Genomic DNA, 72,089 nt, shown 5'->3' on the forward strand with positions numbered 1-72,089 from the left:
TTCACTCTGAACAACTTGAGCTTTGTTAGAGGTTGTCTTAGATTCTTCTGTTATCTTCTTTCTTTTCAGAGTTTCAACAGATTGATCTTCTGCAGCTGTATCATCAAAAACCTGAACCATTTTACATACAGGATCCATCAGGATTTGAGGAATCTTCATTTTCTGCTTCTGTATTGGTTCATCAATCCTTGCTTTCCCTTTTGCTTTGGGATCAATTTCAATTTGTGATCTTGTCTTGGGCTTTGAAGCCTCGGAAGTTGACCTTTCCTTGATCACAATGCCTTTTTCCTTAAGCCTTGTAGGTTTCTTTGCATTAGAAGCTTTAGACTTAGGATTTGTCTTCTCAGCTACAAATCTATCTTCTTCCTTCTTTAGATTCTCTAAATCCATTCCAGGATTATGCTTGAGAAATAATCTTCTAGCAATCTCTTCATCAAGAGTCTGAATCTTGGGATCTTTATAATATAAAGTTGTCTCCCTTCCCTTGAGCTTCAGAGTTTGTAAAAACTTCTGAGAGTCTTGACTTTCTGCTTGAATCAAAATATCAGAACTTGATATCAAACTTTGACTATCAGAACTTGCTTTCAGAACTTGAGCATTTAGAGCTTCAGAACTTGTCTTCTTCTGTATAGAAGATTTTCTAGAATCAGAAATTAGTTTCTGTGAAGAAACTTTCCTGCCTTGCCCTTGACCTTGACCTTTGCCCTTGCTAGGGTTTCCCTGGTTATCTCCTTTATCATCATTTTTCTTCAGTACTTGAGTAGTTTTGCATTTGTATTTAACTACCTTTTCCCCCCTTTTTGGCATTATCAGGTAAGAGGAGAGAGAGAAGAAGTTCTACTGAAGACTGGATCTCATTCAATTGAGTTTGTTAAGCAGCTTGATTTTGTAGGACCTCAGCCAGTTGGGCCTGCTGCTCTTCTTGAACTTTCTCAATAGCTTCAACTTCTCTCTTGTATAGGTTTGATAAACCTGGTCTTGTCTAGTAAGAAAGTCCGTCAGAAAATAGAGAGTAAAAGAGAGAGAGAGAGAGAGAGAGAGAGAGTAAAAGAAATAAGAGATTAAGTAAGAGAGAAATTAAAAGATTTGGGTAATCTTTTGTCTCTGATATTTATACTCTTTCCACTCAACGGCTCTTTTTGGAAGTAAAACAGACATTTTACACCTGTCATCCAGTGAATAGTGAAAGCAGTAGTTAGTGGGCACGGGAAATAAGCAGTAATTATTGGACACATGCATATGCAAAAACCAACACGCAACCCATTAACCAAATGATTATCACTGTTTTTATCTCACTTAGCTATTTTCTGAAAAAATATAACCGTTACAGTAAATACTAAAAATAAGCCAAGTAATTAAATAATGCCACGTAAGCATCAGAGTTTCCATCAGGATTTGCATCACAACTTGACTATTATCAGAATTTAACGGTCATCAGAACATGGCTTCTATACTCAAAAAAAATAAATGACTGTTTCTTTGATTCTTCACACAAATACTGACTGGTTTTTTCAGAGTTTAATCATCAGAACTTTCATCAGATCTTGTCCTCAGAATTTATGCAAATAATACTTAACTGTTTATCTGAAACAACTTAATCACCACTGTAATTTTCATCATTCATATGGAGGGAGAGTGTGTGTATGTGCAAATGATCATATAAAGATTAAAGTCTGATAAACTTCAGTATATCTTAGAAATAAGGCATAACTAAGAAAAATGCTTAAAATCTGTCTTTAATTTTGAAGTCTACTATAGAATAAATTTATTCAAGAGTCCACCTCAACTGTTTGTGCTCATTTTATGCATCTTTTGACATTCTTTTTACAGTGGCTTCTCAGTGTAAATGAGTCACAGCTGCTATTAGAATTTATGTTGTTATCAGAATATTTTTCCAATAATCAGAGAATGTGAAAAGTCACCAAGAAAAATTAATTTGCTTTTCTAATGCATATAACTTAATACCAGCAATGCACTTGGATCTTCCCTTTCATATAAATTACTCTAGATCTCAAAGGAGTACCTGATTACAATATTTCTTTTCTTTTATTTTCTTCAGACTAGTGAGGCTTATCAAGCATGTAGTTTATCCTTAAGATTTACTGACATCAGAATTTGACAGATGAGAAGAAATAATCTAGTTTGAGACTTAGTAATAAGATACACAAAGTAAATTTGACTAAGATCAAAATCAAAGATTGCTTGTATTATGGATTTCCACATAAATAACTAATCAATCATGGGATACACAGTTTGTTAAAGACTACTAAGTCAACATCTAACAAATAATCCTCATTAGAGTGAATAGTCACAGATCATTCAAAACACAATCGGAGTATATAGAATCACATTAGATAATAATCAGTATTTAATATGATAAAATTTAAGCACAGATTACATTAAGATAAGACAATCTGTAACACTGATCATAAATTCTGATGCATTAGAACAAAAACTAAACAAATTTTGAGAAAGAACCTGAAACCATTCCAAGTTCATTTTCCAGTCTTGTAAAAGTATCTTCACATAGTGGTTTTGTGAAGATATCTGCTAGTTATTGATCTGTTGGAATAAAATACAATTCCACTGTACCTTCCATCACATGTTCCCTTATGAAAAATGGTACCTAATACTGATGTGCTTTGTCATTGAGTGTTGAACTGGATTTCCTGTCATAGCCATAGCACTTTGATTATCACAGTAAATAGGTATTTTAGAAAATTCTAAACCATAGTACAGTAACTGATTCTTCATCCAAAGAATCTGTGCACAACAGCTTCCTGCAGCAATATATTCTGCTTCTGCAGTTGATTTGGCAATTGATTTCTATTTCTTGCTGAACCAAAAACTAATCTGCCTTCAAGAAATTGGCAGCTTCCACTAGTGTTTTTCCTGTCTATTTTGCATCCTGCAAAATCTGTATCTAAGTTACCTCTTAGCTTAAAATCTGATTCTCTAGGATACCACAATCCTAGATCAGTTGTACCCATGAGGTACTTAAAAATTCTATTTACAGCTATTAAATGAGGTTCTCTTGGATCAGCCTGAAATCTTGCACAAAGACAGGTAGCATACATGATATCAGGTCTACTTGCAGTTAAATAGAGTAATGAGCCAATCATACCTCTGTAGTTAGTAATATCTACTGATGCTCCAGTATCTTTATCTAACTTGGTGGCAGTGGCCATGGGAGTGGATGCAGTTGAACTGTCTTCCATTCCAAATTTCTTGAGTAAATTTCTGGTGTACTTGGATTGATTTATGAAAGTACCTTCTTCAGTTTGCTTGACTTGAAGTCCCAAAAAATATCTAAGTTCTCCCATAATACTCATTTGATATCTTGACAGCATTAGCTTTGTAAACTTTTCATAGAGTTTGGCATTTGTTGAACCAAAAATGATATCATCAACATAAATTTGGACTAAAAGTAAGTAAGTCCTTGCCATGGTTGATATAGAACAGAGTTTTATCAATTGTGCCTCTAGTAAATCCACTTTCCAGAAGAAATTATGCCAGAGTTTCAGACCATGCTCTTGGAGCTTGCTTAAGGCCATAGAGTGCTTTATCAAGTCTGTAGACATGATTAGGAAATTTTGGATTTATAAATCCAGGAGGTTGTTCAACAAATACCTCTTCTTCCAATTTTCCATTGAGAAAAGCACTTTTCACATCCATTTGAATGACTTTAAATTTCTTGTGAGCAGCATAAGCCAAAAAGATTCTTATGGCTTCCAATCTAGCAACTGGAGCAAATGTTTCATCATAGTCAATACCCTCATATTGAGAGTAACCTTTTGCAACCAGCCTTACTTTATTTCTTATAATTATGCCATCACTGTCAGTTTTATTTCTGAACACCCATTTTTTACCAACAATTGATCTGTTCTTTGGTCTTGGTACTAGGGTCCAGACTTTATTTCTTTCAAATTCATTTAACTCTTCCTGCATTGCTTGCACCCAATCAGCAACTTGAAGAGCTTCTTCCACTTTCTTTGGTTATGTCTGAGATAAAAATGAATGATAGAGACATTCATTTGTTGTTGTTGTTCTAGTTCTGACACCTACTTCAGGATCTCCAATAATTAAGTCAGGTGTATGTGATTTAGTCCACTTCCTTGCAGATAGAAGTTGATCTCTAGAACTGGATCCTCCCCCATGATCCATGTTGTCTCCATCAGCATTTTCTAATGCTCCCCCTGAAGTTATGCTCTCTGAGATTCCGGAATTAGAGTTGGATCCTTCAGGAATTGAAGAATCAGAGTTTTCAGAATTATCAGAGTTTGGCTCATCAGAACTTGATGAATCAGAACTTGAAAAGCCAGTGAGAGGTTCTGATGCTTCTTGAGAGTCTTGAGATGTTGTGTGATCATCAACTTGCTCCCCCTGAACAGGTGCATTATCCCTCGGAGCAGTTACCACAATTTCAATGACATTAGAATTTAACCCGTCAGAACTTACAGGATCAGGATTTAAGTTATCAAAACTTACAGAATCAGAATTTACATCTTCATTTTCAAATCTTAGCTGATCATGATCAATGAAATCTTCAAGTCCAATAATCTTTTTATCATCAAAAAATACATTAATAGATTCCAGGACAACCCTTGTTCTTAAATTTTAGACTCTGAAGGCTTTTGTAGAAAGTGGATATCCAACAAAAATTCCTTCATCAGTTTTTAGATCAAATTTCGACAGCTGTTCAGGATAAGTCTTAAGAACAAAACACTTGCATCCAAATACATGAAAGTATTTCAGATTTGGCTTCTTTTTCTTCACCATCTCATATGGTGTTTTTCCATGCTTGTTTATTAGTGTAACATTTTGTGTAAAACAAGCAGTCTGTACAGCTTCAGCCCAAAAATAGGTTGGTAGCTTTGCTTCATCAAGCATAGTTCTTGCAGCTTCAATGAGAGTCTTGTTCTTTCTTTCTACAACTCCATTCTGCTGTGGAGTTCCAGGTACAGAAAATTCCTGCTTTATTCCTTGCTCTTTGCAGAACTCTTCCATGATTGAATTCTTGAACTCAGTGTCATTATCACTTCTTATTATTTTAATAGAATATTTGACTAATTTATCCAGCTGTCTGACATGATCAGTTAGAGTATATGTAGTTTCATTCTTCTTGTGCAAGAAATACACCCAAGTGTATCGTGTGAACTCATCCACTATAATCATAGCATATTTCTTCTTTGCAATAGACATGACATTGACTGGACCAAATAGATCAACATGCAGTAAGTGATAAGGCTCAAGAATTGAGGACTCGGTTTTGCTCTTGAATGAAGATTTTCTTTGTTTTTCTTTTTGACATGAATCAGAAAGGCCATCAGGAGCAAATACTGATTTTGGAAGTCCTCTCACAAGATCTTTCTTTACTAACTCATTTATGTTGTTGAAATTTAAATGAGATAGTCTCTTGTGCCAATTCCAGTTTTCTTCAATTGATGTTCTGCTTAACAGACAGCTTGCAGAACCATCAGAACTTGTTGAAAGTCTGGCTTCATGTATGTTACCATGTCTGTAACCTTTCAGAACCACTTTGCCTGTTGAATTACTTACAACTTCACAGTGTTCTTCAAATAAATCCACATGATAACCTCTGTCACAGATTTAACTCACACTTAGCAGATTGTGTTTAAGTCCTGAGACAAGAGCTACTGTTTGTATTATGACATTCCCAAGATTTATATTGCCATATCCCAAAGTGTAATAACCCCAATTTTTGGAAATTTTTTGAAACCCTTATGAATAGTGTTTTTGCTGAATGAGAAAACTTTTCATGCCACACTAGGTAGGGGTTCTTTTATGGATATTCTGAGATTTTATTGGCACTCTATATGGTATATAAGTGTATGTAAAGATCGTCAGAATCCAATTCTGAACACTTTGATTTTTCCCGGAAATCCACTAGATACGGAAAGAATTGAGTATAAGGTAACATGATAAAAAGGATTTAAATTAAAGGATTATAAGAGAGGATCATAAAAGGATTATAATGTGTTGAGAAAGGTTAAGGAAACCCAAGTAATAAGATCCCGGGTATGATCCCTCAAACGATAAACAAAAATGAAAGTTAAGCGAACCGTATAACAGATCAGCGGTCATTAGGCAAACAATTAGGAAGTTAATCAAAGAGATTAGAGGGGATGATGTCATCCAACCAATGAGAAGAGGACAAAGAGGGGAGGATGACATCACATGATGACATAAGCATGACATAGGGAGGAAGGAGATGTGGTTGGTTTATAACCACACAAAGTCAAGGTTAGAAAGGTAATTACCCAAAAACAAAACAAAAAGCAACCAACCAAGCCAAAACATTTCATTTTCATCAAAAAACACAAAACCCCCATTTTCTTCATGAAGCTCTCGGCCCCTTTTCTTAAAAAATGAAGATCCAAGCTCCACCACTTACTATTTAGCAAGGTATTTATCTAAGCTTCCCCATGGGTAGTTACATACTTCCTATAAGTTTAAGCTTCTAATTCCAAGCCAATCTTTTTCTATAAATCATGGAAGAAGATGGTGAATAGTACTTTCTTGAAATTAATTTTTGTGTTCTTGATTTCTTTGAAAGAACAAGCTTGTAGGAGGTTAGATTAAGGCTTCCATGGGCATTTCAAGGATCTTTCATGGATTAAAAGCTCCAAGGAAGGTATAAACTCCAAACCCTAGCTTTGGTTTTGATTAATTAGGAATGAATATGATTGATATAGTATATGTGAAGCATGAGGCTTGTTTTTTTAAATTTTGGTTGAGTTTGTAGAGATTAGTTGGTTTTGTGGTGTTTTTGGAGTTGTAAATCTTGTTAATTAGTTAATGAACTTAAGTATAGCTTTTAGTTCATGTTTGAGGGTAGTATAAAGTTGATAATATTGAGTTGTTGGGGCTGTTGGAGTGTGTTTTGGATGGATGTTGGTTGTATGATTGATTTGGGGTTGATTGGTGGTTATTTTGGAATGGTTTAAATTTGGGAAATCGCGTAAACATAGCCGCCATAATGCCCGATTTACCGTAGACTGTTTTTGTTCTTAACATCAGAACCATTGAACTCACTGCTAGGTTTTGACCATTGCCATGTTTAGATAGTTCATGTTACGAGCTTCGTTTTGATATGTGGTTCGTTTGATTTCGATGAACGGTTTAGGAGAAACGGCCGTTTTAAGTAACGACGTTTCGCGAACGAACCCTTACCCCTCGCCTTACTTTGAAACATAGGTTAAAGACCTTAAAGACTAATTGAAGTATGAAACATTTATGTAAGGTGTAATAGGCAGTTGGTAAGACACTCGCGAAGGAATCGTCTTAAAACTCGTAATGGTTAAATTATTAAAAATGGTGGAACCGAGGGTACTCGAGTGATTTAAGAGAATCAGTAAGCGCAAAACGAGCGTTAGAGTCTGAGTTGGTTAGAGTATAGATTTACAAGTGACTTTGGTTTAATTCCAACTTACTTGTTGCTTATAGGTTACCAGACTCGTCCCGAGCCATTCGTAACCCCCAGTCGCTCAGGCAAGTTTTCTACCCATTATACTGTTGTTGTGATGTATATGTGTATATGCACGATCTTGCGATAAATGCATATTTGTTATTAGCAAATTCTTGCGATATATTATAGCATGTGATATGGTATATATGCATGCCTGTTTCATATTCTTGGATTATATATCTGTTGGTTAAAATGCTTACAGTTGCATAATACCTATGCTAGAGATAAGCGGTATTTGAATTTACCCTTAGTATAGGGGATCGAAAGGTGAACATATTTCTAAACCGGGAGTCGATGTTCCCGAGTATAATATATATATATTTATATATATATATGGTTATAGTTTTCAAAACTATTAATCGAATAAGGTTTATTCGATAATTTTAACTTTATTTTATAATTGAATATTATTTCGAATATTCATCCGAGGACTTATGACTCCTTTATATTATTATTGAATATTATTTCGAATATTCATCCGAGGACTTATGACTCCTTTATATTATTATTGAATATTATTTCGAATATTCATCCGAGGACTTATGACTCCTTTATTTTATTATTTAATATTATTTCGAATATTCATCCGAGGACTTATGACTCCTTTATTTTATTATTGAATATTATTTCGAATATTCATCCGAGGACTTATGACTCCTTTATTTTATTATTGAATATTATTTCGAATATTCATTCGAGGGCTTATGACTCAGTTTATGTTATTTAATGATTATTAATTGGATAGTCATTTGAGGATGTATTGACTCCTTTATTGTATTTAATGAATATTATTTATAATATTCATTCGAGGTATTATGACTCCGCTTATTTTTTAATAATATTCTTTATATTATTAAAGAATAATGTTTCGATAATCAAACTTATTTTCGATTATTCAAATAAAGATAGTACTTTCGTATAAGTATATCTTTGGTTATTTAATACTCATTTCAAGTATAAGTCTTACAACTTCTACTTTAATTATTTGTATAAAGATTATTCTTTATGGGAATATTATTCAAATAATAATATTCAGACATTTTCTAAAAATATTGGGACTGATTTACTTCATTAAATCAGCATTACTCCAAACACTCTTTAAAGTGTTTTCGAGTCTTCAAAATGATTTTTAAAAGTTAGAGCGGATCCCAAAACTCATTTTTATATTTAAGATCTTCCTTTTTAAGGGGATTTAAATACTCGCTCAAAACCTGAGGGATCCGGCTCTATGGTGTATTTTATATTCGTAACAAGGTTGCGGTTTTGGTAAATGAATTGATTACTTACCCAACGTTCAGGAAGTAAGTCCATCTATTTGAGTCGGCATAAGCAACATGGGCTCAGTGGGCGTCCATGATAATGTAAGTGGCTCAGTGGGAGTCCATCAAATGCATAAGTGGCTGAGTGGCAGTCCAGCATAAGGTCCTATTGCGACCAGGGTGATGACCAGTGGGGAATTCGTCCATCTACTAGTAGAAAAGGTTACTTATTGGTATCTTTGCCTGATCAGCAAGATATCAGGTTTATGCCAAAATTCTTTCCTTTCCAAATTTATTGGATATTGCAATTCTGTTCATACTTTACATGACAGAGGTTTTCAGGAAACGTATGTATATATATAGGTGTATATATATATCGGGGCTTAATGAAGTATATCATAATTTCATTTCCTTCAAAATATTTCAAAGATTGAATCTATTCAAGTCTTATCTTGTAGTCTCATCAGTGGGATGAACTTTTGAAACTAATTATAACTTGAACGGTGGTAGTTCAAGTAGTATTTGGAAAAGATATAAGTATATTGGAGTATCTTGTAACTTCATCTTTTAAACTTATATCTAGTAAATGAATATCTTATGCATGACAAAGATTTTCGGAAAAACGTTGAGACAAGGTTAGATATATGAGATCACCTTGCAACGATATTTTTATACAGTTATACACTGGAACTCTGTGTGTATTATGCATGGAAGAGGACTTCCCATATTTTGAAAAGTATATATGTATATATATACTGAATATTTTGCGACTTTATCGCATTAATATATCAACTTGGTTCATTTCTTTTGACCAAGACTTTCATGAGTACTATGAGAAGGCTCATATATTGTTAATCATTATACATATTATTTTGGTGGGCTTGCTGCTCACCCTTGCTTCTTCTTTCATCACACAACATCAGATAGATAAGATGAACATGACCAAGCTCCCAATTCGCAAGCGGATAGGAAACGTTCCGCAGTTTTCTGGAAGCGTTGGTGCCGCCGTAGCTGAGGTAGAAGCTACCAATAGGCTAGGTTTTCAACTATTGATGAACCAGATTTATGTATATTTATGAATTGTAATAATGGAAAGGAATATGTAAATTTATTCAGAACCTTTTTAAGGTGTATTGGCATATAATTGTGGAATAAAATGACTTGTGTTATTTTTGAGTATTCATCTCTGAGACTATAACTTGTGGTGTGTGTGTGTATATTGTGGGGTCACAGTACAGAGTAGTTGATTGGTTATTAAGATTGGGTGTTCTTAAGGGAAATGGAACTCGTGACAACCCGGATCCCCGACCCCGGATTTGGGGGTGTTACAGAAGTGGTATCAGAGCGAAGCGTTATAAACCTCAGAGATGATGTGACGTAAAGATAATAAGTTCACTAAGATAATAAGAACTCTTGCCAAGTTCATAGTCGGGCTACCTAATGTAGTACTGACAGTTAAAACCCTTATGGGAACCCTTATAAATATCGTGATAGAAGCGTAGTTCGTTATCGTATATGGTAGCGGGACACCGAACCCTGAGGTTGAGGAGCAACAACGCGATGATGTTTTATTACTTATTGGAGATCAGATTATGGATCCGATAGAGCGTCCTAACGCAGGACCGGATGATGTTGATATTGAGGATATAACGGTTGAGGATGTTGTCCTAGAAGGGACAGTTGCTGAGGAGGATCCCATGGAGGATCCTGACAAGAATGAATAAAGGACCATTGAGGAATTGATAACCATGGTTAGGGAAACTACCAGAGGTAGGATTGGCCGGTCACTACCGGAGGTTCGTTCAAGTTTGTAAAGATAGTAGCCCCTTTAACGCGGCTTACTCGTAAGACTGAGAAGTTCGAATGGACAGAGAAATGCGAGAACAACTTTTAAGAACCGAAGCAAAGGTTGGTGACGTTCCCTATGTTGGCGTTGCCGGATGGAAAATGAGATTTTGTGAAGTGTAGTGACGCTTCGCATAAGGAATTAGGGTGCTTCTTATACAGCACAGCAAGGTAATCGCGTACGCGTTAAGACAATTAAGGGAATATAAAATTCGATATCCCCACCCATGAGCTTGGGCTCGTGGCAATAGTTTTGCCCTAAAGATTGGAGGCACTACTTGTATGGAGAGAAGTTCAAGATTTACCTAAGCCATAAGTGCTCTAGTACATTTTCACGCAGAAAGAGCTCAACATGCGCCAAATGAGGTGGTTAGAGCTAATCAAGAATTATGATTGGGAGATTCTTTATCATTCAGGGAAAGCCAATGTGGTGGCTGATGCCCTTAGTAAAAAGGAGAGACTCAAGATAATAATGTCTTTGGGAGAGTTTATAAGAGATTTTGAGAAAATGGAAATAGAAGTGAAGGTAACCGGAGCCGGTACCGAAAAGCTGTTTGAGATTGCAATACAGTTCAAATTATTGGAAAAGAACATATTGTGCCAGAAAAAGTGATGAATGAAGGCAGAGAGTCAATGACTGGAGAAGAGATCCATACCGAGAAAGATGATAAGAGGATAGTGAGGTGTTCCTACAGAAATTGGGTTCCAAAAGTTCAAGAGCTTAAGGATGAGATCTTAGATGAAAGCTAGTTTGAGGAATAAGATATAGAGCAAACCCTGAACGTGATAGTCAGGGAGGTCACCATCAAGATAGAAGGAACCCATAACATAATGAAGTGGAAAATGAGGATTTTAACGTATAAGATAACCCCAAGTATGGGAGAATGATGAAACATTTCATATTAAGGAAACAGAAAGTTGAGTAAGGAAAGGAGACCCGAGATGGTACCCCTATACGGCAATTCATGGACCTGTCTAAAGAGAACTTAGACTATTATCCCCAACCACCACCCTGAGGAGACAGTGCGGTGGGAAATTCTTTCAGGACCTTTAAGTCGCTAAGCTCTCAGAGTTCCAAGGAACAAGCTGACCCAGTCGAGGCAAGAGCCTGGCTAAAGGAAATACAGGAATCATTTGAGATTCTAAATGATTGACGAATCACAAAAGAGTGTTTTTGTCACTTACCCTCCTAAGAGAGAGACCACCCGCTGGTGAAAGGCCAAGGAAGGCACGGAGCAAGAGATTATAATAAACTGATTTAAGTTCGGTCAATTGTTTTCAGGAAAGTACTTCCCAAGGTTATGGAAATAGTGTAAAAGCTTTAGGGCCAGAACAAAGGCAGACGAGTATGATGAATTATGAATCTAAGTTGTAAAAGTTATCAAGATTCGTTCTGAGGACACAAATCCAGAATGACGGGATGTATGAAATCACTATTTATGTTGTGTTGGTTCATGAAATAATGATAAGAGAAAGGAAAATAAAAAGAAACTGAAGTGGAAACGAATATAAAGGCAATAGAGTTTGAGGAATGATAAGGGAGTTGGGTATGAGGAAACCCTAAAGACTCGTAGTAATAGAAATAGAAAAGTATGTAATCGTCAGGATGAGGGTGATTCACCATGAGTTAAATTGATGGTTGAAGGTATAAGAGATACATATATTTTATCCCCTGTAAGTTGGGAGGATTCAAGGAAACCTTGAGATAGTTCGAAGGATAAATAATGAGACGCGGATAGACTGAGGAGACAAGGAAGTAAGAAATTAGGAAAATTGGATGAAGGAAGTGACCTTCAAGAATGTGAAGTGTAAGACCGGTGGCTTGATACCCAGAAAGGGAGACGCCAGGTATGAAAGATATCCCAACATTGAGATGACTGTTGAGATAAACAACAAAAGTAAATAAGGAATTATTAAGAAGAAGTTCACGTTGAACACGACCAATATCTTCCAGAACATCCTTGTTATCGTTACCAGATTAGGCAAGAAAAGCGGATAACCGTTGTTATCTTTTGGAGGCCATTTTGATTAACCTCATTTTGTATACAGATGTTACTGTGAAATTAGGCATATACTATCGATGTGGGAATGATTGAATAAGACACCCTTATCAGGGATATATGACTTGATTTATCCATGGAAGGATGCAGGTACCTTTTAAAGGTGGAATTACGGATAGAACATCGGTAACTTAAAATGAATCCTAGGGGAATGCATAAAGGTTGACATTTCACCCTTAATAGGGACAGTATGAGTTTTGACAGTATGATTTGGAAAGGGTTAAGGTAACAACAACCTTTAAGAATCAGTGGAGAAATTTTTCAGAAGTATATAGACAATGGTTTTAGTATTAGTAAATGTTATTTTGATATGCCCTGTATCTAGGGAATACAGGAGGAACGATTCAAGGATAACCTTAGAGGTTTTACAAGGAGAAAGGTAAAATTCAAAATTTTCAAGAATAGAACTGTTGATAAAGGAAATATGACGTAATTATATTGATGCCAAGTGAGGCACGTGTTAAACCACGAGAAGGCATGGATCGAACCAGTAATGGTCGAAATTGTTCAGGGCAATTAGGACTTAAGATAAAAGATGTTCTAATTATGATTGAGAGTCAGTCATGACAGTGATTAACCTCTAAAGACTGAGGCAATAACTTATGGAAAAATGGTAATTTTTTTTTACTCATCAGATTTTAAGGAAAACATCTTCACATAAGCTGTGATTGAAATAAGGTAGAAAATTTATTTGGAGGTGGTTAAAATGACATTGACTGTAAGGAAATTTTACTATCAGGAAAGGCCAAAGAAGTGGCCGACACTTTAAAGGTAAGAGGATAATTATAGGCGCTTGTGCCAAAGGAATACAGTGATGATGGTTAAAGCTAAGCAGGTTGTATTATGGTTTGGAAGATTGACATTCCTTCTGATGACTGTGCAGTACCCAACCGTAATAGTAGTTGGTAAAGGTTTAATTCGTGTAATCGCCATGAGCGGGCTATCTATCTCAGAAGATACTATCTTGAGAATACTCCAGGACTATGTTTCGAAAAAGACTAAACAAACCTTTGAGTTAAGTCTTCTATTTAAGGCATATGATTAAGATTGGTATTCACCTGCTATCGTTGCTTTGACTGAAACTCTCTGCAATTTTATCTGCTTCATGTCATGTAAGTACGTCAAGTTCAGGAGTGTTCTTCATGAATCATGAATGGTGATTATGTTAACTCCTTAGAAGGACTCTATACGACATGTATGGACTCCGTATGGTTAGATAATAAGATTTCATGGAAAGTGAATGACGACAGTAGGTCAGTGGTGGACCATAGTAATGCAGCAATGATTTTGCAAGTAGTGAGCTGATTACAACCGTGAGAGTTGTATTGGAATGGATGTTGAGGTTGAGTACCACTAATCGGGTCGTGGTAGCGTATAAGTTATCTTTGATAGAAAAACTAGGTCGAATATTTACCTATTGAGTATCCATTCCTTCTTATCAATAGGGAGTCGTGTTACTATATGAGGAAGGTTGCGGTGCAAGCATAGAATTCTAGTAACGATGATGTCTAGAATGAGATCCTAGATTCGATTTTCGATATCGAGGGAGTTTCAAAGGTGATTGTGTATAAGCTCGAGGAAGATCATGGGTCCATAGAATGCTGGACGGAAAAGCAAAAAATATTTAGGCATGTGAAATACGATGCTATAATACTTGATGTTGATATAAATACATATATGTTTTGTTCTCCTATGAAAAACCTCTATAGTTCAGAGGTAGGTTCCAAGCCAGATATTTTGTGGCAGTATATTTTTTTTTCATATATACAATTCTCTTCATTTCGTTCTTTTCTCTTCTTTTCATTTCATGTAAGCTGAGAAGAACAACCCTTCCAGAAGGGGAGGTATTGCCGAATGACTATCTATCTGTGTGATAGAAGCCTAGTAGGATACCATCTATTGTTTAATTGCTTGTCAAGTACTAAAGGCTGGCCACCTTCTGTACTAACTATGCAATATAACAAGTGTTCATGATCATAGTGATCTCTCAACAAATTCCTTTACTTCTATATGATTGATCAAACTTTGGGAAATAGAAACAGCTGAAAAAGGAGTAATAAAGTTGTGGTAGTATTCGGAATGGAAACACATTCGGGATACTAAGGTTGACGTGGTTATTAAAAGGTTATAGAACGCTAACGAGCAAAAGTATGACCAGTATAATATTAGGAACGGAAGGTAGTAGCGATTACGAACTGGAAAAGAATGGGTATTGAGAAGCAAAAGCTATAATGATAGAAGCTATGATGAGAGCCGGTGCAATAGACTTGAAAGAGTTTGGAATGATCACTTAGCATGAATTGAGTTTTCTTATGACGATGGATGATATGACAGTTTTGGAATGTCGCCTTACGAGGCCCTATACAGAAAGAGATGCCGATCTCCCTTGTATCAGAATGAAGTTGCAGAGTGCTAGATGTTCGGACCAGCAGTGGTCCAAGGGACCAAGGATATAATAGATCTAATCAGAGGATGGCTGGTAGTAGCCCAAGATGGACATGAGAAGTATGCTGATTTGACTCGAAAGGACAAAGAGTATGAAATAGGGGACCTAGTAATGTTATAGGTATCCCTTGGAAAGAATTGATGAGGTTCGGAAAGAAAGGAAAGCTAAGTCTACAATTTGTTGGACCCTTGGATATATTAAGACGTTTGGGAAGTTAGCATATGAGCTAGCCCTACCCCCGAACAGGTAGCAAGTCATAACGTGTTTCACGTATCAATGTTAAGGAAGTGTAATTCGGATGCCAGATAAATAGGGGCATATGAGCGCATAGGCATGCGACCAGACATAACCTATAGGGAGCAACCAGAAAGGGTTATAGATCAAAAAGGAACAAGTGCTTAGGAGAAGGGTTATCAAACTATTCAGAGTTTGATGGAAGGACCACAATGTGGGAAAATTTACTCGAGAGTTAGAAAGTGCAATGCTAAGAGAGTATCCCTATTCATTTTCTATCTGATTCCGGGACGGAATCCTTTTAAGGAGGGGAGACTGTAATAACCCCAATTTTTGGAAAATTTTTGAAACCCTTATGAATAGTGTTTTTGCTGAATGAGAAAACTTTTCATGCCACACTAGGTAGGGGTTCTTTTATGGATATTCTGAGATTTTATTGGCACTCTATATGGTATATAAGTGTATGTAAAGATCGTCAGAATCCAATTCCGAACACTTTGATTTTTCCCGGAAATCCACTAGATACGGAAAGAATTGAGTATAAGGTAACATGATAAAAAGGATTTAAATTAAAGGATTATAAGAGAGGATCATAAAAGGATTATAATGTATTGAGAAAGGTTAAGGAAACCCAAGTAATAAGATCCCGAGTATGATCCCTCAAACGATAAATGAAAACGAAAGTTAAGCGAACCGTATAACAGATCAGCGGTCATTAGGCAAATAATTAGGAAGTTAATCAAAGAGATTAGAGGGGATGATGTCATCCAACCAATGAGAAGAGGACAAAGATGGGAGGATGGCATCACATGATGACATAAGCATGACATAGGGAGGAAGGAGATGTGGTTGGTTTATAACCACACAAAGTCAAGGTTAGAAAGGTAATTACCCAAAAACAAAACAAAAAGCAACCAACCAAGCCAAAACATTTCATTTTCATAAAAAAACACAAAACCCCCATTTTCTTCATGAAGCTCTCGGCCCCTTTTCTTAAAAAATGAAGATCCAAGCTCCACCACTTACTATTTAGCAAGGTATTTATCTAAGCTTCCCCATGGATAGTTACATACTTCCTATAAGTTTAAGCTTCTAATTCCAAGCCAATCTTTTTCTATAAATCATGGAAGAAGATGGTGAATAGTACTTTCTTGAAATTAATTTATATGTTCTTGATTTCTTTGAAAGAACAAGCTTGTAGGAGGTTAGATTAAGGCTTCCATGGGCATTTCAAGGATCTTTCATGGATTAAAAGCTCCAAGGAAGGTATAAACTCCAAACCCTAGCTTTGGTTTTGAGTAATTAGGAATGAATATGATTGATATAGTATATGTGAAGCATGAGGCTTGTTTGTTTAAAATTTGGTTGAGTTTGTAGAGATTAGTTGGTTTTGTGGTGTTTTTGGAGTTGTAAATCTTGTTAATTAGTTAATGAACTTAAGTATAGCTTTTAGTTATGTTTGAGGGTAGTATAAAGTTGATAATATTGAGTTGTTGGGGCTGTTGGAGTGTGTTTTGGATGGATGTTGGTTGTATGATTGATTTGGGGTTGATTGGTGGTTGTTTTGGAATGGTTTAAATTTGGTAAATCGCGTAAACATAGACGCCATAATGCCCGATTTACTGTAGACTGTTTTTGTTCTTAACATCAGAACCCTTGAACTCACTGCTAGGTTTTGACCATTTCCATGTTTAGATAGTTCATGTTACGAGCTTCGTTTTGATATGTGGTTCGTTTGATTCCGATTAACGGTTTAGGAGAAACGGCCGTTTTAAGTAAAGACATTTCGCGAACGAACCCTTACCCCTCGCCTTACTTTGAAACATAGGTTAAAGACCTTAAAGGACTAATTGAAGTATGAAACATTTATGTAAGGTGTAATAGGCAGTTGGTAAGACACTCGCAAAGGAATCGCCTTAAAACTCGTAATGGTTAAATTATTAAAAATGGTGGAGCCGAGGGTACTCGAGTGACTTAAGAGAATCAGTAAGCGCAAAAGAGCGTTAGAGTCTGAGTTGGTTAGAGTATAGATTTACAAGTGACTTTGGTTTAATTCCAACTTACTTGTTGCTTATAGGTTACCAGACTCGTCCCGAGCCATTCGTAACCCCCAGTCGCTCAGGCAAGTTTTCTACCTGTTATACTGTTGTTGTGATGTATATGTGTATATGCATGATCTTGCGATAAATGCATATTTGTTATTAGCAAATTCTTGCGATATATTGTAGCATATGATATGGTATATATGCATGCCTGTTTCATATTCTTGGATTATATATCTGTTGGTTAAAATGCTTACAGTTGCATAATACCTATGCTAGAGATAAGCGGTATTTGAATTTACCCTTATTATAGGGGATCAAAAGGTGAACATATTTCTAAACCGGGAGTCGATGTTCCCGAGTATAATATATATATTTTTATATATATGGTTATAGTTTTCAAAACTATTAATCGAATAAGGTTTATTCGATAAATTTAACTTTATTTTATTATTGAATATTATTTCGAATATTCATCCAAGGACTTATGACTCCTTTATATTATTATTGAATATTATTTCGAATATTCATCCGAGGACTTATGACTCCTTTATATTATTATTGAATATTATTTCGAATATTCATCCGAGGACTTATGACTCCTTTATTTTATTATTGAATATTATTTCGAATATTCATCCGAGGACTTATGACTCCTTTATTTTATTATTGAATATTATTTTGAATATTCATTCGAGGACTTATGACTCCTTTATTTTATTATTGAATATTATTTTGAATATTCATTCGAGGGCTTATGACTCAGTTTATATTATTTAATGATTATTAATTGGATAGTCATTTGAGGATGTATTGACTCCATTATTGTATTTAATGAATATTATTTATAATATTCATTCGAGGTATTATGACTCCGCTTATTATTTAATAATATTCTTTATTTTATTAAAGAATAATGTTTCGATAATCAAACTTATTTTCGATTATTCAAATAAAGATAGTACTTTCGTATAAGTATATCTTTGGTTATTTAATACTCATTTCAAGTATAAGTCTTACAACATCTACTTCAATTATTTGTATAAAGATTATTCTTTATGGGAATATTATTTAAATAATAATATTCAGACATTTTCTAAAAATATTAGGACTGATTTACTTCATTAAATCAGCATTACTCCAAACACTCTTTAAAGTGTTTTCGAGTCTTCAAAGTTAGAGCGGATCCCAAAACTCATTTTTATATTTAAGATCTTCCTTTTCAAGGGGATTTAAATACTCGCTCAAAACCTGAGGGATCCGGCTCTGTGGTGTATTTTATATTCGCAACAAGGTTGCGGTTTTGGTAAATGAATTGATTACTTACCCAACGTTCGGGAAGTAAGTCCATCTATTTGAGTCGGCATAAGCAACATGGGCTCAGTAGGCGTCCATGATAGTGTAAGTGGCTCAGTGGGAGTCCATCAAATGCATAAGTGGCTGAGTGGCAGTCCAGCTAAAGGTCCTATTGCGACCAGGGTGATGACCAGTGGGGAATTCGTCCATCTACTAGTAGAAAAGGTTACTTATTGGTATCTTTGCCTGATCAGCAAGATATCAGGTTTATGCCAAAATTCTTTCCTTTCCAAATTTATTGGATATTGCAATTCTGTTCATACTTTACATGACAGAGGTTTTCAGGAAACGTATGTATATATATAGGTGTATATATATATCGGGGCTTAATGAAGTATATCATAACTTCATTTCCTTCAAAATATTTCAAAGATTGAATCTATTCAAGTCTTATCTTGTAGTCTCATCAGTGTGATGAACTTTTGAAACTAATTATAACTTGAACGGTGGTAGTTCAAGTAGTATTTGGAAAAGATATAAGTATATTGGAGTATCTTGTAACTTCATCTTTTAAACTTATATCTAGTAAATGAATATCTTATGCATGACAAAGATTTTCAGAAAAATGTTGAGACAAGGTTAGATATATGAGATCACCTTGCAACGATATTTTTATACAGTTATACACTGGAACTCTGTGTGTATTATGCATGGAAGAGGACTTCCCATATTTTGAAAAGTATATATGTATATATATATACTGAATATTTTGCGACTTCATCGCATTAAGATATCAACTTGGTTCATTTCTTTTGACCAAGACTTTCATGAGTACTATGAGAAGGCTCATATATTGTTAATCATTATACATATTATTTTGGTGGGCTTGCTGCTCACCCTTGCTTCTTCTTTCATCACACAACATCAGATAGATAAGATGAACAAGACCAAGCTCCCAATTTGCAAGCGGATAGGAAGTGTTCCGCAGTTTTCTGGAAGCGTTGGTGCCGCCGTAGCTGAGGTAGGAGCTACCAATAGGCTAGGTTTTCAACTATTGATGAACCAGATTTATGTATATTTATGAATTGTAATAATGGCAAGGAATATGTAAATTTATTCAGAACCTTTTTAAGGTGTATTGGCATATAATTGTGGAATAAAACGACTTGTGTTATTTTTGAGTATTCATCTCTGAGACTATAACTTGTGGTGTGTGTGTATATTGTGGGGTCACAGTACAGAGTAGTTGATTGGTTATTAAGATTGGGTGTTATTAAGGGAAATGGAACTCGTGACAACCCGGATCCCCGACCCCGGATTTGGGGGTGTTACACAAAGTCTTTCCCATGTTGCCATCTCCATAAGAAACTCTCGGGCCAACCTTCTCCATAAAGTCTGATAGCAGGGCTTTATTTCCAGTCATATGTCCTGAACATCCACTGTCCAGAACCAGGATGTTTTTCCTGTTGCCCTGCAATCACAAAGACCACTATTGATTAGTTTTAAGGACCTAGACTTGTTTGGATCCTTTGGCCTTATTAAGTTTGTTAGCATTTGCAGCGGATTTTGTTTCAGAGTTTATGCTAACATGCTTTTTATCAGACTTTATATCAGACTTTATATCATAATTTACACTAGAAGGAATTACACTAACTTTCTTTAAATGAGGTTTTATTTGATAATAATCATAGTACAAACTATGATATTCCTGTTGTGGATATGTTGTGAACTTGATGATTTCATTAACAAAACACCTTAGTAGATTTTACTTGATGAAAAATGTAGCACTCGATGAATAAGGAATATAGTCCTGACGGATGACTCATTATAGTCCCGACGGATGATGATCAATTATCCATCGACTGAGTAGCTTATGTAATAATGAGTCTGTAGCACATTTCTGCATACACCTTGTTTAGATTCTGTAGTAGCACTTTAAGTCATGTTGACTTTAATTAGATATGCAGAATAGGTTGATTAATTATACATAGATGATATCTTGTAATTCTGTATAAATGAAATGAAGTCAAGTGCCAGATTGCTACCCAACGGATAAACAACAATGCCACTCGACAGATGATCAACTAGGTAACCCAACGGATGATCATGTACCCGACAGATTATCAATTCAAACATCAGTTGACAGTGACAACACAGTCACATACATCGAGTGTATGCAAAAGGAATGTGGAAGCCTATTCAACTGGGTTTTAGAGAACAAAGAAGGATTGCCATTTTCATGCTATTATGAAGATATTTAAAGATGCTGGAATAGAGTAATGAAGCACAATAGGATTAGACTTGATAGGTTTTGTTTTATTATCTTGTCTTATTACTTTGTAATCTTGGTGATATATAAACCAAGAAGTAGCAAATAGAACAACAAGAACACTAAGCAAGAAATTCTCAGAGAAATATTTGTAAGCTGTATTCTTAGCATTTCTCTGCAAACTTAGTTGTTTATATTTGTAAGCAGCTGTAAGGAAATCTTGCTACACAGAGTTCTCTTGATATAATATATATCTATGGTGGATACATTCAAATTTACCAGAAATTTTTTAAAGACTTGTGTTTTTAATTACTTGTGTTTTGATTCATTCCAAGTTATTATTTCGTACTTGCAAATCAATTCACACAGATATATATTTTAAGTTAGAACACTTTTAAGCCAAGAAAAAGTTTCAAGAATTCCATTCAACCCCCCTCTTGTAATTCTTGTTGCATTGTTAGGGACTAACAATTGGTATCAGAGCAAGCTCTTGATAAACAAAGAGTTTAAAGATCACAACAAAATAGCAAGATGAACAAGAAGGATGTTGGAGTAAAGATTCCTTTTCTGGACAAAGATAATTACCATCACTGGAAGGTAAAGATGCATCTTCATTTACTTTCTCAAGATGAGGCCTATGTAGATTATATAGAAAGAGGCCCGCATGTACCAATGAGAGCTGTAACTGGAAATGAGCCATCTGTCCCCAAGCCAAGGCATGAATGGTCTGATCCTGATATTGAACAAATCAATGGAGTCGATGGTGACATGTTTGACAACATCATCAATTGCAAAACTACCAAGGAAGTTTGGGATACAATATAGATTATCTGTGATGGCACTGAACAAGTTAGAGAAAACAAGATGTAACTACTAATTCAGCAATATGGGCACTTTCACAGTGAAGATAGTGAGTCTCTCACTGATATTTTTAGTAGATTTCAAAAACTACTAAACTCTCTGAAGTTGCATGGAAGGGTCTATCAGAAAAAAGAATCCAATCTTAAGTTCCTTAGATCTCTTCCAAAGGAATGGAAACCTATGACAGTCTCATTGACAAACTCTCAAGATTACAAGGAGTTTACTTTGGAGAGACTGTATGGCATCCTGAAAACTTATGAGCTTGAAATAGAGCAAGATGAGAGGATGGAGAGAGGAAAGAAGAAAGGAGGATCCATTGCACTGGTTGCTGAGTTAGAGAAAGAGAAGGAAATGAAGATGGAAGCTGTTGAATCAACTTCAAAGGTCTGTGAAAACAAGGGCAATGGGCTGGTTGCAGAAAATGAAGATTCTTTGAGCCAAGATGACATGGAAGATATTGATGAACATCTAGCATTTCTTTCTAGAAGATTTGCCAAGATCAAGAAGAACTTTGGAGCAACTAAGCCAAATAAAAACATGGTGGATAAATCAAAATTCAAATGTTTCAAATGTGGCTTAGCAGGGCACTTTGCCAGTGAGAGTAAAAAGTCAGATTCCAGCAAAAAGAAGTTTGAGCATGTGGATTATAAATAGAAATACTTTGAGTTGCTCTAACAAAAGGAAAGGGCTTTCATTACACAAGAAAATGACTGGGCAGCAGATGGTCTGGATGAGGATGAGGATGTCAGCTATGTTAATCTAGCCCTAAAGGCCAAGTCTGATGAAACAGAGACATGTTCTTCAAGTAATCAGGTTATCCCCATTAACCTTGCACATTTATCTAAAGCTGAGTGTAATGATGCTATAAATGACATGTCTACAGAATTATATCATTTGCGTGTTACACTTAAGTCTCTCACTAAGGAAAATGCTAAAATCAAATAAAACAATTTGTTTTTAAGTGAGAGGAATAATGTGCTAGAGTCTCAGTTCATTGAATTTGAAAAATTGAGAATTGAGTATAAAATTGCTAAGGATGAATTAACTGAGTCCTTGAAGAAAGAAGAGATCTTGAAGAAGCAGCTTGAATGAGAACAAGAGGTGATTAAGGCATGGAAAACATCTAGAGATGTTCATGCTCAAATCACCAAAGTTCAAGGTATTTAGTCCTTTTATGATGCAGCCTGGAATCCAATCTGGTTGAAGGATTTCTAACAGATGTAGACTCGACGGATGATGAGGGTCATCCGTCGGATAACAAAAAGGGTTATCCGTCGAGTGATATAAATCCTCATCCGTCGACTGTGAGCAAACCTGTGAGTAAAGCCAAACTTACCAAGTTAAATGAGAAATATGGATCAGTTTCCAAGGATTTTGTTCCAGGAGAATCCAGTCAAGTAAAGAAGGAGAAAAAGGCTAATGTTGGTCATATGACTGTCAAGCAATTGAGTGACAGACTGGAAAAGATTGAGGTTAAAACATAGGCTAAAAGGAAAAATAATAGAAATGGTAAAGTAGGAATTAACAAGCATAACAACTATACACCTGATAAATATGCTCCAAGAAATATCTGTGTCAAGTGTGGTAGTGTAAATCATTTGTCTGTTAATTGCAAAACTGTCATGCCTACTTCCATATCTGTGCTACCTCATTTTCCCAACATGAATGCCATGCCTTCTATTCCTATGAATGTTATGTCTACACAGAATATGAATGCTCAGTTTGCTAATATGCCATTTGCACCTAATCCTTATTATGTTGCATTTAGTATGCCACAAATTCCATTTAGCATGTCTTACTGGAATAACATGTTTACTAATAGCATGCCATTCCCTGTTAATCAAAATATGCATGATAATTCTGCTGTAATGAATGGTTTCAAAGGTCCAACTCAAATGACTAAGGATGAACCTGATATCCCCAAGCCAAATGAGATCAAACCTAAGAAACAGAAAAAGAAAGCTAACAAGGCAGGAGCCAAGGAAACTTGGGTACCAAAATCAACTTGATTTGATTTTGATGTGTGCAGGGAAACAGAAAGAATCTATGGTACTTGGATAGTGGTTGTTGAAGACACATGACTGCTGATTCTACCCTGCTCACAGAGTTCAAGGAGAGAGATGGCCCAAGTATTACTTTTGGAGATGACAGCAAGGGTTATACTGTGGGATATGGCTTGATTTCAAAAGACAATGTCATCATTGAGGAGGTTGCCTTAGTGGATGGTCTCAAGAATAATTTGTTGAGTATCAGCCAACTTTGTGATAAAGGCAATTCAGTAACCTTCAACTCAGAAGCCTGGGTTGTGACTAACAAGAGGAGCAACAAAGTGGTTCTCACTGGTGTGAGAAAAGGAAATGTGTACCTAGCTGACTTCAACTCATCAAATGCAGAATTTGTTACTTATCTTCTCAGCAAAGTAAGTCAGGATGAAAGTTGGTTATGGCACAAGAAGCTGTCTCATCTAAACTTCAAGACCATGAATGAACTAGTAAAGAAAGAACTGGTTAGAGGCATTCCTCAAGTGGAGTTTTCAAAGGATGGACTGTGTGATGCTTGCCAGAAGGGAAAGCAAATTAAAGCATCATTCAGAAAGAAGCTTGATTCAATAATTGAAGAACCTTTGCAACTGCTACACATGGATTTGTTTGGACCAGTCAATGTGTTGTCCATCTCAAGGAAAAGATTTTTCCTAGTAATTGTAGATGATTTTTCAAAGTTCTCTTGGACATATTTCCTAAAGTCTAAAGACGAGGCTAGTGAAATCATCATCAATCACATAAGGCAAGTCAATAATCATCCCGATTTTAAAGTTAGAAGAATCAGGAGTGACAATGGAACCGAGTTCAAATTCTGTCATGAGAGCATTTTATGAAGAAAATGGGATTTTGCTAAGTTTTCAGTAGCAAGAACTCCACAACAAAATGGAGTAGTGGAAAGAAAAAACAGATCTCTTATTGAAGCTGCAACGATAATGCTTAAAGAATCAAAGTTACCAATATATTTCTGGGCTGAAGCTGTGAACACTGCATACTACACTCAGAATATTTCTCTGATTAATCAAGAAAAATGCATGACTCCCTATCAATTGTTCAAGAACTAGAAGCCAACTCTAAATTTTCTTCATGTCTTTGGCTGTAAATGTTATATCTTGAGAAATCAAACTGATCAGAATGAGAAGTTTGATGCTAAAGTAGATGAAGGAATTTTTGTTGGATATGTTGTTGGTAAAGCATATAGAATCTACAATCTAAGAACCAACATTGTTGTGGAATCAATACATGTTGTGTTTGATGATAAGAAGGTTAAAGGACTGCAAGATGGAGATTACCATGAGAGCCTCAAATTTGACAATGTGGAGATGGTTAGTGATGACAGTGATGATGAAAGTGATCAAGAAACAGTATCAAAGGATAATGCAGAAAAATCTACTACCAATGAAGCACAAAATTCAACATATGTCGAGTTGCATAATGCTTCATCTGTCGGGAGACAATCTACTTTATCCATCGGGAGACAACCAGCCTCATCCGTCAGTACTCAAAATTCACCATCCGTCGGGTCAAAAGAAGCTGGAAGTCAGAATAGATCAATTACCAAAAGCTCTCCTTTCTCAAATCAAAGATCCATCAACTCAGGGGGAGTTTCTAATAATCAAAACTCAATCATACATCAAGACAACAATGAGGCATCTTCATCTAGAGCTAATCTACCTCAACAAAGGAAATGGACAAAAGATCACCCATTTGAGCTCATCATTGGTGATATATCTTCTAGAGTTCAAACAAGAAGAGCAACTCAAGAAGAATGTCTATATAGCAGCTTTCTTTCTAAGGAAGAACCAAAGAAGGTAGAAGAAGCTTTGTTGGATCCTGATTGGATTTTAGCTATGCAGGAGGAGCTAAACCAATTTGAGAGGAATAAGGTGTGGAAGCTGGTGCCCAAGCCTAAAGGAAATAATCCAATTGACACCAAATGGGTATTCAGAAACAAGATGGATGAAAATGGCATAGTAGTCATGAACAAAGCTAGATTGATTGCTAAGGGCTATTGTCAACAAGAAGGAATAGATTTTGATGAAACATTTGCTTCTGTTGCAAGACTTGAAGCCATCAGAATCTTCTTAGCCTATGCAGCCCATGCCAATTTTAAAGTCTATCAAATGGATGTCAAAAGTGCCTTTCTGAATGGAGATTTGGAAGAGGAAGTCTATGTGAGTCAGCCTCCTAATTGTGAAGATCCAAATTTTCCAGAATATGTTTACTATCTTTTGAAAGCACTTTATGGACTGAAGCAAGCACCTAGAGCATGGTATGACACTTTGTCAAAGTTTCTTTTAGAGAATCACTTCACTAGAGGTACTGTAGACAAAACTCTTTTCTTTAGAAATGTTAATGGCTCTAGCATACTTGTTCAAATTTATGTAGATGACATTATTTTTGGCTCTACAGATGAAAAAGTTTGCAAAAAGTTTGCCAAATTGATGCAAAGTAAGTATGAAATGAGTATGATGGGAGAACTAACTTACTTTCTTGGTTTGCAAGTTAAGCAAGTTAGTGATGGAATATTCATTAGTCAAACTAAATACATTTATGATCTTTTAAAGAAGTTTAATCTAATGGATTGAACATCTGCAAAAACTCCTATGGCCACTGCAACTAAGCTTGAATTAAACACTACTGAAAAGTCTATGGATATTTCAAGTTATAGGGGCAAGGTTGGCTCACTTCTGTACTTAACAGCTAGTAGGCCAGATATAATGTTTGCTACATGTTTGTGTGCTAGATTTCAGGCTGATCCTAGAGAATCTCACTTAGTAGCTATTAAGAGAATTTTCAGATATCTCAAGGGAACACCAAAACTTGGCATTTGGAACCCTAGAGATTCTGGTTTTGATCTAACTGGTTATTCAGATGCAGATTATGCCAGGTTGCAGAATTGATAGAAAAAGTACAATAGGAACCTGTCAATTTTTAGGAAACAAGCTTGTGTCCTGGTTCAGTAAAAAGCAAAATTCAGTTTCTACTTCTACAGCTGAAGCTGAATATATTGTTGCTGGAAGTTGCTGTGCACAGATTTTGTGGATGAAAAACCAATTGCTAGACTATGGTCTGCAAGTGGAAAGAATTCCCATTTTCTGTGATAACACAAGTGCAATTGCCATCACTGAAAATCCAGTACAACATTCAAGAACAAAGCACATAGACATCAAGTACCACTTCATAAGGGAACATGTAATGAATGGTACTGTGGAACTACATTTTTTTCCAAGTGAAAGCAGCTTGCAGATATATTTACCAAGCCACTGGATGAATCCACCTTTTCAAGATTGGTAAGTGAGTTAGGTATGCTAAATTACTCTTGAATCTTTTCAGATAATTTGCAAGTTGTAATGCAACCAGAAACTTAATTGATTTTTCAGTCTTGGATGAATTTTTGGCTAAGTCAAAATTTACATCTCGACGGATGATCATTATCCATCGAGTTTGATCATCCGTCGGTATATATTTTATTAATAAAATCAATTACTTTTATGGAATATTTTATGACTCGACGGATAACTAATTTATCCTCATCCGTCAAATTGTCTGAATCTTAGCTGTTAATTCCCTGAACTTTATCCATCGAGTATAGTTACAGTTTATAAGTATAACACGACGGATAATTGAAGGAATTTTTACAGTTTATTTTTAAACGGCTATTTTGGGCAACTCTTATTGGTTAATTTATTTTACTTTATTATTTTCAATAGTTATTTTTGAGATAGTATAAAAGTTTAACTCATTTTCATTACTTTTCTTTTATCATTCTCAAATCATCTGCTCTAAATTCTCTCTTTCTTAAAAGCAATTATCATCTCTATCTATGCAATTTCCACTCTCTAACAATGGCACCAGTCGTCAAGATCATGTCACAAACTGGATTCATCTATGAGAAGAACAACTTCATGGCTCTAGTAAATAAGGGGATTCAACAATCTGGTGACTACCACAAAATGATGGATTTTATGAAGAATTGCAAACTCAACTATGCCATGCTAAAATCACCCACCATCTTCTGTGAGATTGTTGAGGAAATGTGGTCAACTGTTGTGTACACCTCAACTGATAAGACCATCACACTCACTATTAAAGGTAACGAATTCTGCTTAACAGTGATGTGTTAAAGCATGTTTTAAAATTCCTGATAATACTGTAACTTCACCACACACGAACACTGACATTGTTAATATGCTTAACTCCATGAACTATGCACTCTCTACTTCTAAGTTAAGTGAAATTATGAGATTGGGTGTTCGGAAAGAATGGAGTTATCTATGTGATGTAGTTACTAAGGTATTTTATCAGTAACTAGCATGTAAAGCATGTTAAGCATAGAAATATTGACAATATCAAAATTAGTGATCTTGTTTTGTTTGAGTTGGGATTTAAGTTAGGAGAGTTAAATAAGAGGGGTAAAAATTTTACTATGCTAGATTTATGATGTTAGCTAACCACCTCTCTGAGGGAATTGTGCTTGAGAACCCAACCAACAAACTAGATTGTTGGGTTCAAGAGAGAAGAATTATTGCAGATTTGAACAGGGCAAACCATCACGAAGAGGTGCCACTCTTCTATTTCCCTATAATGGAAGCACCTCAGGTAAGTGAGGTAAGTTTATCTGTCTCTACCATTCCAACCTCACAAATTTCTTTGCAATCTAGTGTTGCTATGGAAACTGTGTCAATGACCCAACAGTTACCTACCCAAGTATTGATTGTATCCTAATGGATAAGCTTAATAGCAGTTATCCGTCGGATAGTCAAACTGCTAACCCGACGGATATCCCTTATCTGTCGAGTGTCTCTGCACAGCTTTCAATTTGATCAATTATCTCAAGTGCAGAAGACTTAGTGGTAGTATAATCACTCCTAGGATTGAGGGAAGGGAGTGAACTGAGTGAGAGTCTGGGTTGCTCCCAGGAAAAAGGAGAGGAAAAGAGTAAAAATATGCAATCTGGTTCTTCAGGATTGGCAAAAGAGACTGTATGGAGTCCCACCTTTGATGGTGAAGGTGAGGGTGTGAGGGTGGGGAGCCAAGGTGAGACCTTGATGCAACAAAAGAGAGAAAATGAGAGAAAAGCAGTTACTGAAGATATAAGGATAGATGTTATTATAAGTGAGTTAATGAATGTCCAGGATGCAGACATGGAGGGACTATCTCAGCAACCTCAAGCTGTTATAGAATCCACCTCCCTTGATGCTGAGACATTTACTCACCCTGGTCTAGCATATCAACTTCTAGCTGAACAGGGTAATGATAATGCAGAAAGGATGCTTAACTTGGTGCACACCACATAGTCAATGCTAGGGGCTAAGGATGCCATCACAGCTTTGCCCTCTACAACTGGTGATGTTGATTATGAGACTGGTGGTTCAGAAGATTTCTTTGGAGATGAAGGTAGAGATAGTGAAGAAGAGCCATTGGACATAGGGGAGAAGTAGGTTTTAGTTCAAGATCAGGCATGCCATCTTGGGCATTTTCAAAACACTGTGATGAACACTACTTCAAGACAACCCTGATTCAACTCATAAATCAGACAAATTCTGCTCTTCAAACCACCACAAATGCAAACACCAAAAAGCTCCTTCAAACACATCGTGCTTCTCTGCAACTATAACAAATTCAAGGTTTTCAACATGCTCGAGATGTCAACACTATCAAAGGTGATATTGATGAGTTGAAAAAGGCCATTTCTGACAAGATGGACTCTAAACTTCCAGAAGCTACAATGCTTGACATCGAGAGACAACTCAGAAAAAATTATGATCTTACCTCAAAGATAGATGCCTTAGATACAAGAATTTCAGCAATGGAAGCATCTCTAACAGCAATGCATCTACACCAACCACAACAAACAGACTTGCTTCAGAAACTGGTGGCTGCACAGACCTCCTCTACTCAACTTGCTGATAACAAAAAGGGGGAGAAAGAGAATTCTAGGAGTGAGGGGGAGCAAAAAGTGCTCAATATTGAAGTTAGCAAAGTAATTGTGCCTTCAATTACTTTCACCAAGCCACCAGCCAAAGATAGCAATGATTTGATAAATGAAGCAGTAGCCAATCTAAGAGCAGCTGAAAATGAGTAGTTGATTCCAATCAACTGGGAGAAAATTGATGAGGACATTCAAAAGAAGTTTGGGCTAGCAAAGAAGCCAGAAAAGTCAGCCATTCATCACTCTCAAGTCAGGCAAATCTCTGTGAATAAAATGAGCATGAACTATCTGGAAAGAGGACAGCCATCCTGCATCAAATATCTAAAGGCTGAAGTACTTTTAAAGCCAAGGGTGAATTATCCAAGAACATCACTAAAGAAACATTTGGACACATTTTATGAGACACCTAAGCCTGATGAGAAGAAACTGTTGTCAAGATCCATTGCCTTCTACAAGGATCCAGCTGATTCAGCTTTAAAAAGGAGAATTGCTAAAGTTTTCAGAAATGGTAAAGAGATTTGTGTGGTGGATGGACACCCTCAATTTGCTGAAGCAAAAAGAGAAGAAAAGGCAAGATTGAAGCAAGAAAAGAAGCAAGTTGCTCTAGATGCTAAAAAGACTAAACAAATGAAAGAGCAAGCTGCTATCCTGGCCAAGCTACAAGCTGTGAAACCAACACAACAAATTCCTACTCAGCCATCTGAAATCACTGAATCTCAAGATCCAAAGAAGCAAGTTGAACCACAACAGAAGAAATCTCAAAGATACAAGGAATTGGCCAAAAGAACCAAAAGGAAATTGAACTTTGCTGGTAAGGAATTGGAGGATCAGTTTTCCAAGGAATCCACTCCAACTACAACTCAAGCATCAAAACCCTTTGTGGTATTTGAAGACATTAAGGTGGTGGATCCTTACAGGAACATTCATGGTGAACCTATTGTGCCTAAGGATGAACCAATAGACTGGGAAAGTCTACCAATTACTGACTTCAATTTTCCAATCCTTAACAAGCCAAAGAGAACAAAGTCAAGAGCAGTCAAGAAAGTGAAGTTGTCACCTCTCAAATCCAAATCTATAATCAAAGCTCAATCCAAAGTCAACAAGGGGGATTACATGTACTTATGTGACATCAAGGAATTCTCTGATCTAAACCTCTATCTAGATGAACTGGAAGAAGTTAGAGGGATTGATGCCAATAGGAATCTACCTGAAAGGTTAGTTTTCAAGTACAAGGAAGGAAAGGAGATTGAATGGCCACTTCACAGGATCCTTCAAGAAAGCCAATTTGTGCTGATAAAGGTTTATTCATCATTCAAGAAGAACTTTGGATTCAATGTAACTGCAAGAAGACTTGTTCTAAAGAAGATTGAAGAACTGAGGAGTATTAGAGCTAAAGATGCACTCCCAAAGACTCTAACTATTCCTTACACAAGAAGAAGAGTGCATCTAAGGCCCTACTGGCTGATGGAGTTCATGGATGACAAAGGGGTTAGAAGATTTTTCAGATTAGAAGACCTGAGCATCTCTAGCAATTAGACTCTTTTGGAGATGCAAGAAAAACTAAATCTCTCAGAATCTGATGAACTGGAATTCCACAGACAGCTCCAAAATTAGATAGAAGAAACAACAGAAAGCTTGGAAAGAGATCCAGACCTTCAAGGAACTAGATAAATCTGCTCAGGCTAGAGGAGCATCTTGAAAATGACTGTGAGCTAATCTTTGTACATTTTGTTATTTGAAGCACTTTACAGTTTTATCTACTTACTTTTAAAGTTATATTTTTAGGATGTTTTGTCATCATCAAGTTTCTCTTAATTTATGGCTACAATTCCAGTAGACATAAATTAGGGGAGATTGTTGTGGATATGTTGTGAACTTGATGATTTCATTAACAAAACACCTTAGTAGATTTTACTTAGTGAAAAATGTAGCACTCGACGGATAAGGAATATAGTCCCGACGGATGACTCAATATAGTCCCGACGGATGATGATCAATTATCCATCGAGTGAGTAGCTTATGTAATAATGAGTCTGTAGCACATTTCTGCATACACCTTGTTTAGATTCTGTAGTAGCTCTCAAGTCATGTTGACTTTAATTAGATATGCAGAATAGGTTGATTAATTATATATAGATGATGTCTTCTAATTCTGTATAAATAAAATGAAGTCAAGTGCCAAATTGCTACCCGACGGATAAACAACAATGCCACTTGACGGATGATCAACTAGGCAACCCGACGGATGATCATGTACCCGACGGATAATCAATTCAAACATCAGTTGACAGTGACAACACAGTCACATGCGTCGAGTGTATGCAAAAGGAATGTGGAAGCCTATTTAACTGGGTTTTATAGAACAAAGAAGCATTGTCATTTCCATGCTATTATGAAGATATTCAAAGATGCTGGAATAGAGTAATGAAGCAGCATAGTATTAGACTTGATACATTTTGTTTTATTATCTTATCTTATTACTTTGTAATCTTGGTAATATATAAACCAAGAAGTATCAAATAGAACAACAAGGATACTAAGCAAGAAATTCTCAGAGAAACATTTGTAAGCTGTATTCTTAGCATTTCTCTGGAAACTTAGTTGTTTATATTTGTAAGCAGCTGTGAGCAAATCTTGCTACACAGAGTTCTCTTGATATAATATATATCTCTGGTGGATACATTCAAATCCACCAGAAAGTTTTTAAAGACTTGTGTTTTTAATTACTTGTGTTTTGATTCATTCCAAGTTATTATTCCGCACTTTGCAAATCAATTCACACAGATATATATTTTAAGTTAGAACACTTTAAAGCCAAGAAAAAATTTCAAAAATTCCATTCAACCCCCCTTCTGTAATTCTTGTTGCATTGTTAGGGACTAACAATTCCTTACAAGTATAAATAGAATGCCATAAACTACCACAATGAAAATAAGGATTTTGTGGTTTAAACCTAACAGACTGACTCTTAACTCCTGTTCTAGGAGGTAAAGAGTTTATATCTTTATTTTTCCTGCAAAAAGAAGCAAGATTGTTAGACTTTCCACAATTATAGCATTTCTTCCTAGGAGCATTAGTGACAGGCATATAATTAATACTTTTATTCACACCTTCCTTTCCATTCCTATTTTTCCTAGCTTCCTTTACCTTGTTCACATTTTTAATCTCTTTCAGCTTATACTTAAGCTGCTTCTTTGTCATTAAGCCAACATTTACCATAGTTGGTTTATCTTATCTTAGTTTGTCAAAATTTATCATAGATTTTGACTTTTCAGAATTTGACACAAACTTGACAGGATTAACTTTAGGCTTTTCAGCTTTCTTGGTAAAGTTTGGTTTAGATGACTCAGATTCCTTTTCTTCTTTACCATCTTGGTAACCTAGTCCTTCTTTCCAATTTCCATTTTTTAAGATTTTCTGAGTTGTTCTTCCAGAGTTAGTCCAAGTTTTGATTATCTCCTTTTCCTTTTCAAGTTCAGATTTAAGAGATTTATTCAATTTTAGCTCTTCATCTCTAACATACAAAGCCTCATCTCTTTCTTTCTTAGTTTGATGAAATATAACTAACTCCTTTTCTAAGTAGTCATTTCTGTTTCTAAGAGCCAGACTTACAGAAGTTAATCTTTCATTTGTTAAAGTTTGATCTCTAAAACTAATGAACATGGTTTTAAGATATAATCTTAGCTCGGAAATATCATCAATATAAAAAGCAAGAGTTGAATGAGGTACTTTTAATTCAGTAGCATCAAAACTGCTATCAGCATTTGCCATTAAGGCATAGTTCACCTCTTCTTCAGAATCTGAAGTGTTTGCCCAGTTTTTCTTCTTTGTGATAAGTGCCTTGCCTGGCCTTTATCACTTTTTCCTTTCTTGCAGTCAGGGGAGATGTGGCCTCTTTCACCATAATTGTAGCATTACATTTGAGTTGTCGCCTCTGTCAGACTTTCCTCCTTTGCCTTCAGACTTTCTGAACCCTTTCTTTTCAGAACTTCCACCTTTCCAGGAAAACTTCTTTCCCTTTCTGAATTTCTTATAATCTATCTTTGTGATACCCTTTACCATAAGAGAATACAGCTGCATCATCTCTGCACCAACATCCACTTTAGATAAACTTTCAGGTTCTGAATCATCATCATCGATACTATGAATCAGATTGTATGATGAGAGCCTTTCCTTTGCCTCTCTTTGAGACAACCACTTTGAGAGACTCCTCATCAGCTTTAAGTGCAATTGTCTTTGACTTTCTTCCATGCCTTTTGCTCCTTTGGTCCATCTTAAGTTCATGAGTCTTGAGCATACCATAAATTTCATCAAGAGTAGTTTCAGTAAGGTCATAGTTGCCTCTTATGGTAGTAGACTTCAAATCCCAATTTTGAGGAAGAGCTAAAAGCAATTTTAGATTTGAATCTTCAAGATCATATTCCTTGTCCACCAGTGACAGATCATTCAAGAGTTTGGCAAACCTGTCATATAAATCAGTTAATGATTCATCATCTTTTGAATTAAAGTGCCCATACTCTTGTGTGAGTATAGTCTTCCTGTTCTTTTTGATTGCATCAGTTCCCTGGCATCTTGTCTCCAAAGCATCCCATATCTCCTTTACAGTCTTGCATCCAATTACCCTGTTTGACATGACATTGTCAATTGCACTATGCAGCAGATGCCTTACCCTTGCATCCTTGGCAATAGATGAGATATCTTCAGTTGTGTAATCTCCTTTCTCCTTTGGTATCATCTTTGCTGGTTGATCAGCAACTGCAACAGAAAGCTTGGTAGGCTTATATGGTCCATCATTAATTTTATCAAGGTATTCAGGATCTGTGGCTTCCAGAAACATAGCCATCTTTACCTTCCATATAGGATACTCAGATGCTCTCAGTATGGGAACCCTAATACTCTCATATTGACTGTGAGTTTGATTGCTTTGAGTATCTTGAGTTTTGGTGGGCTTAGTTGGAGTTTATGTTTCTTCAGACATGATTGTAAACTGGATCTCACTGTTTGTATATCAACAGAGTAGCTCTGATACCACTTGTTAGGTCACACAACACTATAGAAGGGGGTTGAATATTGTGTTTATACAATCAAATCAATTTAGAACACAAGTATGTAACATTAATCAAGTTTATTCAATATAATAAGCTCTGTTACAAAGTAGGTTAAACTACTGTCTCAGTGATGAACAATATCACTAAGAGCTGCTAGGGTTACAAAGAATAATGTTCTCGTTAACTTAACACATCTAGTGTAAACCCTAAGCTGTGTTTATATAGTACACAGTTACAAGATATATTCTAATTGATATAGAATATAATTATGTCTCCTAAAATATATCAATCAAATATTATCTTCTACAAGTCTTCTAGTTGTCCAACTCTTCAAGCACATCTTCTATTGTTTTAGTCCAGATGCTCTCCTGTAAATCAGCCACATTCCTTATCTGAAGTACCCGCACTTAAGTCGTGATATAAATCCTGAAGGCCTTAAGTTCTGATATAAGTTATGACTTTAGTAACTCCTGATATTAAGTTCTGAAACTAAACACAACATATTAGACATGTCTCAAATATATCTAACAAACTATAAGCTGATAACTCTTGTTCACAAACATTGATACATAATTGTTGATCCTTTATTCATATTTCATTTTGATATTGATTTCCCTTTATCTATTGAACATTCCATTCATATTCCAAATGATTATACACTTGATTATATAGATATACTCTGATATTGAGACACATCAAAGCATACCGATTGTTCCGGATGTTAATCCATGGACTGGATGGTTATTATATGGGTCGGGTACAAACCGGACCCTTAATTATTATGCCAAAGAGCCTGGGTACCCTATATGTTGGTGGGTCTATACAGTTGGGTATAGATCTGTACTATATCCTGACTGATCAGCGGGTTATAGTGCATATGTTGGTTGTTGTGTCTAGTCTAGTTTATTGGTAATCGCTGATAGTCGCTTTCCTTATTCTCTTCAGAAATATGTGGTTATTCAACCAATCAGATTTACCGGTTCACTTAACATTCTCATTATGCTATATATATATATGTGTGTGTGTGTTGCAGGCTTATTGAGCAATTATGGCTCACCCCTATTATTGTTATTCACCTTGTTTTTCAGTGAAAGCTGAGAATGAAACCCATCTGTAGTCGAGTAGTCAAGAAGCAGGTCAGAAGGCGGGACCCTCTGGCACCAAGAGTTCTAATTCCAATCCCAGAAGAGAGTTTTGAATTGCTTAAGCAGGTGTAATGGAAGTAAATGTAGATATTGTTGAATAGAAGAAACTTACTTTAAAAATTATGTAGACTTATGGTTTATAATAAAGAAGGTTTATAAGACTGTTTATTCGGACGGTTTGTAGTAAAGTAGTTAGTTGTTCTTGTTTTCACACCTTAACCTGAAAGATCCTGAGTAAAAGTAGTAAGGGGTTCGTGTTATATATATATAATTGTTGTTATTAGTGGCAAGTAACCCCCAACTCTAGACCCCGGATTTGGAGGGTGTTACAGGCTGTCCACCCGACAAGTGATCATAGGTGTACCCAAGGCCCTTCTCATCTGCCTTCCCACCACACCACTCCTACATGCTCAAGATCGTAGAGCTATCAATAGGGGCACTCGGTAACTGAAGCTGCTCGTGTGCGGGCCACTGAACTCCCACCGCCACATAAAGCTTCGTCACAATCGACGCATAAGGAATAGAACCCATAGTGCTCCCACGCAGAAATCTCAGAATACCCTGATAAATAAGAGAGCCAAGATCCACATAATCGCCCTGTAATATCCCCCGCAATAACTTGGCACGATCCACAGTAACGTTGTGCACATAGGAAATAGGCATGATGTTCGTACAGATAAAAGTGTTCCAAGCACAAGCAAACCTATTCATGCAAGAGGCAGGGTAAGTGGTATACTCGTTTGAACCCTTCTTAAATTTCCGGTGAGTCTTCGGGATACACAACGTAGCCACAATAAGATCCAAATCAAAATCCTCCCCCGTCTTAGCATTCCAATCCTCCTGAGTCGGATGTCTCTCGGGTTGGTTGATCACCCTACGAATAGCCTCAGCACTGTAATCCACCGTCAACCCCCTCACCACAGAAAAACCATTCTTATCCGCCTTCGCATTCGCATAGAACTCTAGAACAACACTTATAGGCATAGCAACAGGTGTGTTTCAAAAAGAAAACCAACCCCTCTCCAAAATGATCTCAAGCAACTTACCATCCTTACCCAATGGCAGAAAACCCCTCTCCAAAATGATCTCAAGCAACTTACCATCCTTACCCAATGGCAGAAAACCCCTCTCCTTCATTATCGGCTTCGTCAACAGCCTCGCATACTCCGCTTCAGACTCTGGTGTAGCAAACCTGGGCCTCGTGCCCCCAACACTCGAAGAATCGGTGGTGCTGCTACTAGTTTGAGTTATTTGTCTCTTGGGTGCCATTGAATATTAATAAGTTGAGAAAAGAAAAGTGTATAAGAGAGATTTAGGTTTGAGAATTGAAAAGTGATAGAGATGATTGTGTATAAGTGTATGTATATATAGATATTGAGTATTAGAATTAGAATAGAAGTGGGTTAAGAATATGGAATTAGTGGGGGTAATGGGGTGTAAAAATTGAATTGGAGAAGGAATTAAGGGAAGTGGAAGATGGAAATTCGGCTGGAGTTGTGTTTTTGTTTTGAATTTTCCTTTTTCTATTTTTTTTGTACAGGAGGTCAGCGCGGCCGCCCCGCCTGGTAGCACGAGCGTGCCATGTTTCTGGAATTCTAGCCCGGCCGCCCCGCATGCCAGCGCGGGCGCGCGCAGCTACTGGAGTTTTCAGCGCGGCCGCCCCGCTTCTCAGCGCGGACACGTCGTTCTACTGTAGTTGACACTGATTTTTTTTTTTAATTTTCTTCTTGTTTTCTTCTTCCTTCTATCTACTAATGTACGACAAGCTTGGGTTGCCTCCCAAGAAGCGCTTGGTTTATGTTGTTAGCTTGACGTAGATTTCCGAGATCAAGTTGCCAACAAAACGGCACTAAATGCTTCAAACGCTGTCCGCTTACCTTGAATGCTTGACCCGGATCATTCTCAAAAATCTTCACTGCTCCATGTAGAAACACAGTTTTGACAACAAACGGCCCTGACCATCTTGACTTCAACTTTCGAGGAAAAAAATGGAGACGAGAGTTGAACAAAAGAACTTATTGCCCCGACACAAATGATTTGAGCACTAGACCCCTATCGTGCCACCTCTTGACTTCCTTTTTATACATTTTCTTGTTCTTATATGCTTGAAGTCAAAACTCATCTAGTTCATTTAATTGAAGCATCCTTTTCTTTCCAGCTACATCGATATCAAGGTTCAATTTCTTTAAAGCCCAATATGCTTTGTGCTCTAGCTCCACAGGCAAATGACACCCTTACCTTAAACTAATTAAAATGGTGACATTCCTAGAGGAGTCTTGTACGCTGTTCGATATGCCCAAACAGCTTCATCCAGCTTCAAAGACCAATCCTTCCTCAATGGACATACAACCTTCTCTAGAATACGCTTGATCTCTCTGTTAGAGACCTCAGCTTGACAATTAGTCCGACGATGGTAGGCTGTATCAATGTGATGATTCACATTATATCTCTGCATCATAGCAGTGAACTTACGATTGCAGAAATGCGTTCCCTCGTCACTCATTATGACTCTTGGAGTCCCAAATCTTGTGAATATTTGCTTCTGAAGGAAATTAAGCACTACCTTCACATCATTCGTCGGCAAAGCCTTGACTTCCCCCCATTACGAGACATAATCAACTGCCAACAAGATATACTGATTATTACAAGATGAGATAAATGGCCCCATAAAGTCAATTCCCCAAACATCGAAGACCTCAACCTCGAGAAGCACATTAGAGGCATCGCATCCCTCTTGGACATATTACCAACACGCTGGCATCGATCACACTTCAAAACGAACTGATGCACATCATTAAATAATATAGGCCAAAAGAATCCTGCTTGAAGGATACAAGCTGCTGTCTTTTCTCCACCATAGTGGCCTCCATAAACAGTCGAATGACAATCTCGCAAGATTCCCCCCGTTTCGCTGTGCGGAATACATCTTCTGATGATTTGGTTAGCTCCTTGCCAAACCAAAATAGCTCATCCCACATGTACCACTTTACCTCATGCAGAAACTTCTTCCTTTGAGCATAAGTCAAGTCTGGAAGCATAACATTGCTCACAAGGTAGTTCACAATTTCTGCGAACCACGGTTCTTCTTCTTGCACCCCAAACAACTGCTTATCAAGAAAAGACTCATTTATCAAAGACTTGTCCTGTGAAGCTGTACCTGGATCTTCTAAACGAGAGAGATGATCAGCGACTTGATTCTCAGTACCTTTTCTATCCTTGATCTCTAACTCAAACTCCTGAAGTAAAAGAACCCATCAAATCAATCTAGGCTTCGAGTCCTTCTTCGAGACGAGATAGAAAATAGCGGTGTGATCAGTGAAAACTATCACCTTCATCCCAAGCAAATAAGATTGAAACTTCTCAAAACCAGAGACAATGTCCAATAGCTCTTTCTCAATAGTACTATAGTTCAGTTGAGCACCATTGAGGTTCTTACTAGCATAGTAGACCACATGAAATATATTGTTCTTCCTTTGCCCAAAAACTGCTTGAACTGCATAATCACTTGCATCACACATCATTTCAAAAGGTTCATTCCAATCAGGTGTAGTTATGACAGGTGTCGTGATCAAACTCTTCTTTAAGCTCTCAAAAGCAGCTAGGCACTCGTCATCGAACTTGAAAGGGATATCTTTCTCTAGTAAATTGCACAACGGCTTCGAAATTTTAGAGAAGTCCTTAATGAAACGCCGATAGAAACCCGCATCACCAAGAAAGCTGCGAATTCCCTTAATAGAAATTGGTAGGGGAAGGTTTTCAATGACCCCTACCTTGGCTTTGTCCACCTAAAGACCCTTACTAGAGACTTTATGCCCAAGAATGATGCCCTGTCGCATCATGAAGTGACATTTCTCCCAATTGAGAACCAAATTGGTCTCAACGCACCTCTTCAGCACTAAACCAAAATTATGCAAGCATTTATCATAAGAAGTTCCAAAGACAGAGAAGACATCCATGAACACTTCTACATTATTCCCAATCATATCAGAGAAGATAGCCATCATGCATCTCTGAAATGTGGCTGGTGCACCACATAGCCCAAAAGAAACTCTTTTGAAGGCAAAAGTACCAAAAGGACAAGTGAAGGTAGACTTTTCTTGATCTTCTTGAGCAACCACGGTGATATCTCCTTTCTTCGGCACACACTGAACTGGGCTTACCCAAGAACCGTCAAAAATGGGATAGATGATCCCTACTTCTAGCCACTTGAGAATTTCCTTCTTCAGACTCTTTCATGATCGGATTTAGCCTTCTGTGCTGCTCAACAGTAGGCTTGCTTCCTTCCTCTAGCAGAATTTTGTACATGCAATAAGAAAGGCTGAATCCCTTGATATCTGCTATAGTCCATCCAATTGCCGATATAAACTCTCTAAGAATTCTCAAGTGCTTTTCCTTGTCACTACCTGAAAGGTCAGATGCAATGATAACAAGCAAAGTAGATGCATTACCTAAAAACGCATACCTCAAATGTTCATGCAATGGTTTAAGCTCAAGTGTGAGAGCTTCCTCAACAGATGGCTTGAGGCACTTTGGAGAATTTTTCAGCTTTGCCAATCCTAGATTCAAAAGGCATTTCCATTCTTCGCTTCCAAGGAGAAGCATTCAAATATTGTAACTGCTCACACTTTCTTCATCTTCACTATCTGAATCCCTTATTAAGGCTTTCTCTAAGGCATCAAACTTTAGCATTTGATCTAATTCTAAAGTAACCACATATTCGACCAATTGCACCTTAAAGCATTCCTCTTCATCATTAGAGAATTACAAGGTATTAAAAACATTGAAGGTCACATCCTGATCCTGAACTCGCATAGTGAGCTCACCTTTCTGCACACCAATCAAGGTTTGGCCTGTAGCCAAGAAGGTCTTCCCAAGATTATGGGAATCTTCTTATCATCCTCGAAATCGAGAATAAAAAATTCAGCAGAAAAGATGAGTTCATCCACTTTGACCAATACATCCTCCACAATGCCTCGTGGATATGTAATAGAGCGATCGACCAACTACAAGGACATATATGTAGGCTTTGGATCAGGTAAATTCAATTTCTTGAAGATAGAAAAGGCATCAGATTGATGCTAGCTCCCAAGTCACATAAGCACTTGGCGAATGACACTTTTCCGATGGTGCAAGGAATAGTGAAGCTTCTAGGATCCTTAAGCTTCAGAGGCAATTTCTGTTACAGCACAGCGCTGCATTCCTCCATGAGAGGAACGGTCTCTAAGTCATCGATCTTCACTTTCAAAGAGAAAATACCTTTCATGAACTTCGCATAGCTTGGCATTTGTTCAAGAGCTTCAGTGATAGGTATGTTGATATGAAGTTTCTTGAAAACTTCCAAGAACTTAGCAAATTGCTTATTCAGCTTTTGTTTCTGCAGCCTTTTAGGAAAAGGAGGTGGAGGATAGACTTGTATTTCCCCTGTATTACCCTCAGGAGGAGTGTTGACAACAGCTTTCTTCCTTGGTTTCACCTCTGCTTCCTTCTGCACATCTTCTTCAGCCTCAACTTCAGATTCTGGAACTTGAGATTTTTCGGGATTCGCAACCTTGCCAGACCTCAACGTAATTGCCTTAACTTTTCTTTTGCTTCCCTCTTTCCTGGAACTTCTGTGTCACTAGAGAGTGTTCCAGGTTGACGATTTAACAAGGCATTGGCAATTTGTCCAATTTGATTCACCAGAGTCTTGATAGAAACCGCTTGGCTCTTGAATATGAGCCTCAACTCCTCCAATTCAGATTTTTCATTAGATTGTGGTAGCTTCTGAAGTTGGAGATGTTGCCTTGGTGCATATTGCGGTTGTTGAAAACTGGGAGGGTATATTGTTTTGCTGCATATGGCTGATAAGGCTGTTGCACCGTATCCTGATTGTTGCTCCAGCTGAAGTTAGGATGATTGCGGTTGTTGGGATGATAAGTGGCTGGAGCTGGTTGATGCGACCTCTGAAAGATGCTTACAGACTGAGCTGATTCACTAGAAATAGCACAATGCTCAGTTTCATGTGCACCTGCACAAAGCTCACAAACACTTGTGATCTGACTAACTCCATAATTAGCAAAAGAATCAACTTTCATCATCAAAGCTAGAAGTTGAGCAGTTATAGCAGTAGCTGTATCCACTTTCAGAACCCCTGCTACCTTGCCTTGTGACATTCTCTGAGTTAGATTCCGGTATTCATTAGCAGCCATTAGCTCAATCAACTCATAAGCTTCATCGTAGCTCTTAGCCCATAAGGCTCCACCCGACGATGCATCGAGCATGGGTCTAGATTGTGCGCCCAAACCATTATAGAAATAATTGATGATCATCCAATCAGGCATGCCAAGGTGAGAACACTTCCTAATAATCTCTTTATAGTGATCCTAAGCCTCACACAAAGATTCTCCTGATTGCTGCGTAAACTGAGTAAGAGCATTCCTGATTGCAGCTGTCTTCGCCAGAGGGAAGAATTTAGTGAGAAACTTTTGAGCAAGATCCTCCCATTTGGTGATAGAACCTGCTGGTAGAGAATGTAACCAGCACTTAGTTTTATCCCTCATAGAGAATGGGAAAAGCCTCAACTTAATAGCATCTTCAGACACTCCATTGAACTTGAAAGTGTCGCGGATCTCGATGAAATCCCTGATGTGCATGTTGGGATCTTCTATAGGAGAACCCCCAAACTGAATCATGCTCGACTTGATCTCAAAGGTGTTAGCCGAGATGGCTGGTCTGATAATGCTAAACTGAATATCATTGATCTTAGGCTGAGAATAGTCCATCAAAGCCTTCGGATTCGCTGCTTGATCTCCCATTGCATTGAGTGCTTCTTCCTCAACTTTCTCAACTTCTAATTCAAACTCTTCCTCCGCTTGATCCAGTGTTCTCTTACGAGATCAAGAACACGTTTGCATAAACACACTCTAGTGTACCTGAAAAATAAGAAGTACTCAAGTAAGTAAAATATCCGAGTCAGTGAACTTTAACGACCACTGATGACAAACACATAATATAAAAATTAACACCGAGTCCCCGGTAGTGGAGCCAAAAACTTGTTAGGACAAAATCACGCGCTAATACTGACATAAGTATACGCATTCTCAAGTAATATAGAATTCTTTCTAGTTCGTTCCCAAAGAGACTTTTTTGGTTAACTTAAAATTTATGCACTTATGCAACAATGATATGGCTATTGTTCAATGCTAAGACGAATAACAATTTGGTTTGTTTATAACTATGATATTAACTAACATGCAATTAACTAAGAGATTAAAGGGGTTGATTTACTATGTGAGACAAACATGGGATTCTAACTTCATTAAATACTTCAATCAAAGTCATTGTTCTTTAATCTTAGCATGTAATGGTGATGACAACTAATTAGATAACACGAAACTAGTAAACGCCAACTTTCATTGCACGAATACCCTACTACCAGACATCCATAAAAGAGATAGAAGCTAAATAAACACCAAGTATGTTGAGACCCTATATGTCTATAGAATTTGAAAATATAAAGGTTTACTGCACAAGTTATCTATCGTGATTACATAGGGCATGTAAAATGGTTAAATTTACCTATGAATCATGCATATAAGTACATGAACCTATGCTAGCATGGCAAGTTCTAAATATCTAATTTCATTGTCGCTTCATGAGAGATTAACACGCTATCTTATATGTTTGCGATGCACATAAGACGAATATGCACAACCAACACTAGGATATCATCTAATCACCGCACACTAAGATATCGAAACAATTAACTATTGAAATCCATAAATAAATCCGTTAGAACCCCATAATAACGATTAGTTCATAACCGAACTCATCATCACCGTGGGCTCCAATGAAAGCATGGTATAATAAACTAAGTCTTTATAAACTGAATAATAAACAAGGTATGTTAACAGGAGTAATAGGTCCAACAAACAAGAAAAATAGCATCCAAGATTACAACTTAAACAAAGAATCACAAGAATAATCTAGATCCTCTTCGCCTTCGTTGTATTTATGCTCCTCGGTCTTCTCTCCGCCTTCTCCTTAAGCTCGTTATGAAAAATGTCTTTAAAAAGTCATTATATAGCACCACATCTGATTAGGAGTCCAAAGAATTAGCCTTCTAATCAAATCAGCATTCCAGGACTTTGACCCGGCGCGGCCGCGCGCTATCCCAGCGTGGGCGCGCTGTACTTCTTCCCAACCGGCGCGGGAGGGCGCTAAAACAGCGCGGGCGCGCTAACACAAGGTTGGCGCGCTAAGCTTCTGGAATATCTACCATTCTCTTATTTCTTTAACTTCTTGTGTTGGTTTCTTTGCACACTTGATCAAGGCTTTATCCTTACACTCTTTCAAGCATTTAACATGTAATTCCCAGCTCTTCTTATGGTTATGCCCTGAAATGCAAAAACACTACAAAACACATCAAATACACAAATGACTTGAGTACAAAAAACCAATTCGAGCAATTATGAAGCGTTATAAGTGGATATAAATGCCACTTAACAGTAGCATCTAACCAACTTCAAGAGCTGTCAGTTTTTCTGTCATCTGCTCATGTTTAGCTCTCGTGCCGAACATCCTCTTGACTAGGCCATTGCACTTGTTTATACCTTTAATAGTCACAGAAAGGTCAACAAGTTCTTCTTTAAGATCAGAATTGTCTTGTTTGAGTGTTGAGATAGAAGAATGCTACCCTTTGACTAGTACTGTAGTAGCCTTAATAGAAGTCTTAATGTCAGGATTGAAGACCAAATTAATAGCATGATTAGCTAGGGGTTGTGCAGCTTCCAAAAAAATATTTTCACTTCGTAACCTCCATTAATGATTCCATTCATGATTTCTGTGAGCATCAAGAGCAGGTGCATGACTAGTTGATGACCCAAAATTAGAGAATTTAGAGGCTTCTATTGCAGATTTAAGTGCAGCATCATAAAAATTAGCATCAGATTCATTAGAAAACTGTTCAGGAACATCAGGAACATAGTCAGCAACTTTGCCTTTAAGCTTTAAATCAGACTTCGACTTAGATGGCCCAGTTTCCTGTGATGAACCTGAAAGAAGAGAACCAAGAACACCTAAATCTATCTCTTTTTTTAAAGTGATCTCATCACTTCTCACACATATATTACTTGTAATAGTAATATTTAGCTCACTTTTATCACTCTTATCTACCCCTCCTTTTGCCAGTTCAGGAGACTACCTCTCAATATTTCAAATTTTCTCTTCATTTTTTCTCACAAACTCACTAGAAAGGCTTAACTTACTAGGAAATGAAGAAATAAGAGGAGGCAAAGAAGAGTAGTCTGTAGTCATATAAATAGAGGTATCCTATTAATAGATCTATTTATAATCATGCTAGCAGATAAAGTAGATGCACAAAGAATTGTACCTTCAGTATTGCAGGCCATTGGTATGACAGATAGAGGGGTGACCAAAATATCTCCAGTGCTATCCTTAGCAGTAACTAGTACTTTAGGAAATTCAGAATTAGGAACAGTTTTACCAGGAATTGACCTTATATCAGGAACTGACTGCTTGTCAGGGATTGATCCCATGTCAGGATTTGATGCTAAGTCTGCAACAGTACTTTGAGTTGTTGGTTCTTGTGGGACTAGAGATGGAGAAGCTTTTTTAATCCTTTGAACTGAAGGTTCTTGTGGGCTTCCCTCAAAGATAGGATCTTAATGACAGCATCCAGTTTAGCAATATGCTCCTGATGAGCTTCTATTTATTATACTGTATTTTGAATATCAACATCCACAGAAACATGACTTCCTTGAGCAATGTCGGGAATAGTCTGTTGATTTTTAGTGCTTGAACCCACACTTTGAGCAGGTGGTTCTTGTGTAGCTGGGGCATTAACAGTTGCATCTTCATATTGAGAAGATGGTTCTTGTGTACTGTACCCCTTCTGTGGAGACTGCAGCTTGGACTATTTTCTAACATACACTGTGGTGTCCTCAGCTTTTCACTTAGCCGAAGTATCGAGTCCAACTTCCTCAACTAATTCCCTCACCCTTTCATAAGAAACTTTAATAAATTTTGCTAGTGAGGAGTTAGGAATTGACTGATCAGAAACTGTGATGACTTCATCAGGAATTGATTGAGTTTGGTTAGGAACTGATGAAGTGCTGTAAATATTTGCAGTTTCCCAATCAAGAGCAACTTTTACTAGAACTTCCAGTTTATCTTTCTGTGGTTTAGCTTGATCTCTATCAGCTGCTTTAAATAGTCTTCTTTTCTTTGACACTGGGCTAGCAGCTACAGTGTCAGCTTTTCCTTCCTCTGTAGTAGCACTAGTAACCTCTACGGTCTAACATGCAACTTAAAAACAATTGGTCCATCACTGTCAGTATCTGATGGCTCATCAATCAATTTAGTACAAGTTGTTTGCTTCTTTCTTTTCTTAGGTCCAGTTGTTGGCACACTCTTCTTCCTTTCTCCACCTTATTTTTCAATGATTTAGGTGAAGGTGAACCAACATTTGTCTTTCAGACACATCAGTCTTAGCTATGGTGTTTAGATTTGGTAGGTGAAAATGAAAGAATTGGGTCAGGAACAGGGTTGGATGTGCCCTGTTCCAAATTGTATGAATTAGAATATTTGTGAGGCATTTTGTCAAACAAAAATACCCACATTTCTCTTAGTAAATTAGTACTCCTTCTAAATCTGTCTTTCCTTTTAGCTAAATCAATTAGAGACTTGAAATTGATTTGAAAAATCATTAGCAGTTCATCTTTCTTAAAACTCACATCAGGTAATAGATAAGTAAAAATCAATTGTAAAAATCTGGTATAACCAATACCACCATCCTTATCACTAATCCTAGCTATCAGGAATTGGAGAATTTTTTTTTCCATAGTCAAGTGCATAACCTTTCAACAAACAATACCGTAAATGTAATAAAGACAAAGGTAGAGCATCAAAGTTAGATACCTTATTGAGAAATGCTCTGCTAATAAAGTCAACTTAAAAGTTCCATTCCTTTCTGAGCTTGGTTTTGAATAGCTCCCTTGCTTTACTAAACTCGGTACTATGGCCAATTTTTCTGACCCATTCGAATAAGGTAGCAGTAGGAGTCACAACACGAGTCCTTCCATTCAATGCAGTCAATTTCAAAGCTTCCCCAATTACAGTGGCATTGATCTCATATTCCTTACTATCATTAGTGAATGAAATCACCCCTTTCTTAGCATCAACAGTTGAATTCTCCTAAATCTGCATGACTTGTTTAAACCAGACTCTAGATGGAGCAGTAAGAGCATACCCAATATCACTGTGAACTAAAAAGTCATGAATCATCTTAAAATCATTAGGAATATTAGTTTCATGCAAAGGGGCTTTAAAGTTTGTAGCAGGAAAAGTCTTGTGTTTAAACACATACTTAGTGGCAGTGAAAGTGGAGACAGAATCAATGGTGGCTATTTGAAAAATTAGGATTTTGTGAAAAAACTTGAGTTTGAAAATTTGCAGAGAGAGAGAGAGAGTGAGAGAAGAAGAAGATGAGCAATTTTTGTATATCGTGTGTATAATGAATATTAGTAGTTTATCAGGTACTGATAGTATCAGTAAAAGACATTAAGACAATAATACTCATGGCATGTTTTAATTGGATGACATTATTAGTGGAATAGATAATGTGTAATTCTAGTTAATGATGCACGACTTCTAAGGAGCCTATATGTGTTACTGCGCCTAATAACTAGCAATTAATCTTTCACATTAATCCAAATTACAAAAGACACTATAATTATACACAAACATTGTTCTCAAGTGTACTTAATTAAATCAAGTAATAATCAAGAAAAAAATTAAACAAAATCATAAAATACTCACAGTCAGTATTTGACTTATCAGGATTTGATTAAATCATCAGGTTTTGATACATCAGGAATTGACATACCTTGTCCGGATTTGACACGTCAGGATTTGACATACAACGTAAGGAATTAACTTTAGTGTGTCAGGATTTGATGTGTCAGGATTTGACTGGTATAGTCACGATCTGACAAATCATTTTTTCATAGCTGATCATTCCAAACTCATTTATTAACTTTCAAAAGGTTGCTTCTGGCAATGGTTTGGTGAAGATATCAACTACTTGTTGATCAGTTTGAACAAAGTGAAGCTCAATTGTTCCTTCCATGACATGCTCCCTGATAAAATGATATTAGATACTGATATATTTTGTGAGTGAGTGTTGCACTGGATTACTTGTCATAGCAATTGCACTTTGATTGTCACAGTAGATAGATATTTTTGAGTAAGACAATCCATAGTCCAATAGTTGATTTCTCATCCAAAGAATCTGAGCACAGCAAATGCCAGTTGCAATATATTTAGCTTCAGCTGTAGATGTAGATAATGATATTTAATTGTGACAGTCACTCTTCCTGTCAATTTTGCATTATGTAAAATCTGTTTCAGAATAGCCAACTAGACTGAAATCTAATTCTCTTATATATCATAAACCAAGAGATTGAGTCCTCTTTAAATATCGCAGAAGTCTTTTCACAGCAACCAGATGATGTTCTCTAGGCTTGGCCTAAAATCTTACACACAAACAGGTTGCATACATAATATCTGGTCTACTAGCAGTTAGATAGAGTAATGAACCAATTATACCTCTATAGGTAGTGACATCAATTTCTTTACCTTGGTCGGGATCTAAATTCGTAGAAGTGGCCATTAGAGTTGTAGCAGTTGGACTTTCCTGCATATTGAATCGAGTCAATAGATTCTTTGTGTACTTAGACTGATTAATAAAAATTCCTTCATTATTTTATGTAACTTGTAGTCCAAGAAAGTAACTCAACTCTCTCATCATACTCATTTGGTACCTTGACTTCATAAGATCAGAAAATTTCTTGCACAAATTGTTGTTAGTAGACCCAAAAATAATGTCATCAACATAAATTTGCACCAAAAGAAGATCACTACCTTTATTTATGTAAAACAGGGTTTTGTCAATAGTACCTCTTTTGAAACCACTTTCAATTAGGAATTTGGAAAGTGATTCATACTAGACCCTTGGAGCTTGTTGGAGTCCATATAAAGCTTTGTTAAGTCTCTACACTTGGTCTGGAAATTTTGGATCAATGAAACCAGGCGGTTGCTCAACATACACCTCTTCTTCTAACTCTCCATTCAGAAAATCACTCTTGACATCCATCTGAAAGACATTGAATTTCTTGTGTGCAGCATTTGCGAAGAAAATCCTGATAGCTTCCAGTCTTGCCACATGAGCAAATATTTCATCATAGTCAATGCCCTCTTGTTCTGAATATCCTTTTGCAACAAGTCTAGCTTTGTTCCTGATTATAGTGCCATTTGAATCTATTTTGTTTCTAAAACCCATTTAGTGTCAACTACTGATTTGTTTTTTGGCCTTGGAACCAGTTTCCATACTTCATTCCTTTCAAACTCATTCAATTCTTCTTGAATAGCTTGAATCCAATTAGTATCTTTGAGTGCATCCTCTACTTTTTATGGTTCTTCCTTCAAAAAAAATTTATGACAGAGGCATTCATGTTCAGTTGCACTCCTTGTTTGAAAACCAGTTCCAGGATCTCCAATGATAAGATCATGTGTGTATGATCTTTTATCCATTTAACAGCTTTTGGAAGTTCAGTCCCATTTCCTGATGTCCCAATGAATGGGATGCATCATTTTCATATGAAACTCCCCCTGTATCAATGTTATCATTTCCTGATTGAGAAGAACTTCTATTTGTGGACTGTTCACCAAATTGATCTTGATTCTTAGTTGAATGATCTCCTCCTAATGAGCTATCATTTATTGTACTAGAAGAATTTCCAGTTGATCCGGTATTTCCTGATTCATCAGTATTATCAGGATTTGATTCATTAGAGTTGTGATTGTCTTGATGATGCTCCCCCTCAACATATGCATCTTTAAGAATTAACTCTAGATCAGGATCATAATTATCATCAAGATTTGACTCAATGTCAGGATTTGACTTATCATCAGGATTTGACAAGTCATCAGGATTTAGATCATTTCCCAATAGGTGCTTGCTTCAATCCATAGAGTGCCTTTAAAAGTTTGTAGACAAAGTTTGGAAATTCTGGATCTTTTAAGTCAGTGGCTTTTGCACAAATACTTCTTCTTCCAATTCACCGTTAAGGAATGCACATTTCACATCCATTTGATACACCTTAAAATTAGAATGTCCAGCAAATGCAAGGAAATTCTTGTTAGGTAATGAATTACACACAGGGGGTGAATGTGTTTTAGGTGTTTTGTGCTTTTCTTGAATTCTTTATGGTTCAACAAAGTAAATCAAATCTTGTAGTGAAATGTGTTACTGCAGAAATTAAACATGCAATAATAAAGAACACAAATCTTTCAAAACTCACTTAATTTTATATTAAAATTAAGAATTTATTGTTACAAAATTTCTAGGCTCTTTGTTGATAAAGAGCTTACCTTCTTAATGAGAGAATTACAAGATTTTCTATCTGAATTCTTACTTCTAACAAAGGGCCGGTGTTAACTTTATATGTTAGTTAACTACTGGTTTACACAGTGTATAATAAGATATGCTATTTACTTTAGTAGACTGTCACTAATCATTTCCTTTTTAGGAAAAGTATAACTTCAATTTCTGGCTTAGCATATCTTTGCACCCTGTGTTTACTTTGATATTCCTTTGTCAATTAATCTTCACCATTGATCTTGCACATCCTTCAAGCTGCTTTTTGTAGACTTGTCAATCCAGCTGGTTGGATTGTTTGTTGATTGTAGATCTTCGATATTGAACTGGTCTACAATTTGTACTTTGAGATTTTACCTCGAGATCTCCAGTTAGGCATATAGAGATCTTGACATCTCGATAAGTATATTGACTTATCGAGATCTCTAATACTCCATAATAAATTTGACTTGTAGAGCTCTCTGAGTTCTCTATAAGAGAATTTGGCTTGTCGAGATCTCTTAGCTTCAGGTTTTCACTTTGACTTGTCGATATCTCTGAGATCTCTAGTGACATTTTGACTTGTCGAAATCTCAGAGATCTCTAGTGAAATTTGACTTGTCGATATCTCTAGAGTTCTCTAGTGAAGAAATGACTTGTCAATATCTCCAATCCCCATGTCTTCAATTGGCTTGTCGATATCTCTCTAAGTTCTCTAGTAGATGTCCTGTAATATCTGGGATATCGCGTGTAATTATTTTGATCAATAAATGATTATTATATGATAATTATGTGAATTTTGGTGAATTATCTGATGATTGATATTTATATTTACATCTTTATATGTGATAAGATATGAGTATGTTAATTTTACTATGTCCAGAATAAAATATAGATAATTGTGATATTTTTCTGGAAATTTTTGGAGTATTATATAATTTTACAACGATTTATAGATTTAATAATTATTTTCTGAATAATTACAAAACTATTTTATAAAACCTGGAATCGTCTTACTTCAACCGGTTTTGAGTTTTTATAACTCAAAACTCTTCCGAAAACTCTTTTCTAACCTAATCTGATTATTACGGACGTTTTCCGTGTTCTGACTTTTTCAATCCGGATTACGGTTTGACCCGTACGCGTCCCGGCGCAAAATTTTCGATACAATAATCATTTCGATAAATCAACAAAACCCGTATTTTCGTAAGACGAGATAATATTACATTATTTTTGTATAAAGTGTTTTATAAAGAGCCCGGTTTGGATAATTATCCAATACGGTAATTAAATCAGATCGTTTTTGCAGTTACTTAGTGGCTAAGTAACTAATTTATCGATCCAATACTCGTTTTTGCAGTTACTTAGCATTTATCGATCCAATACGATCCAACACGAACCAATATTCCATAAATATAAATAGCCCTTTTCTTATTTCATTTTATTCATATAATCATAATCAGACAGTAAAATCCAGTAAAATACAGAGAAAACTGTAATAAAACACTGCGTTCTTGAAAATCAATCGCACAAACGAAGGCGTTATCGAACTCAGATTTGGGCGTGCAATATATTAAAACGAAGCTCTCGAAAAGTTCTTTCATAATAAATTTTCCAATTCAGTGCATAAATCTAGATGATTTTCTTATTTAATTATTTAAATTCGAATTATTTGGTAATTAAAATATGAATTTTTGTTCTTGATGTTGTTTGTGTGATCTGATGGCATAATCATGTAGATCTTTTCTTCCTGGTCATTGTGGTATATTATATGACTAATTTGGAGTCCAATAACATATATAAATTGATGTTTGATTTTGGAAAATTGAAATTAGGGTTTATAGGTTGAATATTCTTAATTGGAAATTGGGAATTTCTGTGTTCAGAGTAATTGTTTGAAATTGATTGCACAGAATTATAGATCGTCCAAAGACGATTCGATTGATGTATAGATGGTTAACGGACGATAGCCGGAAGGGTTTCGTCGGAAAATCGAGCCCAACAACGGCGTAATTTTTAGACGGTTATTCCGTTCAATTCGTTCGCTATTTGACTATTCTGTTGCAGCAGATGTGTTTGTGGAAAAAAGAACTATATCTCCTGTTAATTTGTAGCGTTTCCGGGCAAGTTGCAGTTGGCCGGAAAAGCTTGTGGCCACCGGAGAAGACGACTGGCAGGGGCAAATTGCAATTTGACCCCTGATGGTTTTCTTCATTTGCAAATTTCGTACTTTTGTTTTAAAAACTTATAAAAATAGGATTGCTGATTACTTTATTTTTAAAAAAATAATATTTTTAATATTTTAAAAATCAGAAAAATTATTTATTTAATTATTTTAAATTCAAAAAATTGTTTTATTTATTTATTTATTCAAAAATAAATCAAAATTATTTTATTAATTAATTTTAATTAGTTTTTAATTATTTTAATTAATCTATTAATTTATTATTGATTGATTAATTATTTTAATAAATTATTAATTAATTTTAATTGATTTAATTATTAGATTTAATTATTTATTTTTGATTTAAAATTTTATTTAAAATTATTTTTAAGGCTCGATAATTATTATAAAATTATTTTAAAGTCAGATTCGAGTATTCGAACCCTATTATTTAATTATAAAATGATTCAGAGTCCCGTTTTAATTCCGAAAAGTGTTCAGAAATTTATATTAAATACCTAGAAAATTATTTTAACCCCGAATCTTCTTTGAAAAATTATTTTGATCGAATATCCTGTATGCTATGCGCTACATGTTATCTGATTGATGTGTTATATGCCTATGTGGTTATTGTTTGATTGCTTTAGTCATATCTTTCAATTCGTAAATCGGATTTGGGTTAAACGAAGGGTAGATAAAAGTTTATGACGTCTATGTACGATTAGAATAATATGAGATTGAATATTGAAAGATACTTGTGATGACTAGCAGACTCAGCGAGGTACAGAAAAGGAAACCAGTGATCCATAAGAATTGAAGCGTAGAAAGAGAAGGCAAGCGATTGATGAATAAAAGCAAGGCATAGAAAAAGAAGGAATGTGATTGAAAAGTAAAACTGTTAGATGAGTACAAGTAAAGTTGGAAATCATCTGTGATAAGGAAAGTACTTCTAAACTTTCTTCAAGATATTTTGCAAATATTTTTGAAATTTCTTATAACATGTTGCTAGTATTCAAATAAACCTTGTTCTATATCGCAAATACTTTGAAAGACTTAACCCTAAATCCGTATTCTTATTCATCTTGAGCCATAAGCCTAATTCTTCACAAACCATTGATCGTTGAATTCTTAGATACTAACCACACCTATATGATACTACTCCACAAATACACATATACCACATACTGATTCTCGATATTGAATTATTCAACATAAAAACCTTTGTGCTTTGTATAACAGAAGACCAACCCTTGTAACCCTTGAACCCTTGGTCTTCTACTTTCTGATTCTTTCTTTGATTGAAAGCCAATCTTTATGATTCCCTTGTTATACCTTCTTGGAATTATGAATCACCCTATGCTTCGAGATGAATGTTGTTTATGATTCAGCTTTATTTATTTATATGGAAATGAATGAGCGTTTATCTGATTGTGTTCCTAATTCGATACTTTGTAGTGGTTGAAAAGCACGACAACCAACACATATAGTAACGGCGACCAGGTATATGATTTTTAAAATTTTTAAACAGTTTTCAAAAGAGATTTTCTTAACAAGATTTTTCTAAAAGTCCTTTAAACAAAACAAGTTTTACAACTTGGTTGTCCAATTACTCCTTGAGTTTCTCGATTGTTATAAGCTTTGGATTATCTAGAAGAATACTTGTTCTAGAAGTTAGTATGGTTAATTTAGAAGGCCAAATAGACCCGTTATTATAGAGAAGGATTGATTGTTCCTAGCAGAAAAATGCGAATATTGTTTGATAAGTTTAACGACATAACCAATGTACGTAGAAACTGTTCATCCAATTTCTGAGACGATTAGAGTTCAAAGAATACGCCGATTCATAAGAAGCCGAGTATGAGCAAAGAAGATTGAGGAAAACTCCAGACTTTTCTGAAGGAAGAATGTTATTAGCAAAGGAGGCGATATGTTTAACGACCAGCAGCGTAAGCGAAATTTGAAGTTATGATTGTAAAGCTCGTAAGACTACAAATAGAGTCATAAACATGGAAGCGCGATGCTAAATATACAAAACCCAGTACATGGAAATTTATTCTAATGATCAATTTAAGAAAGCATTTCAGAGAACTTTCTAAAGTTAATATATGACTCAGATTGGAATATATTGATCGAATCAGCGTTGAAGCTGTAAATAGATGAAATGTGGATGGCGACCAATGCTATCATTCTTTTCTATAATACCATTCATTCTTATGAATCTTGAATAAAGTATGAACTTCGTTCATAATCAGCTCTATGAGGTGATAAGAAAAATTGTTGTATTCCTTTAAAAATCATTTTTCCCTCAAGTCTTATTTTCTGATTGAGACAAACAGTGTTATGGTGTGACGCTTTATCGAAATGACAAAGAGTCTGGTGGGACGCCACCTAATCATGTGTTGTATGCCATATAGTATGAAAGACTGGCCATCTTGAGTACAAATATGGTTGTCTCATTCATATCTAAATCATTATTCATTCTTTCTTTTTTAATCATGATTTGTTGATTCATGGATCCTTTCGATTGTTTCCTTATACTCTTATTCCTTATAAAAGGTTTCCAATCAAAATCATATACACAAATTTCCTTCTTTTGTAATTACTATTCTTTGAATATTTTAAAAAGGAAGTGAAATGAACCCGTGTAGCAGATGGAGTTATATGATGAGTATGGATAATTGCAAGCCAATAAATGGTGGACATATACGTGTAGAGAAGAACCATTATGCCAATAACGTGGTAGTTACGAGGATATCAAATTCGAGGCAGAAATCTGTATACATCATACATTTCAAGTATGCTATTTTGGCATGAATTGAAGTAGTTAGCAAACCGTATGAGGTAAATTAACTAGAGAAATAGGAAAGTAAAGCTGCGTATATCGGATAAGGTAAATGATTGATTGGACAGTAGAAGTGAATGAAGAAAATTTTAATAATAACGAGATAATCGACTAATACGTTGTGAAGATGAAGCATACCTCAATCATATGGGAGATACTTTCCATGAAGATTCAAGATCGAAGAAATGCTAGTTACGAATAAACTTCAAAGGTGTTCTTCAAGGAATGGTTGGGTTTTCCCACTTAAGTAAATGAGTTATGATAAATTTGATGCTCATAACTGAGCCAGTGAAAGAAGTTCAGTATAAGAAGACATAAGGGGAGATGAAGATATGGTGATTGAACTGCAAGGATTTTTAAGAAGTGATGCTTTTAAACCAACAAAATTCTTTCACAAGATTTGAAAGTGTTGATTGAGACCATATGTTGGTTATCAGAAGCTGAATGAGTTAACTGATAAGAACAAGTGTATGTTCTCAAGAATGCATAAATTATTAATTTGAGAGCTTGAATTGAAACATAAACTAGAAAAATCCTAGAATAATTTGTCATTGTACTCAGTAGTGATATATCGTTATAATCAGAAGATATGAGAAAAAGGTATGGTATAATAAGTATTGTTCGCTATAATCTTAATTTGAACTAGAGACCTGAGTTGTACTGATTAATATTACATGAGGTGGTGAAACGGTGAGTTTAGAAAGTGGAAGTGGATTGGTATATTTGAGGGTTGATTGTTGGTTGCTTGATTGATTGTTGGTGTCGGCTTGAGCCCGACTGGTAGTCAATGATATAAAGGAGATGTTGCCCAAATTTTCAGAAATTACCCTGCTTTTAAATATAGAAAGTATAATTTCATGTGTTATTGATATTCCTGTTGATACTCCAAATAATTATGATCTCGGTTCTTGAAATAGGTTGTTATAGCCAATCCGACTATATATAATTGTTCTTTGATTTCATTTAGCTAGTCATCATTTGGTGCAATTGATCAATTAAGTGAGTTAATTGGTTAATTTTACCAATTAATGGTCAGTTAGATGGAAATCGATTCCAATTAGATTAAGTCAAATTTTGATGTGACTTCCAAATCCGAAATCAAAGAAATGAGGAATTTGGAAAAATAAGGACACCAGAAAAATTCAGAAATTGCAGCAAATGTGTGAGGTTTTACTTGGATGAATATGCCTTTTATAATGGACAAGATAAATACAAAATTTATTTGTATGGACAAGTAAGAAGAATGTTTTCAAGAGCTAAAGAGTTAAGATAAAGCAACGAGAAGGAAGGAAGGAAAGGAAGAAGGGAGATGGAATAAAGCAGAGATTAATAACGACACCAATATGGATTTTATTAGACAATCAAAGAGATTTTATCATCTTCAACAAGGTTTTATTAAAGGACGTCTTGTTTCTAAATTGTTTTGATAATCTTGCAATAATTGATTTATCCAGTATTTATGTTTTGGATAGAATGTGAGATACAGTTTTAATTCAGTTTCTGATTGATGTTAATACTTAGGTTGTTGCTAAATATCAAAAGTGGTATTAATATAGATGATTGATGTTTACTTCAGTATGGGATGTAGTGAGCATCAAAGTTCATATTGATATCTAATTTGATATGACATCAAATTGAGTATTAATATCAAGAGTTTGGTTTTGAATGAGCTATGAGAATGAAGAACAAAAATAGGAAAGAAGGAGGAATCGAAAGGATGATAAAGAAACTTATTAAGATGCCAGGATATAGGTAAGATATGGGTATTATGTGGGACAGGAGTAAAGTGAAGAGTTTGAGGAAAAAAATTTGTAAATTGAGATATGGAATGCATCTCAGAAGTACGAATAAGTACCGAGGGCTGAAAGTAAATATCTGGTGACCGGACATGAAGAGAAAATGGGAGAAACCTGTAAGCAAATATTATACCTGCCCAATGATTAGGACGGAGCATCAAAGGCTGGATGGATTATTATAACCGTTGACTTTCAAAATATATATATATAAAGATAGATATATTTCGCTAAGAGATGTCGTAGTGAAATCACCTGAGAACCAAAGGTGAGGAAAGCGTAAATTAAATTATTATTGATAGGTTATCCAAACCCAGGCTTTCTCTTCTATTAGTAAGCAGTTTGTCCAAAAAGTGGGTTAGTTGTTTCCTGAAGAAATGGTGGTACATCATCAGATCCAGAAATTAATTGTAAATGATCAATATTATTTGATTTGAAATTTGACAGGAGTATTCAGAATACGATGAATGGTGTCGAACCAGAATAGTAGATACCACTCCTTGATGAACGGGAATTATGTAAGACAAAACTAAAAGATAGGAATTTGGTTAAACCTCGATAACTCAAGAGATTCAAGCTACTCCGAGAATATGATATAAGACCTAGATGGCAAGGAAGACCTTTTGATGGTATGGCATAAAGAAAGAATAAACGTTATACATGATTAGATGTCAAGGAAAGCATTGCAGTCAGTTTCGTATGAGAACTTCTTAGAACCAAAACAAATGATAAATGAGTTAGAATATGCTGGTAATGCCTCCAGGTTAGTGTATTTTCTTCAAAGTATTAAGAGATTTTCGCTCAATAAATATACTCGCTTGTGAATCAAGGAAAACAAGATATGGTGATAAGTTTGTGATTCAATCATATTCAGTCAAGATTTTCTCGTTGATTCTTAATTCCAAAGTAATTTCGAGAACGTTAGAAATCGAATACGCCATGCTTTCATTATATCATTCGCAGATGAACAAGAAGATTAAGGGAACGATTAAAGAGCCTCAAATGCGATTGGAAGCGATTTTAAACTAGGTTAATTGAACTAGAGAAACATGTGGGAATGAGGTTCAACAACCAGTGACTGTGGCAAACGTTTATGAGCACGAATTACTAGAATTACAAAGAAAAGAGAATTAATATGCATTATGCTGGTCCTTTTGGAACAGTAAAATAGGCAAGATAAGTGTAAGTGAGTTGGCTTCACCGCCACACGTATAGCAGGTTCATAGATGTTTATAGGTGTATACTCATGAAGACTAATTTAGCTCTATTATATAAATAAAATGGAGACTTGAGTTGAGTTATATGAGCAACTAATAGAATAAGATGTCAGCAAGAGGCCGTTAAGTAATGAGTGATGCTACGAGTAAAAGTTTATGAAAAGTTGTAAGGTTGAGGGATCAACCTGAGAAAATGGAAGTGAGATACTTGAATATATCAATATATGATCATTAGTATGATTCTGAGGACAGAATCCTTTTAAGGGGGAGGATTTAATATCCGAGATATTGTGTGTAATTATTTTAATCAATAAATGATTATTATATGATTATTATGTGAATTTTGGTGAATTATCTGATGATTAATATTTATATTTAGATGTTTATATGTGATAAGATATGAGTATGTTAATTTTAATATGTCCAGAATAAAATATAGATAATTGTGATATTTTTCTGGCAATTTTTGGAGTGTTATATAATTTTATAATGATTTATAGATTTAATAATTATTTTCTGAATAATTACAAACCTATTTTATAAAACCGGGAATCGTCCGACTTCAACCGTTTTTGCGTTTTTATAACCCGAAACTCTTCTGAAAACTCCTTCCTAACCAAATTTGACAATTCCGGACATTTTCCGTGTTCTGACTTTTTCAATCCGGATTACAGTTTGACCCATACGTGTCCCGGCGCAAAATTTTTGATACGATAATAATTTCGATAAATCAACAGAACCCGTATATTCGTAAGACAGGATAATATTACATTATTTTCGCATGAAGTGTTTTATAAAGAGCCCGATTTGGATAATTATCCAATACGATAATCAAATCAGATCGTTTTTGCAGATACTTAGCGGCTAATTAACTAATTTATCGTTCCAATACGCGTTTTTGCAGTTACTTAGCGGCTAAGTAACTAATTTATCGATCCAATACGATCCAACACAAACCAATATTCCATAAATATAAATAGCCCTTTTCTTATTTCATTTTATTCGTATAATCATAATTAGACAGTAAAATCCAGTAAAATACTGAGAAAACTCTAATAAAACACTACGTTTTTTAAAATCAATCGCACAAACGAAGGCGTTATCGAACTCCGATTTGGGCATGCAATATATCAAAACGAAGCTCTCGAAAAGTTCTTTCATAATCAATCACTCATTTCAGTGCAGAAATCAAGGTGATTTTTTATTTAATTATTTAAATTCGAATTATTTAGTAATTAAAATATGAATTTTTGTTCTTAATGTTGTTTGTGTGATCTGATGGCATAATCATGTAGATCTTTTCTTTCTGGTCATTGTGGTATATTATATGACTAATTTGGAGTCCAATAACATATAGAAATTGATGTTTGATTTTAGAAAATTGAAATTAGGGTTTATAGGTTGAATGTTCTTAATTGGAAATTGGGTATTTCTGTGTTTAGAGTTATTGTTTGAAATTGATTGCACAGAATTATAGATCGTCTAAAGACGATTTGATTGATGTATAGATGGTTAACGACGATAGCCGGAAGGACTTCATCGGAAAATCGAGCCCAGCGGCAGCATAATTTTCAGACCGTTATTCCGTTCAATTCGTTCGCTATTTGACTATTCTGTTGCTGCAGATATGTTTGTGGAAAAAAGAACTATATCTCCTGTTAATTTGTAGCGTTTCTGGGCAAGTTGCAGTTGGCTAGAAAAGCTTGGTGGCCGCCGTTAATGGCGGCCGGCCCCCGGAGAAGACGACCGGCAGGGGCAAATTGTAATTTGACCCCTGATGGTTTTTCTTCATTTGCAAATTTCGTACTTTTGTTTTAAAAACTTAAAAAAACAGGATTGCTGTTTACTTTATTTTTAAAAAATGATATTTTTATTATTTTAAAAATCAGAAAAATTGTTTATTTAATTATTTTAAATTCTAAAATTTGTTTTAATTATTTTTTATTCAAAAATAAATCAAAATTATTTTATTAATTAATTTTAATTAGTTTTTAATTATTTTAATTAATCGATTAATTTATTATTGATTAATTAATAAATTTAATTAATTATTAATTAATTTTAATTGATTTAATAATTAGATTTAATTATTTATTTTTGATTTAAAAATTCTGAAAAATAGTTTCGAGCTTTAAAATATTATTTAAAATTATTTTCAAGCCTCGATAATTATTATAAAATTATTTTAAAGTCAGATTCCAATATTCAAACCCTATTATTTAATTATAAAATGATTTGGAGTCCGGTTTTAATTCCGATAAATGTTCAGAAATTCGTATTAAATACTTGAAAAATAATTTTAACCCTGAATCTTCTTTGAAAAATTATTTTGATCGAATATCCTGTATGCTATGTGCTACGTGCTATCTAACTGATGTGTTATATGCCTATGTGGTTATTGTTTGATTGCTTTAGTCATATCTTTCAATCCTTAATCGGATTTGGGTAAAACGAAGGGTAGATAAAAGTTTATGACGTATATGTGACGATTAGAATAATATGAGATTGAATATTGAAAGATACTTTGATGCCTAGCAGACTCAGCGAGGTATAGAAAAGGAAAGCAGTGATCCATAAATAGAATCGAAGCGTAGAAAGAGAAGGCAAACGATTGATGAATAAAAGCAAGGCATAGAAAAAGAAGGAATGTGATTGAAAAGTAAAACTGTTAGATGAGTACAAGTAAAGTTGAAAATCATATGTGATAAGGCAAGTACTTCTAAACTCTCTTCAAGATATTTTGCAAATATTTCTGAACTTTCTTATAACATGTTGCTAGTATTCAAATAAACCTTGTTCTATATCACAAATACTTTGAAAGACTTAACCCTAAATCTGGATTCTTATTCATCTTGAGCCATAAGCCTAATTCTTCATAAACCATTGATCGGTGAATTCTCAAATACTAACCACACCTATATGATACTACTCCACAAATATACATATACCACATACTGATTCTCGATATTGAATTATTCAACATACAAACCTTTGTGCTTTGTATAACAGAAGACCAACCCTTGAACCCTTGGTCTTCTACTTTCTGATTCTTTCTTTGATTGAAAACCAATCTTTATGATTCCATTTTTATACCTTCTTGGAATTATGAATCACCCTACGCTTCAAGATGAATGTTGTTTATGATTCAACTTATTGATTTATATTGTTTATCATACTTATTCTGGAATTGGATTGTTTTTAAATATGGACCAGATTCGTGGTCGGACCAGATTCGTGGTCATAATAGGCCAATGTGTGCCTTGGATCCAGTATGGAGAGCATAGCTGTGTGCCTTGCTCGGGGTTAGTGTGTGACTGACCAGCAGCCTAACCTTGGTTTTTAAAATGAAAAGTTAATATCCAATTCTAATTATTGCTTATCCTGAATCTTGATTCTTCTGAATCATTTCAATTGGTCATTGTTTAACCTCAGTTATTGCTATTATGACTTGTTGCGCTAGTTAGCTCACTATTGCAAACCTTTTTATATTTTTAACAATTGAAAAGAAATTATTGGTAACGAGGAGTCCCAGTCCAGTATGCGAGCTAGGATTCCAGGTTAAGTTGGATCGAGCTAGCGAAAGCTGTATATTGTAGATGAGTTATGCAAGATTGTAAGAATGATATCATTATTAGTTGTAAGTTGAACTAGTTGGGATTTGGTACGATGTAATAAACGATAAGGTTATGGCTTGTTTTCATACTTGAACCTGTTGTGATGCATGGTTATGAAAAGAAGGGTCAATGCATATAATATTTTATATACAGGTTTAAATATGGTGTATGTGTGTGTGTTGTGGACCCCAAACTTCTGACCCGGGTTTGGAGGGCGTCACATTTCTTGACTTCTCGATAAGTCATTTGGAGTTCTCGAGTAACTTCTCTATAACACTAAATCCGTGACTTGTAGAGATTTTGACTTAAAGTATTTTTATCCAAACAGATTTATTCAACTCCAAGCTTCTTCAAAATTCTTCTGAGGCATGATCTTCTTGATCTTCTTCCAGATAGAATCCTTAGGCTTGATACTGTTTAAACAAAAAAACTCCAGTATGCTCTTTTACATTTTTACAGACTTTGAATATTACAATACAAAATGTAAACTAATATTACAATACAACTTACTTAGGGTTTTCAATTTGACATAGTCTTGTTAAAGTACAGGCATGTCTTGCACAACAATCTCCCCCAATTTGTGAGAAGATTGCTTAACCCAAATTCATCCCTGTTAACAAGACTAACCCCAAGTTAAAATGGAAAGTAAAGTAATTACATGAAAATTGACACAATTACAACTTTTATACAATAGAAGATTTACAAGGTTTAAGTAGTTACAAGAATCAGGTAAAGACTGTTTTTGCTTCTGTTTCTTCTCTGAGGATATCCCTTAACTGAACAAGAATTTAAAGTTCTTCTACAATAGGTGTCCCACTTAGAGCTTCTACTAGTTTGAACCTGTCTTCCCTTGGATAACCACTGTCTAGTAAATCAATTCTAAATCTTGAAAATTGGCCAACTTTGATGTAAAGAAACTCCTCATCTTTAAATATTCTGCTCATTCCCTTTGTTTTCAGTTCTTCTGACCTTTTTATGAACATTTCAATTTCCTCATCATACTTTCTCTTTCTTTCCTCATATTCAGCTTCATTCCTTTTTCGTCTTTCTTCTCTCACAATAAACCATTCAGCCAGAATTGATCTCCATGCTCTTGTAGCAGAATCCTTATCCTTTAGCAGGCTTATTACTCTCTTGATTTATGTGGGAGAGAGTGAATCCATTAAAGTGCAGCCAAGGAAGGTGAAGGACCCATCTTCATAGAAAATTCTAACTTCCCTTAGAGATACAACCCAGACTCTGACTATTTCCTTAGCAAGTTGTTGAAAATAATCTTCATCTGAGATGCACCAATTCAAAGGTAAAAAGTCAGATTGCTTAAAACAGCTCCAAATAGCCCTTTCAGTGATTTCTACTTTTTCTATAGGCTTGGATTTCTTAGGCTTCCTCCCAACAGATTTAAGATTGACTTTTAGTGAAGGATTGGCTAAAGGTAAGGTTGTGATTTCCTTGAGAATTATTTGGCTTGTGGTGATTGGAATTTTTAGGAAAGAGTTAGCTGTTTATTTGTATAGAAATTTTGGCTTAGAGGTTAAAAATGGTTTGTTGATTGAGGTTGTTGGCACAAAAGTTTTGGCTAGAGGTTGAGCTAGGGTTGTTTGGATTTTAAGGATTTGTTGTAGTTCTGAGCCATCATGTCTTCTCTTACTCCTTCTCTCACTTGCTCTCTTCTTCTCTTCATTTTTCTTATCATCCTCCTTCTTCTTCTCTCCACCCTTGCTTCCATATGGCTTAGTGGATGGACTTGGATTTGAGCCAGAAGGATTTTGATCATCTTTCTTCTGCTCATCATCATCTGAATCATCCTTGTTGATTTAAGTTTTGGGCAAGTTGGCTTCAGCATCACTCAGGTATCTCCCCAACAGCTTTATCATCTCTACATCATCAAAGTTCTTATTCTTCTTAGATTTTAAGCCAGTTTCCAGAATCATGATAAGCTTCTTGTTGGCCATGACACATTATTTAGGGATTTGAAAATTTTTGAAGTGTTTGGTGTTTGGATAGATGTATGCTATTCCCTTGCTTGGCTGTAGATACGCTTCAGGAAAAGCAGCCACTTGTGCATTTTTTAGTTCAGTCAGCAACAAGGTATCTTCATGAGTTACAACTCTGACTTTGGTTATCAGAATGTCCAACTCAGATGCCCTCCTTGAGACCAGATAATTGAGGGAAACCTGCATACACCTATCTATCCTAGAGTCATTTATAGTGATCACTATCCTCTTTTATAGAAAATTGTCTTAATTTACCATGATCACCCTTAAGAAGTTAATTGTCTTGTCCAGGGAATTTTTGTATGTGAAGTGATTATTATTGAGAGAAGCTTTTAGGGCCTTAAGCAATTCATCACATTCTCTGCTTAGACTTGGTCTTTCAGCAGCCCTAATAAGTCTTTCCATGTCAAGTTCTACTTCTTAATTTAAGCTCTTTTCAGCACCCTGGACTTGTTGAGTGGATGATCTGGATCTTGCTAGCCCAGCCTCTATCACCTCATTAGTCTTGTTGGCAGGCATGAGGAGGGGAGTAGGAATTTCAGGCCTTATATATTCTAGAAGTGATGGTAGAGGAATGTTGAGCTTGCCTATGATGGCTCCCAAAGCAACTGAGTTTTGTATTTGAAGGTGCTTGTGAGAGTTCACCAGGGTCTTTATGCATGTCCGTTGACTTTTGACTAGAGAAGTCAAAGCCTGAACCTGAGTATTGAGAGAATCATTGGAGTTTTCCAAAGAAGCTACTTGAGTCTTGAGTTCTTGAATGTCTTGAGAAGAAGAGCTTTTAGTAGAGATAGCAGTGGATTGTTCTGAGAAGGTTTTAAATTGGTTTTTGATCTAAGTTTGTGAAGGGATGATTTGGTCCATCTTTTCCCTGACCATCTTCATTACTTTGTCTTGATGTCCATTCAATGTTATTTGTAGAGCTTTTCCAAAGTTGTGGAAAGCCTTGATTTGATCCTTGTAGACCTTATTGATGGCATCATATACCTCCTGTGGAGTGAGGGTTCTGGCATTGCTTCCCAAAATTGTAATGTAATCCTCTCTGAATTTTGCTAACACATCATCCATCTCAATTGTGAATTCCTTGTCAAACCAAGCATCACAGTTAGCATCCTGACCAGCTTCATCAATAATCTTTGCTTGATTATCTTCCACGTCAGCCTGGTAGGAGAGCATGAAAGCTTGGTAGTCTTGATTAGACATGTTGGATGTGAGTAGCTGTTGGGAGATTTGAGCCAGGCCTCCAAATTGATCAACTCTAAGATCTTCAATTGTAGTTGGTTGATTTTCAGTGTCTTGGAGCCATTGAGAGATGAGGTGTGCTTGAGAGGTAGAGGGGTGTGAATCAGAACCACCTGTGACTGAAGTCACGGTTTTACTCATAGATTGCTCTGTGATTTTGACAAGTTGTTGTTCCTCACATAAAGTGGGAACCTACAATTGAATTGGAGGGGATTTGACTGGGTTTGTTGGATTTTTAACGCAGCGGGGTCATGGTAAAACACTTTTACACATACAAAATCCAAATAAAAGCATATAAATCGTGGTAAAAACATAGGGATCGAATCTAACCTTTTAAAATAATTCAGAGACAACGATCAAAGATCCTTAACAGTTGCTCCTCAAGTGTGAAGCACTCCACCGGTATCCACCAAGAAAACGATGTTAAGGAGGAGGAAGGAGGTGTAGAGAATTGGGTTTTCCAAACTTTTTGGGTTTTCGGGTTGGTTGGAATAAAATTAGGGTCTATAATAGTGTATTTATAGGCAAAATTTTCAGCTGAAATTTTCCCATAAATATTATTATTATTGTCCCATTTATTATTCTCATTAATAATTAAAACACCTTTTAATCATTAATCCTTTTTCTAAACACTTTAGAAATAATTCTCTCTCTTGATTTAATTTCCAAAAATTAAATCCTTAATTAATAATATTAAGAACTTTTCTTAATTAATTTATAATCAATTAAATCTCATTTAATCAATTATTAAATTTGCCAATTAATTATTTATTTCACAAATAAATAATTATTAGCCATTATTAATTAATTCCTCCACCATTAAATCATTCTCTTTATATGGTGTGACCCTGTAGGTTCAATATTAAGCCGGTAGTAGAAATAAATAATAATAAAACTATTTTATCATTATTTATATAAATTCTCTAATTTATTAAATATGATTAATTAATTAATCACATTTATTCTATATCGTGAGGGAAACTTCTCAGCATATCGCGACTATCCGGATAATATGAATTCACTGCTTAGAATATCAAGAACCTATTCAGTGAATAGTTACCGTACAATAAACTCCTTCTACCCTACAATGTCCCGATTAAATACAAGGCATGGATCTCGTGTCAAGCCTATCTAATTCAGTCACTTGCTTACCATTTACTATGCGTAGTTCTATGCAAATTAGAAACTCCTTTCTAATTTCATTTACTCTGGCCAGAGATTCCTGAACTAGCATAAGTGGATCAGCCTTGAACATTCGCTTCCTTCACTGGACGGGGTAGATCCTTTATTGATCATACACTATCTTCGTGTACAAATTCCTATACCCAGTAGAGCCCTAATAATTGTCCCTGGAGACTAAGAACTAAACCAAAGCATAGTTCAGTGTACACAAGATGACTATGATGACCTCAAGTCTAAGGATACTTGTACAAGTATCACTATGTGAACAACTGCTGACACGTGAGTGAACTCCATCAGTTGTTCAGCTGTGTGAGTCATGTTCAGTGAACTTATTCTATAATAAGCACCTACATACTAGCTATAGTGTCACCACACAAATGTCTATGAGAACAGACATCCTTCATAATGAAGCAAGCATAGTATGTACCGATCTTTGCGGATTATTAATTACCAGTTAGTAATCCTATGACCAGGAACTATTTAAGTTTAGAGTTATCATCTTTTTAGGTCTCACTATTATGATCTCATCATAATCCATAAAAAGCTTTACTCTAAACTATTGTATATCTTATTTAAACACTTAAATAGATAAAGCCCGTAATAAAACAAAACAAGTCTTTATTAATATCAATGAAATCAAAGCAGATTACAAAAAAGTTATTCCTAAATCCTGATACATGATTGGACTTAGGACATATTCCTTTCAATCTCTCACTTGTACTAAAGCCAATCACTCTGGTATCTAATACCCATCTTGTCTTTATGACGATCAAAGTGACTTTCATAAAGTAGCTTTGTGAGTGGGTCTGCTATGTTGTTATGTGTGTCAACTCTAATACAATATAAGAAATATTACCGCGCTCCCACTAACCCTTTTGTAGACCCATGGTTCATCTTTGTTTTTGATAAAATCAAACTCTTTGATTGTCTCATCAAAACGAATGTTCCATCTTTCGAGAAGCTTGCTTTAAACCACATATGGTTCATAGTAGCTTACACACTAGGTTTTCATTTCCCTTAGAAAGAAAACCATCTGGCTAATTGCCAGATCTCATAGTTGTAGTAAGCAGCAATTGCAAGCAAAATCCGAACTGATTTTAACAGGGCTACAGGTAAAAGGTTTCATCAAAGTCAATCCATTGCCTTTGTTTGAATCTTTTTGCCACAAGCATGGCCTTATAGGTCTCCACCTGGCCATCTGCTATAATCTATCTTTTGTATACCGTATACATAGATTCCATTCTGGATTTCATGGCACTATGCCATTTCTCTGAGTCAACACTACTCATAGCCTCATTATAGGTCACAGGGTCGTCATCATCAATGATCGACAACTCATTGTCATTCTCAATGACAAGGCCATTTTTCCTCTCAGGTTGGCGAGACACTCTCACTGACCTATGAATGGGCTGTTCCACAAAAGGTTGTTCAGTCAAAACAGGTGTTTCCACTCGATCTGTAGTAGTTTGTGCTTCTTGAACTTCATCAAGTTCAATTTTGCTCCCACTGTTTCCTTCAAGGATAAACTCCTTTTCCAAGAAGGTAGCATGTCTGGAGACAAACACCCGATGATCGGTGTAAAAGTAATACCCTAAAGTCTCTTTAGGATATCCCACAAAACTATATTTTACGGATCGAGATTCCAGCTTATCTGGGTCAACTTACTTGACATAAGCTGGACATCCCCAAATCTTAACGTGTTTAAGACTCGGTTTCCTTTCTTTCCATATCTCATACGGAGTTTGAGGAACAGATTTGGAAGGCACCCTATTCAGTAAATATGCTGAGGTTTCCAATGCATAACCCCATAGGAATACTGGAAGATTTGTATAGCTCATCATGGACCGAACTATGTCTAATAAAGTTCGATTTCTCCTTTCAGATACTAATCTGGAGGAGTCCACTGGGAGACTATACCATTTACTTTGAGATAATCTAGAAACACTCCATTAAAGTATTCACCACCTCGATCTGATCGAAGAGTTATAATACTATGTTTGGTTGTTTCTCCACTTCATACTTATATTCTTTGAACTTTTCAAAAGCCTCAGACTTGTGTTTCATCAAACACATATCCGAATCTAGATCTATCATCTATGAAAGTAATGAAGTATGAAAATCCACCCATGGCTTGCTTAGACATTGGTCCACATACATCTGTGTGTACCATTCCTAGCAAATTTGCAATCCTCTCTCCATGTCTACTAAATGGAGACTGCAGTGCCACAATGAAGTGAGATTTTCATCATCCCTTTTCTTTTATTAGTTTGTTCAATCTGAAGTAAATTATGTCACATTTATACAGACCATTATTTAAAGTACCAAGTCCATAAAGAATATTATCTCTAAGAATAGAACATTCATTATTCTCAATAATAAATGAAAATCCAGCCAAGTCTAACATGGGAATAATATTCCTCACAATCGAGGGAACAAAATAACAATTATTTCAAACAATAGTCTTGCCCGTAGGCCTATGTAAATGAAATGATTCTACACCTTCAGCAGCAACTCTTGCTCCATTTCCATCAGTAGAATCACCTCCTCTTCCTCAAAAGTCCTACTTCTCCTTGGTCCCTGCAACAAATTGCAGATATGAGAACCACAGGCGGTATCTAATACCCAAGTAGAAATTTGATTTAATGACATATTCACTTCTATCATGAACATACCTGAATCAGAAGCGGTAGTCTCACTACCCTTCTTCTTCTTCAATTCTGCAAGGTAAACCTTGCAGTTACTCTTCCAGTGCCCCACCTTGTTACAGTGAAAGCAAACAACTTTGCTCTTGGGGTATTCAGCTTTTGGTGGAACCGGCTTTTCTTCACCTACTTTCTTCTTCTTGGAAGAGTTCCTCTTCCTTTTCTTAGGATTGGAACCTTCACCAATTAGAAGAACAGAACTCTTCTTAGGGGGGAAATTCGATTCCGCAGTCTTCAACATGTTGTGGAGTTCAGGCAGGTTGACATCCAACTTATTAATGTGAAAGTTCACAACAAACTGCGAGAACGAACTCGGAAGCGATTGCAAGACCAAGTCTTGGCTCAGCTCCCCATCCATGGCAAAACCAAGTTGTCCAAGACGTTCAATCAAATTGATCATCTTAAGTACATGGTCATTCACAGATGATCCCTCAGACATCCTACAACTGAACAGCTCCTTCAATATCTCATATCGAGCTGTCCTCCCTGCCACATCATACAACTCTTGTAGATGCATGAGGATAGTGTGAGCATCCATATGCTCATGTTGCTTCTGTAGCTCAATGTTCATGGAAGCTAGCATGATGCATTGAGCAACATTTGCATCATCTATCCACTTACGATACACAACATGTTCATTATTATGTGCATCACTAGCAGGTTCAGTAGGCTTAGGTGAGTCAATCACGTATTCTAGCTTCTCAATCCTGAGAACAATTCTCAAGTTTCGAAGCCAGTCAGCATAATTAGGACCAGTCAATTTGTGAGCATCTAGTATGCTCCTGAGTGATAGTGCAGAAGACATAACGTACAAAGTAAATCTGTAAATGATAAACACATAACAACACTTAGCAAATATTCGATTTCATTTCAAAACACTATATGAATCGGGTCTTTATTCATAAGTGGCTCCCACTAGTTTTCCTAATTTATTCAACCCCCTACATGAAAAATTAAGCATTCATAATGCTAGTGGGAATAGGGATCCTACATTCCATTACACAACCCCGGCTGTAGCACGAACCGCTATGCAATGTTCAATAGGCAGACAACTCTTGTCAATTACATCTCATGTTATTCCCTAATCAAACTTTAGCCTCTTGAATAATTGAGTCTCGGCTGTAGCACGACAAACTCAATATTCTAATTCAAGTCTAACCCAACATTCCATACAGTTGTATCAGTCCCCAAAGGCGCACGGCTGTAGCACGTACCGACCTTTAGATTCTTATTCAATGTACACATCTCTATGTAATAGACAAGTATTTCTTATTTCGAAATCAAAGCCCTCGGCTGTAGCACGAACCGACAATGATTCAAAAATAAGAACTACTTTTCTATCATGTTGGAAGGCTATGACCGACACAAGCCCGTTGTATCATTGGCCAATTACTACTTGATATTATTTAATTTTAGAGGGATTATATTACATTACAATCATAATCATATTATAAAGAGATTCTTCCTTTTAAATTAAATATTTCAAATCAATAATCAATAATCAGATGATTCCCAGATCGGGTGGAGTATTGTCAAGAGGCGTCACTTAATAACCCTTTCTTACAGATAGAAATCTGTTGTTGACAGAATCATCCTTTCTCTCATATCGAAAATTCATATTCAATTACGTGTTTCACAAACACAAGAATCTCATGATTGTATTCATAATATTGTTATTAAGGTTATGAAACAATTTCACTATACTAGGTTGTCTAACAAACGCCTTATGTTCATTTAAGTTCACCTAAATCTATCATCGCATGATAAACTAAGCATATATCACATATATAAAATTGAATAAACATCAAGGTAGGCATGTTACATCATCTAGCACATTAGTCTAAGCATTATACATCTCTATGTATCACATGAAGCATTTAAAAGCAATTAAAACAGTCAAAAACATCTTTAAAACACTTCATGGAAATATAAACAGTTCAAAAATTTTATATAAACTAAAATTGATCACTCCATAGATCCGTCTGGGAAAAACGAATCCAACGGTATATTGCACGCCCAAAACAGAGTTACGAAACTCCCAGAAAATCAATTTTAATATCAACAGACGGGCTGTAACGCATTACAAGAACGCGTTACAAGCCCTGTAACGCATTCTGGTGATGCGTTACACCCCTTTTAAGCCATTAAATGGTGTAACGCATTCCGTGAATGCGCCACAGGTGTGTAACGCATTCCCGGAATGCGTGACACCCCTATTTTTTTTTTGTTTTTTCAGCAGCCGACAGAATTCTTTCTCGGAAACCACGCCGCACCTGACTTCTCTGTGTTCTGGTTTGTCTACTTTTCTGTTCGTGCATTCAGACTATGCAGACAACAGCAATACAGATATACATATACATACTAACAAATAATATATATATATGATTATTTAATTATGAATTTAATTGTAAGAACTTCAAAAATTCATAATAAAAAATCTATACATCATAAAATTATGAAAAAATACCCAGACGATCTACAACACTTGTAGAACCCAGATCAACATTCAAAATTATTCTGAGAAACGATTTCTCATCAGACAAAATTAATCCATGATATAACTTGTAAAAATCATAATTAATTCATACAAGCACATAAAATTCTGAAATTTTTACCACAGATCTATATGCATACAGCCTATGCTCTGATACCATTGTTGGATTTTTAATGCAGCGGGGTCATGGTAAAACACTTTTACACATACAAAATCCAAATAAAAGCATATAAATCGTGGTAAAAATATAGGGATCGAATCTAACCTTTTAAAATAATTCGGAGACAACGATCAGAGATCCTTAGCAGTTGCTCCTCAAGTGTGAAGCACTCCACCGGTATCCACCAAGAAAACGATGTTAAGGAGGAGGAAGGAGGTGGAGAGAATTGGGTTTTCCAAACTTTTTAGGTTTTCGGGTTGGTTGGAATAAAATTAGGGTCTATAATAGTGTATTTATAGGC

General features: G+C 35.7%; 1 non-coding gene across 1 annotated transcript; it reads left to right on the forward strand.

Annotated features, from left to right (window-relative positions):
- The first annotated feature begins 42,286 nt into the window (after positions 1-42,286).
- On the forward strand, positions 42,287-42,393 carry LOC141698942 (small nucleolar RNA R71). The gene has a single exon (XR_012565438.1). It is a non-coding gene; the product is annotated as a small nucleolar RNA R71 (small nucleolar RNA).
- Positions 42,394-72,089: the final 29,696 nt, after the last annotated feature.

Source organism: Apium graveolens, chromosome 11, assembly GCF_009905375.1.
Source record: "Apium graveolens cultivar Ventura chromosome 11, ASM990537v1, whole genome shotgun sequence".
NCBI lineage: Eukaryota > Viridiplantae > Streptophyta > Magnoliopsida > Apiales > Apiaceae > Apium > Apium graveolens.